Source organism: Danio rerio, chromosome 24 (genome assembly GCF_049306965.1).
Source record: "Danio rerio strain Tuebingen ecotype United States chromosome 24, GRCz12tu, whole genome shotgun sequence".
NCBI classification, from domain to species: Eukaryota; Metazoa; Chordata; class Actinopteri; order Cypriniformes; family Danionidae; genus Danio; species Danio rerio.
The window spans coordinates 33117535-33189623 of NC_133199.1; the positions used below are offsets into that span (position 1 = coordinate 33117535).

The following is a 72089-nucleotide window of genomic DNA, read 5'->3' on the forward strand; positions in this document are numbered from 1 at the left end:
AAGAAGGTCACTGGTTTAAGCCTCGGCTGGGTCGGTTAGCATTTATGTGTGGAGTTTGCTTGTTCTCCCCATGTTTGCGTGGGTTTCCTCCAGGTGCTCCAGTTTCCCCTACTGTCCAAAGACATGAATTGGGTAAGCTAAACTGTCCGTAGTGTATGTGTGGGAATGAGAGTGTATTGGTGTTTCCCAGTGATGGCTTGCAGCTGTAAAGGCATCCTCTGCCTAAAACCGTGGTGTCCAAACTCGGTCCTGGGGGGCCAGTGTCCTGCAAAGTTTAGTTCCTAACCCAATCAGACACACCTGGTCTAGCTAATCAAGCACTATAGGCTTTCTAGAAACATCCCTCCAAGGTAAGTTGGAGCTAAAATTTGCAGGACACTGGCCCTCCAGGATCGAGTTTGGACACCCCTGGCCTAAAACATATGCTGGATAAGTTGGCGGTTCATTCCGCTGGGGCGACCCCTAATTAATAAAGGGACTAAGCCGAAAAGAAAATGAATGTCTGTCTTACCTTTTCTCGACTTAGTGCTGACTGGTGATGATTCATTTAGCTGCAAACACCGCCATCTCCTGGTCCAGAAAGTGATGTGGTTTCTTCATTTAAACCGTTTATGATTGATGCAGAAGCGCACCAATGACTGAAGTGACTGTTCCACAAACAACCAATCACGTATCAGATTTTCTTGATTTTGTTAGACACGCCTACAAGCGTCGAAAACTGCGGAAAAGGGTGAATTTGAATCGGGTACGTGTGTTTACTATCTCTCTTACTCTTGACACACGTGTTATTTATCGTCTTTACTCCGGGGTATGCTTTGTAAGTTGCGCAATGAATAATTATTGTTGTTGCTCTGTTGTTTAAACTGTAAGGTCTCGTTCATTTTTTTCTTGACTATTCTGTTGATGCTAATGCTTTTTGGTCTCGCTTCAAAACAAACCTCCTTAACCTGCATATTTGCTACTTTTAAACGGCTTGTTTTCTAATAAGGGTTAAGCCTGTTGTTAAATGCAAATGAAAAGTGTCATTTTGTCTGCTATAAGGGCCAAATGCTTAGTTATCTAGTTGTTTGTACACTGGCTTGCTTTCTTTAGCCTTTCTTCTAGTTACTGTGTTTCCATAATTTAGTTCCGCCTGAACATTACGAACGCCTAAATTCAGTTCCGGACTGATTGTTCTTGATCATCAACAATGGGTTTAGCACTAACATTTAAAATAAGATAATATGATTATTATTCTTAAACACTGGGGTAAACACAAATTAACCATAGTTTTGCTTCGCTAACTATACTGAGGTTATACAAATGTAGCCAAAACACATTTACTAAACATTTACTGTAATACGAACATGATTTATTTACAGTAATATGAATGTATGAGGAAAATAATGCTTTTTAAATGTGTTTATTTATTTTTTGTTAAAAAAAAGTATTGGTAAGTTTTATTATTGTTGTTTGTTTATGTGCTAGGTTTTTTTCAGTTTATGTTCAAATTCAATATTCTATTATTGGGATCATATTAAATTGGCTTTTGTATTACATCAAGCATTATTACATTATATTAACATTTGAAATATGTCTTACATAATGTAAAGAGCAGCTGGTGACCTTAAATATTATTAGAATTTAAATTATTTCCACAAACCTTTATATAGCTATCATATGACTCTTGCTTTATATTTTGTGAATAGGGCTGGGTAACGTTGCAAAAAAAAAAAAAAAAATCAAGATGTCATGTTTCATATAATTTGATATCGATAATTATTGAATATTTTTTAACTACATTTAGGAATATTACGCTTTATTTTAATTTACCAACATTACTTACGACAAATAGTTTTAATAAAACTAAAAATATTTAACAGAAAATCTCATCGCTTTATAATTTAATAAATTTAAGTGTTTGTTGCACTAAGTTACAGTTTAGTGACCATCTTTATCCCTCAATGTAGAAATGTATCATCATCCCTAATTTTTTACTCAGGAGAGTTATTCGTCTTTACATCTAGGATCATGGCGGAGACGGACGAGGCTGACGTTCAAACAAAGAAAAGCAAAACCCTCATCATTCGACATCTGCCCAGAGAGCTCAGCAGAGATGAGAAAGAGGATTTGCTCAAGTACTTTGGGGCCTCATCTGTCAGAGTGCTGTCAGAAAAGGGACCCCTAGTAAGTATAAGATTTTATAAAGTGATTACAAATTGCTGTCTGTACAATTTGAGTTGAATCAATGTAACTGTGTTGTTGTCTGCAGAAACATATGGCCTTCGCAACTTTCAGCAGTGAGACCTCAGCTTCAAAGGTAAAACTCAAATTCACCCGTTTCGCTTGTGCTTGTCTCTTTTGAGCTGATTTTACATAAACAGAATTGTTTCTTTCCAACCGCAGGCGCTAAACAGACTTCATCAACTCAGGATCCTCGGTCGCACACTAGTGGTGGAGTTTGCAAAAGATCAAGACAGCGCCAGTATTTTGAAAGATCCACCTGTTTCCGACAGGTAAATGGCAAAATCAATAACAGTCAAACTTTACAATAAGATGTCATTAGTTAATGTTGTTTAATATATTTACTAACACGAACTACGTATGAACGATGCATGTACAGCATGAATTAATCAGTTCATCATTTACTAATCCATTATTTAAAATTTTTTAAGCTTTTTAGCATCAGTTATTGGTGATAGGCTTTATGGTCTTTTTTTAGCTAATTTAACTTATCAAAGCTTATGAGATTTTGTTTGTAAATTTACTTGTGTAGTTTAGTTTTTGTTTATTATTTATTTATTTTAGTTTTAATTTAAAGGGATAGTTCACCTTTAAAATGAGAATTCTGCCATAATTTACTTGTTCAAAAAGTTTATTTTGTCTGTTGAACACAAAAGAAGATTTTTTAAAATTATATTTAAATAACTTTTTCCCAATATTTATTATTATGTCTTCTTTTGTGTCCAAAAGAAGAAAAAAAACTTACAGATGTTTAAAACCACATAAGGCAGAATAAATGAGGGGATTTTTATTTTTGGGTGAAGTATACCTTGGGAATAGGATTGTAGAATATTTTCTTGGTCACTACCTAAAATAAAACAAGAAAAACATTCATTCAATTATTGATTTTCCTTCAGCTTAGTTCCTTAATTCATTAGGGGTTACCACAGCAGAATGAAGTGCCACTTATCCAGCATTTTTTTTACACAGCGGATGCCCTTCCAGCTGCAATCCAGTATTGGAAAACACCCATACACACTCATTCACACACATGCACTACGGCCAATTTAGTTTATTCAATTCACCTATAGCACATGTCTTTGTGCTGGTTTGTGTCGTTAAAATGAACATCAAATATATTTTCTTTTATAAAGAAAAGAAAATATATTTTCTGTTCATTTATTGGTTCATTCATTCATTTATTCATTCCATAATTTTCCTTCGGCTTAGTCCCTTTATTCATCAGGGGTTGCCACAGCAGCAAGTACTGCCACCATCCAAATTCAACCAAAATATTTTAATTCTTCATTCTTTGTGCAGGTAGAACTTTTGTTTGTGCTGCTTTGTTTTTTTAGATATTAAAATAGCCTAGTGAGTTATTCTGAAGATTCTTTTTTTTTTACCAGAGATGGGTGATCTACTTTCGTCACCAAGTCATAGGCTATAGGCACCCATTGATTTCCATAATAAGTTTCCTAGCATTTTTCTAAATATTTTCTTTTGTGTTTAAAAGAAGAAAGAAAATCATAAAGGTTTAAAATTACATGAAGGAAAATAAATGATGAGGTCTTTTTGCATTTTTGGGTGAACTATTCTTTTAAATTGAGTTGACATGTAAAATATTTTCTTGCACACTACCTGAAATAAAACAAACAAAAATGCTTAGAAAATTGTTATTGTATTTTAGGTAACAATTAGACATGGGCAAGTTTAAGGTTCTGATGGTATGATAACCTTGAATAAAAATATCACAGATTCACAGTTTTACGGTACCGTGATTGCAGCTCAAAAATATCTTCTTTTTAAAGGTCTGGGTTGAAAACTAAACTTTTTCCCCCTCTTTTTGACACAATATATTTTAGTTTGGATATATTTTTTTTTTTGCCGGTTTTAAAACCTTGACTTTTATTTATTATTTTTATATTTTGTCAAATGATGTTTAACAGAGCAAGGACATTTTCACAGTTTTGTCTGAAAATAATTCTTTCTTCTGGAGAAGAAAACTAATTTGTTTTATTTTGGATAGAATAAAAGCAGTTTTCAATTTTTTAAACACCATTTTAAAGACAATATTATTAGCCTCTTTAAGCTATATATTTTTGACAGTCTAAAGGACAAACTATCGTTATACAATGACTTACCTAAATACCCTAACCTATCTAGTTAACCTAATTAACCTAGTTAAGCCTTTAAATGTCACTTTAAACTGCAAAGTAGTGTCTAATAAATATCTAATAAAATATTATATACTGTCATCATGACAGAGGTAAAAGAAATCAGTTAATACAAACAAGTTTTTAAATCTATTATGTTTAGAAATGTGTTAAAAAAATCTTCACTCCGTTAAACAGAAATTGGGGAAAAAAATAAACAGAGGGGCTAATAATTCTGACTTTAACTGTACCTTGAAAAAGGTTATCATTCCATGCCTGGCAACAATTATGAATACAGTTTTATGATTTTAGTTTTAGTTGGTTCTTTTAATTTTTTTTGAGTGATTGAATGGTTTGTTTTGTTGCAGTAAATACTAATTTAATTATTTTATGTCATATAATAAATACATGAATATATATTTTTTCATATATTAAAACATTTAAACATATCATTGTTTATTTTGTCTCCTTTTCATATGGCTTTTTTGAATTTATTCTGTTTTATCCTTATACAAGAAATAGCTCTAAAGCAGAATGTTTTAATGTGATATTATTTAAAAAACAATTTAACTAGAATCATTTTCATCCAGACCATCAATAACATAAAAATTCAGCTAATTCATTATTGATAATGCTGTATTTTTTTTCAAGTGATGCAATACAAAACTATGAAAAATATCTTTACATCAAATGCTAGCTTTGAAATTAATATTCAGCTTTGAAATTAAGTCATTTTATGTAATTTCTTAGGCAACATAATTGTAAACACTACACGTTTTTTGATGAGGTTGAAATCTTGATATTTTAGGAAATAGGAAATCATTAAATATGCAAATGGACATAATTTGGAAACTATTTGGGCTAGTTTTAGAAAATTGTGCTAAGCCAAAGATTAGACCTGATAGTTAAAGAAACAGCCTTATACTTGTACTTAAATGGCTAACCTTTTTTTCTTATGTCTCAGAACTGCTGCTGCCGTAGCCGAAAAAGAAAAGAAAGAAAAACAACAACCCAGTGTTCCTCTGATGGACACCAGCATTGCTCCCAGTCTGGGGTAGGTACACACACACACATACATACACACACCTACACACCTGTGTTTGTTTGTTTGTTCAGCCCATTGACTTCATCTCACTGAGCCACTGCGTTTATGATGCCACTGGAGATTTGAGACAGGCTAACACTCTCGGTTGACATCCCGCACCTGGTGTCAGCAGTTCAGACCCCGGTAACCCTGCAGGAAGTGCCCACAGCGAACAGAGGAAGAGGGAGAGTGGCTGTCACCATCAGTCTCATGTCCAATTACAGGCCCGTGTGTCAGAGTGTCTGTTCTGCGCTGACAGCCCGTCTGCTCTTGCCATGTGGTGGCACCAGGTGGCCTTTGATAAAGAGACCGTGGGCTAAGATATAATTTTTGCGGCGAGAAGCCCACGCCTCACCTTCACTTAACAAGCAGATCCATGACACATTTTTATTTATTTAATTCTGCCAGAGCTGCTCGTGCACAGACTGGGTGTTTTTCAGTGGTGTGATGCTCTGAATGAAGTGCACGCCGTTTCAATGATAGAAAACGCAATCACATTCATCTTGAAAGAGGCTTGACACTTGAAGCGTTTGGGAAATCAAACCAATTAATGCAAGATAAAGTGCATCGGTTTCAACTTGTGGTTGTTTTTTTTAGTGTTGTTGATTAAAACTTGTTTTCAGAATTATTGTTTTTTATTTTTTATAAAAGTTCATAATAATCTACATCCACACAGTATAAGACCTCCAGCCCTTCGCCTATTTCGCTAGCAATAGCAAACTAGAACATGCTAGAAACTTGCTAATTCATGCTAATGATATTTTAATCATGCTAGCAAAAAGAGGTTTGACACTTAACGGTGCCATATACTGCATTGGATTAATTGTTAAATATACTGCATTGATTTAATAGTTAAATTGCTCTCTGATATCTACATAGTAGGTTTATGGCTTTGGTAAGTTCAAAAAGTTTCCAGAAATGGTTTTATAAGCTCGTTTATTACTCTGTAAAATACCCATAGATTCAGAAGATCCATGAATGACCATATATGGTTTGTGTCGTGAATATTAATGAGCTCCACTCTTACACAAACTCACACACATACACACACAGAGTATGATGAACGCAGACCATGGACAAATATTACAACAATCAGAGTTACATTAAACTATTTTGCTCACCAGGGGCCTCATGTATCAACGCTGCGTACGCACAAAAACTTTGCGTACGCCAGGTTTCACGCTCAGAATCGCTCACGTTTTGATTTACCAACAATGAACTGAACGTGGGAATGTGTGCAGCTTCACGGCAGCTTTCTGGCAGGCGTACGCACATTTTTTGTGCGTGTCTGTTTTATTTCCATTGGCGACTCCTAGAGGCAGTTGTGTTAAATTCCTCTCTAAAAAGTGTCTGAGCCTTGCAATAGCAGCTGTATGAGACGGGTTCAGCAGGTATATAAGGTTTCCATACCATACATTTGACCAGCTAAACATTAAAGCACAATTTGCAGCGGTCGCCTGTTTTCCCAATGTAATCTGAGCGATCTACCGCACGCACATTGCTATAAAGACACTATCTGAAGATGAATTTGCATGCGTGAATCAGAAACATTTCCATTTAATAAATGTGCAAATAAAATAAGATGCTTATTGATATGAACTTATTGATGATTCCTACTTGTCTTTCTCGTGATAAATAGTTGGCAAAATCTGATATGTAGCGGGGGAACAAAAATGAGTTCATCAGACGCTGGATTCGAGCCGAGTTCATGCTCGAACGTATCAATTCATGATCACATTCGTCTTACGAGTAGCGCCACTGAGACTTTTAAGCGTACTGCAACATTTTACAGATATAAACCACACTATTTCTTTTTTTTAATGCACTCAGTGCGATGTTCAGACCCAACTGTGTTAACCGCATCAGCTAAACTCTCCCACTCTATTTTTTTCTTTTGTTGTTAATTCCGGAGAACAAACTTGCAAATAACACCGCTTTTCTCTGGTCTACCTCCGAAAGCAGCACCTCCATTTCACATTCTGTTCAAAGTTTCTCTTTTTGCTTGCTTTTGCCATTGCTTTTTCGTTGGGTTTTCCCATTAGCATAGTCATTAGCATATTCATACGGGGGAGGAGGCAGGGAGGGGTTTTGAGCTCGTGCATGTTGCGCTCAGTTTCACGTTCATTCAGATGTACAAAAGAATATGCGTGAGATTCGGCGTACGCAGTGTTTCATACATCTGAATTTTTTTCTGCGTACGCACATTTACAGCTTTGTGCGTACGCAATGTTTTTGTAAGCTTTCCACGCAAGTCTTCGTACATGAGGCCCCAGATCTGGTGTGGATAAAGGCAATAATGATAAGTAAATTTGACAAAAGAGAGTGATAGAGAGGTATCGCGTTGTATTCTGAAGCTAAAGTCAAAGAAAGCAAAGCAGGTCTTAGTATCAGCCCCTGCATGAACATATGACAGTTGAGCTGAGTAATTTGACACAATTCAGCATCTACATGTGTTTGTTGAGTCATGCACATCAAATTTCACAATAAACATGATCAATTACCTAAAGATGTAACTAAACATACCTTATACCTCTTCGTGGTGGAGATGAATATTTGTGTAATCTGTAAATCTTGCCTTTTTCATGTTTGATGTCTCGTGCTATCGTTGCCCCGTAACGGTCAGTATACAATTTGGGGTTTTCAAAATAAAATTCATAGTATTGACATATACTAACAGCCATATCACCCTGCAGCCCATGACCGGTTACTCACTGAAGCTAAGCAGGGCTGAGCCTGGTTAGTACCTGGATGGGAGACCACTAGGGAACACTAGGTTGCTGTTGGAAGTGGTGTTAGTGAGGCCAGCAGGGGGCGCTCAACCTGAAGTCTATGTGAGTCCTAATGCCCCAGTAAAAGTGAAGGGGACACTACACTGTCAGTGGACGACATCTTTCGGATGAGACGTTAAACCGAGGTCCTGACTCTCTGTGGTCATTAAAAATCCCATGGCACTTCTCGTGAAAGAGCAGGGATGTAACCCCGGTGTCCTGGCCAAAGTCCCTCTATCGGCCCATACAATCATGGCCTCCCAATCATCCCCTTCCACCGAATTGGCTCTATCACTGTCTCTCCACTCCACCAATAGCTGGTGTGTGGTGAGCGCACTGGCGCCGTTGTCCTGTGGCTGCCGTCGCATCATCCAAGTGGATGCTTCACACTGGTGGTGGTGTGGAGAGAACCCCCTCATGATTGTGAAGCTCTTTGGGTGTATGGCCATACACAATAAATGCGCTATATAAAAAAATACACATTACACATTACATAAGGGAAAATCTAAGCTTAAAATAACCGAGGGAGCATAACAAATATCAGTGTTGTATCACTAGAAAATGTTTGACTTATTAAACACAGCCTGAGGCGTGCATATTAAAGATATCATAGCTTTTTTATGATCTCAAGAGCTGCATATAAATCTGTGTTCTTTTGATGACGTGGCTGCTCATCAGGTCTGGATGAATGACCTAAAGTAGGCCTATAAGGAAATGTGGAGGGCATGGCCTGTGAGTCTTGTCACAGTTTGTTTTGTCCTCTGATTGAATTTACATGAGATTCAGGAAACAGTGGTGTCTGAGGCTCACAGTATGCCCATTTCCATATACATATATTTTCATAGCACCTTTAAAGCATTTGGGTTGTGAGAGAAGTCCATCCAATTAAAAAGCATAAAATGCATAAGCTGGAATTATTGTTTTAAACTTATTTTCTTATATATTTGTTAAAGTGCTAATTCATGCTAATAATTATAACCATGGTAGCAAAGTCGCATTTTATGCTAACTAAACTAGATACTTTTGAACTGTTATGTTAATTTATGCTAGAAACATGCTAGCAGTATACAAATTCTTTAAATTGTCAAATATTGAAATATGTTAGTGATGTTATGCCTTGTTAGACACAGGCTAGCAACATATTCATTCATGTTAACAATATGCTAAGCTTTTTACAAACAAGTTTATACAAACTATACATCACTATGCAGAAAGGCTTATAGATCTTTAATGGTATGTAGGCTGTAATGGAGAAATTTGTATATAATATTTTAGTTGTTATTATTATTAATCTGATTTATGTTGATTGTATGAACACGTATTGCAATTATTATTGAATTCTTACTAAATAAAGTATCTGTCTTGTTGAAAATTAAATGTTGTCTAGTTTTTTATCACTAGCAAATCATATACACTTATCGGCCACTTTATTAGGTACAGCTGTGCCATTTTTGGTTAATGCAAATTTCTAAAAAGCCAATCACATGGCAGCAACTGAATGCATTTAGGCATGTAGACATAGTCAAGACGATCTGCTGCAGGTCAAAATGAGCACCAGAATGGGGAAGAAAGGTGATTTAAGCGTGCCAATCGGGCTGATCTGAGTGTTTCAGAAACTGGTGATCTACTGGGATTTTCACACACATCCATCTCTAGGGTTTACAGAGAATGTTCCAAAACTAGAAAATATCCAGTGAGCGGCAGTTCTGTGGGTGCAAATGCCTTGTTGATGCCAGAGGTCAGAGGAGAATGGCAAGACTGATTCGAGCTGATAGAAAGGCAACAGTAACTCAAATGACCTCTTGTTACAACCGAGGTTTGCAGAAGAGCATCTCTAAACGCACAACACATCAAATTTCAGGGCAGATGGACTACAGCAGCAGAAGACTTCTGTCAGCTAGGGGCTAAAGGGGTTCCAACCCGGTAATTGTAAAGTGTACCTAATAAAGTGGCCGGTAAGTGTATGTGTGGAAATATTGTGTGAAAATTCCATTCATCACTTAAATTACAGTGTTTCCTTTTAGTTGTTTAATTAAGATGTTTGACAGAAAAATTGCATTACCTTAGTATGGTCATACAAGAAATACAATATAAACTGCAGCCAACAAAAACAACAACAACAACATCGAACTTCAAGGCAATTAGCTAGTTTTTGCTGGTGCAATGACAAATATAGAGTTATTTGATAATGATGAAAATTTGCTTACATTTTCTCAGTTTTGTTTCTGCTGAACGCAAAATATTTCAAGGAATATTGATAACCAAAAAGTGCCCACTGACTTCCATAGGAGTTTCTACCTCTGCTCAGTGTGTATGAGTTTGGTTATTTCAAAACAATTTGTGTTACCAACAGTTTGGTTACTTTGGTTGAAAATACCTGTGTGTTTATCAAAAGAAAGAAACTCAAACAGGTTTGTAACAAGTGGAAGGAGAGTAAATAGTGACAGAATTGTCATTTATGCGTAAACTATCCCTTTGTAGCAGTTTTCCAGGTGTGGGCATTTACAAAACACTGCCAAATGTTTGTACCTCGCTCTTATATTTACGCTTCACTATTATGTTTATGCATTTTGTCACACCTAGCATTTCTGGAAATGTTTTCCTGTCTCCTCTCCGAAGCTAACGACTGGCAATTTTTCATGTATGCTTTTTTTTTCTGCCTTTCCTCCCGCAGGTTGAAATTTCAAACAAATCCAACGCTGAAATATTTATATCCTCCTCCTTCAAGTGGAATTTTGACAAACATCACACACACACTTCTGAGTGTGCCCAAGTTCTACGTTCAAGTGAGTGGAGGCTACAAAGGCTGTTTTTTCCCTTATCTTTTTTTCTTTTGTTTTATTTATCAGTTCATGTTAGGAATGTGTAAACATGTACATCTTGCCACCTTTATCTGCATTTTATGACTCAAATTATGGGTTGCACTTGCTGTTTGGGGAACTGCCATTCAAAAGAACTGAAACAAATCATTTTAAAGGGGACCTATTAGGTCCCTTTTTACCAAATGTAAAATAAGACTCTGATGTCCCAGGAGAGTGTGTGTGAAGTTTCAGCTCAAAAGACACCACAAATAATGTTTTGTAACTCTTTGAAACTGACCCTTTTAGGCTTTTATCATACTTTGCCATATTGCTGACCGTCGCTTTAAATTTAAATGAGATTGTGCTCTTTTCAAAAAAGGGCGGGACTGTAAATGCCTATGTGTCAGCATAGTGGCAGATTCAAAAACAATACTAAATGGCTTTTTTTACTGATTTTTTTGTTGTGAAACTAAATAAAAATCTACATTATCGATGCTGTAAAAGGGCCCTTATGAAACTGAAAAAGTCACATTGATCTTTCGCCTGGAGATCTTAGTGGCTGAACAACACATCCGTGCATAAAAGCCATTCATAACAACAAAATCTATTTAAGCATTGCGGGACTAAAATAGTTTTAAAACAGAACATTACCTGTCTAAAAGAAATACTTCAACCATGGTGTCATCTTTCCTCCAATGAGCAAAATTAACTCCCAATATTGATTCTGGATTTTTAAAAAGTTTTGATTTAGCATTTTTTTGTCTCTCTCTTGTGCGCGCAAATGGCAGATCTGCGTGAACGACTGCATTTGTAAATATACATTTGTTGACGGACAGCTTGAGCTACTTATCTCAATTATTAAAATTGTCAGCCTAACAAATTTTAATTGGATGAACATTTTTTGTTTTATACCTCACCCAGAATAAAAAAATACAAATAAATACATTTAGATTATTTACTTTAATCATTACTATTGGAACCTGAAGAGATTTACAACCAGCGCAACAAAAAATGTTTCTTAAGACAGTCACCTACTGCACCTGCTGCACATTACAACTGTTTTGTATATTCAATGTAAAAAGCTCTGTGTAAATATATCTGCAAGTAAATATGTAAGTTTATGCAATAAATATCTAAAAAATAAATGCATAATATAAAAGGTTTGGCTACAAATAATCCATATATGGAATTTAAATAAAGCTACGTGCATTTGTTGCGCTATTTCTCTCTTGTTAATTTTTTTTTTCCACTCTCTACAGTACAGTATTATTTGACATGTCTGTAATACTGCTGTAGAAAGACTTCTAATAAGTGCCTTTTAAGGGGACCTGTTATGAAAAAAAAAAAAAAAAAACTTTTATAAGGCATAGTTATATTAAGCATAGTTGTGTGGCAATAGTGTGTAAATATTTTCAGCCTCTAATGCTAAAAATGTAATATTTATATATTTTTATAAACCCACTTCATAAAAACAATCTGCAGAAACACTTTGATTGATTTTCTCCCATTGTATATGTAACCAGAGTGGGAAAGCCCCGCCCATTAGTGATGATCTCTCCATCATTAGCATAAACAGCCCTGAGTGAGAAGCAACAGTTTGCCATTAGAGTTTCCACCTGCTAAAGATATTGTCAGTGACTAAGTGGCATTGTAAATGTGAAACTAATGAACACTGTTGTGTCCATAAACGGCCTTCTTACAAGTTTTTTTTTTTTTTTACAGAGATAACATTACTCCTGTTTTGAATCACACATGCATTTGTAGCTCTACTCCCTTTTAAAAAGAGCACAATTTAATTTGAATTTAAAGTGACTGTCACCAAAACAGCATAATTTGTATCAACGCCTAAAGGGGCTGTTTCCAAGAGTATAAAACATCATTTGTGGGGTATTTTGAGCTGAAATTTCATATTTATTTTACATGTCGTAGAAAGGGGTATAATAGGTCCTCTTTTAATATTGGATGGATGAATTATGAAGAGAATAATGACAGCTAATGATTGTTAAGAGTTAATTCAAGCAAAGCATCATGGTGCATAGGAAAAAGGTGGATATGATACAACCGCTTATGTGTATCAGTATCTCCCTCCCTGTCTTTGAGGTTTTCAGTTTATATCAGGTAAAAGACAGTTCTCTCTCTGCTCTCCTAGAGTGGCACTAATGTGATTTTTCCTCTGAATCCAGTCCAGCATTTAAAACATCAAACCACAATATTTGGATGGAATTATTCTGATGGTATTAATATCACACTCATGTGGGAGGGAGGGATGAGTGATGTATTTAACATTTTCCCTTAAGCCACACTGCGCCGCTTTGTTAAAGCACCAGGGAGAACAAATCATTTCATAAACCTGCCTTTTGGTGGCGCTAGCTTTCTGGGAAACAGGCTGGCGTTTTAAATGCATTACATCTGTTGCTCAGAGAGCCTAAATATATTCCTACGCAGCAATCTGGATTACATATGGAGCCAGGGTCACAATTAATGTTTGTGTCCAAGAAATATGCCATAACAGGTGTGTGGAAACAACACACATACACACACTCTCACTTTCTTCTATCTGATTACTTGTTCTCCACAGGTTCTTCACCTGATGAATAAGATGAACCTGCCATCTCCGTTTAGGCCAGTGACAGCTCCTCCGCCAATGGTGAGTTGGTGTTATGCCCTTTTGTAAATGTTAACTCATGGCAGCATGGTGATAAATATATATAATGTGAGTCACATCATCTCGAATAAAAGTCCAACTCAACCTTGATGCTTTGCTTTCCACTGAATTCTATTAATGTAGGGGCTCTGCTAATATTGATGAGCTATAGATAGATAGATTATACATAAAATATAGATTATTAGATACATTAACTATTAAAAACAATGTTTCATAATATTATTAACTGTAATGTTTATTATTATTATTATTATTATTATAAAATATAAATAAATAAATATTTCATGTTAATTTTTTTATTAATCAGTAACATTAAAAATAATTTATTTATTATTTTTTTTTTTAAACAATACATTTCAAGAAACTTCTGCAGGGTGTTAAAGTCTTACGTTTTCTTATATTTCAAAAACTAAATTTTAGTTCTTAAAAAGTTTAATTCACAGGAATTTTGTGTTGTATGTCTTAAATAATTTTCAATCTGTCTTAATTTTAGGTCTAAAGTTAGCCAATCAGGCCGACACCCGTCTAATCACCAATGATCTATCTAAATAATAAAAGAAAAGAAAACTAAAACAATTACCCAATTTCTCATGATAATTACTGAATTAATTACTAATTGCTTTACATAACCTTCCATTTACACAAAAACTATTTACAGAAGAAAGTGAGTGGACATAATGTTTAAAAATAAGCATGACACTTAAGGTTTTGTAACAGAAACGCATTAGGTTGAAAAGGAGTTATACTCAGTTAATTTGGATCTAAAGCAAACAAATACAGTGGAAATCAGAATTATTATGGGCTAATTATTTTGACCTTAAAATGGTTTTTAAAAAAATAAAAACTGCTTTTATTCTAGTCGAAATAAAACAAATAAGACTTTCTGTAGACGAAAAAATATTATCAGACATACTGTGAAAATTTCCTTGCTCTGTTAAACATTAATTGGGAAAGATTTTAAAAAATAAAAATAAAAGGTAATTTTAGGCCTTTTAAAAAACACAATTAAATTAATAAATAAAAAATCGAATAATAATTATTAGTAAAATAATATATAGTTTTGATGTGAATCATATAATCATATTGCCTGAATTAATACTCAACTCTATGGCTGAGTTTCAACTTTTCACTTAATCCCATGAACACAAGTTTTTGCTTACTCTTATAATCTGTGTGAATGAGCTGTTGAGAAGGTGTAACACTCGTCTGTACTCATCCGTTTTAGTTTGAGATGCCTTCAGGCCCGTTGCCTCCGCCTTTCCCCCCTGAAAACCCTCCTCTTCCTGAGCATGACGAGTCAGGCAGCGAAGAAGAGTCCGAGTATGAAAGCGAGGATGAAGAGGAGAGAGAGAGGTAGCTGTTTCATACCTTTCTCTTGTATCTATATCTGCTTTGTGATTAATAAAAGTGTGCATTCAAAGCTAATGTCAAAACATCAAACCAGACATGTTAATATTTTAGCATAAGCTAGCTGTAAACATGTTGAAAGTGTCAATCAACTAACTTATCTCTGCAGCCATAGTGGATCTTTTGGGAATATAAATATAAAGGGCAGTTTATACTTGCATTACTTATCCGATTTACTTCAGATACATTTAGGAGGACAGCTTAAGTGTACTTTAAGGTGTGCAGTACCGTCCAAAGTTTGTGTAAGATTAATATATAATATAATAAAGTTAATCTAATGTGAACTGTAGGGATAATTTACAGTTTTAACCCAAAGAATGACCAGTATGTCAGATAAAGAAGAGCCGGAGTCAGAGATTCAAATAATTAAAGTTTACTGAAGATAGTTTGCAGTTTCATCAGCAGAAGCCAGCTTCAACACTCGCAATGAGTTCCTAGGCCGCTTTGCTTACAATCTTAAATCAACATCAATTATACTCTCACTTAATGTCATTAACTATGTCATACATTTAAACTGATTGGTTAAAACACAGATAAACTAGGAAAATTTCCATGTGCAAACAGTTCTGAACGATATCTCAGTATCTTAAGCACACAAACGTCAGACATCCACTAGACTGCTTAGAGCTGACCTCAGATCTTTGAAAAGGATCCACAATCGAATAGAACACACACACATACATACACACACACACACACACACACACACTCAAAGTACAATCTGTTTCTTACCCAAGGCTAAGTGTTCTCTGAGCCATCTTTATCAAAACCATAGATATATTCACTAGATATTGCATACAGACCCTGAGCATGCGTCGATACCGCCGCCACATTTGTACAGTGCTCCAAGGACAAATGTCATTCATCCATACTAGTCAAGACTAAAGCCAATGGGAAGATACTGGACTTTAAGCTCTGTGTACGGATGTAGTAACGAACAAACAAAGAAAACAAAGCACTAAGGCAGAACATTTCATAGTCTTTTACTGCCCTGATCATAAGGCAAAGAAGCACCAAACTCGCACTAAATACCAGACTTAGGCTAGTTTTGTTGAATAAAATAAGCAAACAATGTAAACGAAATATGACAACAAGTTGCTGCGAGCTGGAAACTTGTAATATTGTCAGCTGAGTGAATGAGTCGTTCATAACAGAGATTCATTCACAAACGAATCGTTCCCTTCATTAGAATTAGAAGTGAAAGCAAAAGAGGAAGCATGTTTCAGGATAAGGATTAGATCAAATTTATCAGATAGGGAGGATAATACATTTCCATGCACACAAACACATGCTCTTTGTCGGCAATGCTTGTGCGATCACTTATCCATCAATAGAAAAGTGATGTAAAATTCATATTTTCGTAATTTAAAAAAATATTTGCGTACTGACCACCGCGGAAACTACCGATAAAAGATATATGCATATGTGTTTACATATCTTTGGCTCTGGATGGCCAGTCCTCCACTGCAACTTGGTCTCACATTCATTTCAAAGGAGCGCTACCCTGTACTAAAATGGCAGCTCTATTGAAACATTCCTTCCGATAGACAACAACAACGTAGGCGACATCTAATGTAAATATCTATGATCAAAACTGGGTAAAAAGCAGTTTAATCTACAATCAGGCTGCTATATTCTCACTACTCAAACTCTATCTTGAATAAATAGGAAAATCACTTTAAACAGAATTAACACATAATAATAATATCAAAATCAATCTAGACAGTATTAACACATAGCAATACAGATAGGAAAACAGTTGCTTTCAATCATCAAGCCCTTTAGTTACACTCGAGTTCTCCATGACCTCTGACCTGGTTTGGTGGCTCCTGAAAAATAGTGTTACAAAGAGACAAATGCACTGAACATTCTTATATTATAATAAGCAATGTGTTAACTTTATTCATTAGTCAAAATTATTTCAAGATTAAATACTGAATCAAATAATCATATTAATAAAGTAATAAGAAAAAGGATAAACGTTGATCCATGCTAGCACGGATTGGAAGGCAGAAATCCGAATCCATCAGAACAAATTTATCCAAAGTTTACCAATAGATGCCTCATTTTATTTAGATTAGAGTTTTTGATATTGTGTTCTCGTGAACTTTTAAAACATGGATTAGATTTTTTACAAAAACATAAAGCAGCACAACACTCATTTAATCAACAACAATGTGATTGCTTTACTTGTTTAATTACGAATAGCAACACAATGTGGCGTCTCTCTGAACACTGTAACAGGTTAAACAGTCTTCGTAGCTATCATGCATATTAATGAAGTTGCACCTCATTCACAATAGAGCGCACTGATTGGTTCGAACCAAGTCTTTCACATGAATTAACGCTGAAAACTCAAAGATGTCATGTTGTACTTGCCGGTACAGACATCCAGTCTCCACACTGGAATTTACACAAGGGTCTCAATTTGCTTGAAATAACACAAAAACAACAAATTTTCACTTTTGTTGTGAAATATTTGTGTCCTAATAGTGTTTTTAGCAACGTGGGAAACATTTTTGGCTGTCAGCATCTCAAAAATATGTTTGGGTGTTTTGTGACCCTTTAATATTTAAAATACAGATCAGAGTTAAATATTTCTCAGTATTTTCTCAGTCTCTCAGTCCTCCCATACATCTTGTTTTGATGTCCTTCAGGGGGAATCAAGCGTTAATTATGGGGTCAGTCCTACCAAACCACCCTGGTTGTAATATCAGATTTATTTATCCATGATAACCAATGCACCAGCACAAAAACACACTCAGCAAAACATCATCGCAAACCCCAGTACTGAATAAATAAATCATATTTTTTGCTGGGCTTAACAATAAACCTTATAGCACGATGTCTCTGGCACACAAACTGATTTAGTCTGCCACATCTTGAATGTAGAAACAATCTCTTGTGAATATCTAAAAATAACTATGCTAGTATTTTCTTTTCTTTTTCTAACGAAGCTTCACCAGCATTGGCACGTTTTCTCATTGACAGACTGTCAGCCTTCAATATGGCAGCGACTGAAAGCTGCAGGAGTGTTCAGTTTGTTTCTTTCATTGCCACGTTTTGCCTGCCTGTGTTCAAAAGCCATACATGTTTAATAGCTTCTCACTTCTTCTCCCTGCGTTCCGCAAAGGATGATCAGACTGATGGGCCTTGTTAACCAGCCATGCAAAAGACCGCTGAGAACAAAGACTTCTTCCAAGAGAAAGAAACCCAAACTCAAAGACCTCCTGTTTATTCCCAAACCGGATTCCCACGGGTAAATTGTCAGCTGTCAAGCAGAATCTTCCTTATCATTAATTAACTACAACAAAACAGCACCTTAGAGTTTCTAAAAATGCTTTCAACAACACAAAGAGATCGGCTAATGTGTTGTGTCTATTAGCCCATCAGGTCCAGTCCTGCAGCCGGCGGATGTGTTTGAGCAACCTCATGCACTTGGACAGAAAAAGATCGAGTTTCATATATCGTCTGAGGTGTCTGCTATCCTCGAGGGGCCTGGACAGAATCAAAAGCTGCCATTCGCAGATGCAACTGAAGGTAAGGCTCCATGTCCCCAGCCATTTTTTTTTTCATTTTATTTGATATTTTTCAAGACACTAGTATTCAGCTTAAAGTGCATTTTAAAGGCGTAACTAGGTTATTTAGGTACATTTGGCAAGTCTTTGTAGAACAAAAGTACGTCCTATAGACCTGTGGTCCTCAACCACTTGGTCAATTGGTACCGGACTGCACAAGAAATCATAAAGTATTTTATTTTTTACTTTTATTTTGAAAAATCTTTAGTTTTGAAAAACGACCGTATTCATTCGCTTGCATCTCAGTCACTTAAATTCTTAAACGCTTAAATGGGTTGCCCTAAATTGAACCTAGCAAAATGAGTAAGAAACAGACGTCTTTGGAAAGTTTCTTTGCTAAGGGGAAAAGCCCCAGTGAAGGACCCGCAAACTGCCAAGGAATTGCTCTGCAACCCATTTGTCAACAAATCAGGTGAATCCACCATGTCTGTGCAAGAACATCAACTGCTGGAGATCGCAAATAATGGAGTTTTATCTGAAACTCTATAAGTGTTTATCGAAACTCTGTAAGTTTTCGGTATCGGTGCTTGTAAGACTTTAGATACCACAAATATTTTGGTATCTTTGACAATTCAAACATGAGCTGAAAACACAGAGACAATTGGTTCCACAACCCAGCAGGTGGGAATGCTGGAAAAACCAGCTCCCTTCCTTTCCTTCATTTACATTTGAAGCACCTCTGCGACCCTTTTGTTCAACCACCCTCTCTACATACTGTACTCATACAAAATGGTCATTTTAAAGTCTGAATGTTCTAAATCAACCCAAGTGACTTTATCTATCATGTTTGATATAATTTGAAATGTCTCATTGGTTGCTAGGCGATCATCAACCGTTTTCTCAGAGAATGATAATGTTATATCAGAGAAAACTAAAATGCTGTCCAAATGCTGCAGTTTCCACAGAGCTTCTTCTGTTTCTGTATTTGGGCTTTCAAAGGACATGACACAAAGAGAGAATTATTTACAAATTAATTTTTATTATGTTCCAGATAATTAAAAAATACATATAGCTAGCATTTGAGAGGTAATTTACAATTACGCTGTCTGGCAGTATTTACACAGCAGAGGCAAAGCGTGTGCTAGTAGAAGCAAATACTTGAAAAATACCAAAAATTCACAGGAGGGCAAATAATTAAGTTTTTGATAATTTTTCTTTTTTCAATTCGGTTTAAGGATATAATGTTGAATTTGCAGATGCAACCCAAAGTAAGGCTCCATGTTCACCGCCATTTTTTCTTCATCCTATCATCCATTTATCTATCCACCTGCATCACCAAACGCGCCCCGGGTTCACCCATCCATCCTGAGCGGACCTGCTCAATTAACACAGCAATTAGCCCTGAGAATAGTGACTCAGCTGGAGAGAAGATTTAATGTATCGGGCTGTCAGCAGACCGAGCTGCTCTCAGCATGAGGTGCGGAGACCCTCCCCTGCGTCAAGATAACCCTGAAACTTTATTCGGGAATCAAGAATGACGGAACCATCAAACTAAATTACAATGCCTATAGAAAACCATCATACCCTGTGAAAATCTATACCTTTCCTTACATTACACCCTGCTTTCAAAAGACCTTGACGAAAAAGTTGAAGAAAGGCACAGGTTAGGAGAAGGCCACAAAAACATTTTAAAGGCTGGAATATTATTAAATATTATTATTAATAAATATGGTTATTATTAATAAATATGGATATTTGGAATATTGACTGTGTTATTTTGACGTGCGGTTTCAGCGATGTGTAATGTGGTCATGGATTATTATGTGTAAAAGTGCACAAATCTTCATTCATGCATGACATGAATCACGTTGATAATAAGACACATTTAGGCCGCATTAACACTGCACTGTTCAAGTGACTCAATTCCGAATTATTATAATTTTTTTTCCATGTGGCACAGATCGAATATGGCCCGTGTACGTGTAAGCAGGAACAAATCTCATGGATTTCGATTTACTCAAATTGGATTCAGGCCTTGTTCATATGTGTTTATCCGATATGGTTTATCTATCTGCAGTGTAGCAGATAGATCAGGTTTTCACCTGTCAATGCGAGTTGCTCGGCATTAAAACTGTAGTGAATGACGTCAAGTCTGACACTTTCTTTTCAGAACAGACTTCAGCAGAGTCCCAAACCTTAAATCTCATAAACGAGAACTTAAACAGCTTTCATATTGTCATATAGCACAGGTATTTAAGCATGTTAACGAGAGCGAGAGAGCGCAATGTCCACCACGTAACCAATATAAACGAATATATATCTAGTGCATACACAACGTGCATAAATCACGCCATGGACATTACATTAAGATGCCTAAAGGTTTAAAAAAGCCTATATATCAAAAGAAGATGGACAAATGAGAACCTTTCTGTCATAAACTATAGTAAAACAGCTTGTCAAAAGCTGCGAACACATTAAATACAGGAATAGAGAAAAGAGCTCTTTAATTATCAGCTGTTTTTTTTTTTTCCTGGTCATTGCGCCTTTGCCGTGTGCTGTGTAAATGCAGACGATCGGATAGTCACTTTTAAAAGATGATGTAGGCAGGTCATCAAAAAAATCAGATACAGTCACAAAATCAGAATTGACCATCAAAATCTGCAGTGTAAATGCAGCCTTAGAATCATTCTCTGAAATATGTTGTGAAAAAGAAGCAGCTGTGGTTGGCAGAAATGTGCGGTTTTACAAATTTGAGATCATCACAGAGAGTCATGAAATTTCTGGTATATCAGTGAATTTTAAAAGGTCTGTTCCTGACATTAAAAGTCAAAGAAATTGAAATGTATTTTTGTTAAATTCATGTAATAGTGGAGATTTTTTTTTATTTAAATTTAAATTTCCATCAATCACTATGTCTATTTTTATACTGTGTTTTTTAAACCACATTTTCACGTTTTGCCAATGGCGAGGATAATCACTAGAGTCAAAGACAGTCACCAGGCTGTTATTTTAAAAACACAGTCTGTGGTTGTTTTGTGTCTGCTTATTACTCAAATAGCAGCTGTCTGTTGCTGTTATTTTTAATTTGGATTTTCAGTCAGAGAATTTGACACTGACAGCTGCTGAGATTAAATAATGTTAATTTACCAACTTACCCAAGTACTACTAAAATCTGTTTTGTATCTCTATAATACATTAATTAAACATTAATTTATTGATTTTCCTTAGTCCTCATTGGGCTTTGTCCCTTTATTCATCAGGGATTGCCACAGCGCCAATGAACCGCCAATTTATCCAGCCTATGTTTTACACAGCGGATGCCCTTCTAGCTGCAACTTAGTACTGGGAAACATACATACAAAATCATTCACACACGTATAATACGGCCAATTTAGTTTATTCAGTTCACCTATACTGCATGTCTTTGGACTGTGGGGGAAACTGGAGCACCATGAGAAAACCTACGCCAACATGGGAAGATCATGCAAACTCCACACAGAAATGCCAACTGACCCAGCAACAGTGCTAATCACGGAGCCATCGTGTCACTCCCCTCTAAAACATGTCAAATTAAAATGTAGCATTTCTATACGTATATAGTGTATACATTGAAGTCAAAATTATTGGCCCTCCCTTTGAATTTTTTTTCTTTTTTGAATATTTCCCAAATGATGTTTAACAGAGCAAGGAAATTTTCACAGTATGTCTGATAATATTTTTTCTTCTGGAGAAAGTCTTATTTGTTTTTTTTCTGCTAAAATAAAAGCAGTTTTTATTTTTTTAAAAGCCATTTTAAGGACAAAATTATTAGCCCCTTTAAGCAATTTTTTTCTGATTGTCTACAGAACAAACCATCGTTATACAATACGCTGCCTAACTTGTCTAATTAACTCAGTTAAACTTTTAAATGTCACTTTAAGCTGTATAGAATTGTCTTGAAAAATATCTAGTAAAATATTATTTACTGTCATCTTGGCAAAGATAAAATAAATCAGTTATTAGAAATGAATTGTTAAAACTATTATAGTAAGAAATGTGTTGAAAAAAATCTCTATTAAACAGAAATTGGGGAAAAATTAAAATGGGGGGTTAATTATTCAGGGGGGCTAATAATTCTGACAGTTGAAGTCAAAATTATTAGCCCTCCTTCTTTTTCAAATATTTCCCAAATGATGTTTAACAGCAAGAAATTTGTCATAATATATCCTTAATATAATTATCTATTTTGGAGAAAGTCTTATTTGTTTTATTTCAGCTAAAATCAAAGCAGTTTAACTGTTTTAAAACCATTTTGAGGTCAATATAATTAGCCCTCTCAAGCATTTATTTTTATTATTATTTAGAGAACAAATCATTGTTATACAATGACTTGCCTAATTACCCTAACTTGCCTATTAATCTGATGAACCTAGTCACTTTATGCTAAATAGTACTATCCTCAAAAATATCTAGTAAAATATTATGTGCCGTCATCATGACAAATTAAAAAGTAATCCATTAGAAATTATTTATTAAAACTTATGTTCAGAAATCTCCTTTCTGTTAAACAGAAAGTGGGCAACAATATATAGGGGGGCTAATAATTCAGGAGGACTAATAATTCTGACTTCAACTGTATATAGTTTTGAACTTGAGTTTTACCATAGGTTTTAGATTTGTTGCTTTGTTAACCATTGCAATTATAACTGTAATTATTATAAGTGCTGAGACTCCAAGAGGAAAAAAATCGTCCTCTGCACTCAAATTGAGCTCTCCAGTCTTCTGTTTACCTTATCTTCCTGTTTGTTTTCCATTAATGTCTATGAGAAAAAGCGAAGATGGAAAAGCTTTCAAAGTCAAAGACAAGCAGCTCTTCCTAAACCTCTTTTAAAAAAAAATAAGGAAACGAGCACAGGGCTTAAAGTTATTTCCATTACACTCACGTTCGACAGATAAACAATACATTTAAATGACAAGACACGTCAAAGGAACCTCTGAGGAACACTTATCAGCACTTCCTGCTCTAGTACACATTAGGCACTAGATCTGTCAGACAAGTTTCCAGAGGATTTGTGTAGCCTCGCTGCTTCCCATAATTCCTCATATGCGTTTGCTTACGGCTTACTGCCAACTGCCAGGTGACATCTCCGACTGCGCTATGAAAGAACCTGAAAGGAAACCCCACAGAGCGTGACCCCTCACAAACACACCAGTATCACCCTCAGAGATTAATACACTCGCCTAGTTTTTTATTTCTTTTTCTCCCCAGCATGGGTTTTTCATTTTATCTCTACTTACCTGGTTTTCGTTATCGATTATAAGAATCAGTTTTGCTCTCGTGCACGATGGGAAAACACTGTTGCACCATTGTTTGAGTTTGTTTTAAATATTCTAAGTAGTGTTGTCAAATGTATTGATGTTTAAATGTGATTTGATGGTGAAATGCTTAAAATGATATGTTAGGGCCAGTGTTGGTTTAACTAGTGACTGTTATTAAATTAAATTACTTTTCCACTTAAAGAGTAAAGTTATGGATTACTTTTCATTTTAAAGTAATTCAATTACAGCTATTTATACTAAGCTTAAATACACTACCTGACAAAAGTCTTGTTGTCGGTCCCAATTTTAAGAGCAATAAATAATATCTCGACTTCTTGTTGATCATTTGGAAGGGGCAGAATGTAGACTTTCTGATGAATCATCTGTTGAACTGCATCCCAGTCATCACAAATTCTGCAGAAGGCCTATTGGAACCTGGATGGACACAAGATTTTTACATTGCACATTATGACAAGTTTTGCTTGCTACACAACTAATAATGTGCTACATATAATACAGTTTTTCAATTAGAATTGTAGCATTATAAATTACTATAAAGTTTTTTAAACTGGCAAACGACATGATTTAGTGGGTTGTTTACTGTCATCTTTAAAGGGGTGGTCCACTGTCAAAAATTAGATAATGACATCGAGCGAATACTTTACGCACGTAATACATGCTCAACAAATAGATTAGCTTCAAACCATCAAAATCCCAGCGTCAGCGAATTCAGAAATAACAGTTTGTTTGCAAAAGCCTCTAAACGCCACCTGCCTTTGATGGCAAAAGCCGCTGTGTTCTGAGCACCAATCAGAAAACGTGAATCGAATTATGTTTTCAATGTAACTTACCTGTCCCTACATGTCCTTACCTCAAAAAAAGAAGAAAAAGAAAACACCGTACAGTTGGAAGTTCAGCATGCATTCATAACGTGTTTTTTTTTTTTTTTGCGCAGCGATGCTACTTTGATTAAGTCCAATTTACTATACACTAAACGGCAACTGCTTTTCACGAAATACAAAGATGCTATTGTTTTATCCCACAAGAATGCTATGAGGATAAGCAAGAGACGAAAAAGAGACAAAAACCTTGAGTATGGTGAGAATGAATGAATGACAGCTTCTAAAAGTGTCTGAGAGACATCCCCTTTTTTTACCCAGTCGGCCTACCTTGTGTTTTATTTGGTAATGTTAGCTATTTTAAAAAACATTTATGTTTGGTAAAATAATTTCTAATTGAATCTTTAGTGATTTTTCAACTAAATACACTGCCTTGTCCCAATAGGTGGATTTAGAGGTATTTGTAAAAAAAGCACACGTGGATTTAGCTGGTTTTGATGCAAAAGAAAATCTACTTTGTTAAAATCCAAAGGATTGTTTAAAGTAAAGTTATTATAATTAGCTAATAACCATTTCATTATCTATAAGTTGAAACTTCCATGGGTTATCTTATGGCGAGTTATCGCAAAAGATATGACATTTATATTACTTACACATGCTTATTCCGAATATATGTGAAAGACACTTGTCAGATTTTATTTTAGAGAGCAGGCGTTAGCTTCAGCTGTGTACTCTTTATTTTCTGTCTGACTTAGGCAAACTGATACGGCTGTTTACACAACGCAAAAGTGGGTGCTTGTAGGGGAATGATGTGGTGACGTGGAGCCAATCTGCGCATCACAGCACATTATGTTTGCTGACCAATCAGAGCCTCTTAAGAGCGGGCATTTCAGAGAAACTAGGAAATATGATTGTCGATTTTACATCAACTGAGTAGCTGTATATAATCAAAATAAGATATATATATATATATATATATATATATATATATATATATATATATATATATATATATATATATATATATAAACGTGATTTTCTACAAATGAAGCAGCACACATTGCTTTGCCTTTAAGGTGCGCATTTGTGAAATCAGGGGGCGTTGCGTTGGATGGCAAGAAAGGGATTGAGCGTTCAAAGATATAATGCTAAATGGTTAGCATTTCGGCAGATCACGTACTGCACCTTTAAGACATGCATACATATTGGTATTTGAATAATGATAATATTTCCCTGTGGTATCGAAATTTGTATCGGGTATCAATATTATATCAAATAAGAAATCCTAATACTGTCACAACAACATTAATTACAGGATTCCATTTGCCTCCCATACACAACACTTTTGTCTGAGATTGTTTAGAATATTCAAGGCTTGTCATTTTGATAGCTGTTCACACAGAAACGCACATGACTTCACTTGTCATCACTGTAATCTGCAACAGGCGGCTCATCTGCGACAGATTGAAATTGAGCACCGTGACAGCTCAAAACACGCTCTAATTATTTTTTTTATGCAACTTTCTCCTAGACACACCAGATATGGAGGTTTCTGCTCAGGAAACCACAGAAGGTTTTGGAAAGATCTACCCAAGCGCTCAGGTCCCGAGACAGGAGGAAGAGCAGGAGGAAGATGAAGACATCCCGTCTGAGTTCATCTCCAGGAGAGAGCTAGAGAGAGGCAGACTCTCCAGAGATGGTGAAACACTCTCAGATTGTGCACGCAAACACACTCTTCTCAGCTTTGTAGTACATCTAGTAGCAAACAGAATTTAGTGGCTCTGTAAAAGACTTTGCCTTTAAGTTGAAGCGAGCAACATGTGGTTGGTCAGTCTTTAAACAGAAAGTTAGTTTTTGATTTGAAGCACAAGTTGTTATTGTCTTATCTCAGTTTGCATGTTAGATGTTTGCTAGTGATTATTTGTTTTGAATTGGTAAGTCATTCCTGATAGTATGTGAGGTATCTTTGTTTTGGCTCTTTTTAATAGATTTTTTTTTTTTTTTTACATTTACAGAGATAAAGAAATTGTCTGTTTTTAAAAAGTACGAACCCGGAGAACCAACCTGCAGGCTTTATGTTAAGAATGTTGCAAAGCACGTTGAAGAAAAAGTAAGTAACTGAATATATATATATAATATGAGCAATATCACGATACAGCCACATCTCGTGGGATTTTGCGTTTATACAACTGTTCGACAGCATAATCATCAGAACAGCAGAAACTGTTGCTAATTCACCAACGTCATTTTAGTGCTAGTATTTGAATGTTTGTCTTGCGCACTGTGTAAAGCAGGGGTCACCAATCCTGGTCCTGGAGGGCCGGTGTCCCTGCAGGGTTTAGCTCCAACTTGCCTCAACACACCTGCCTGGATGTTTCGAGTATACCTAGTAAGACCCTGATTAGCTTGTTCAGGTGTGTTTGATTAGGGTTGGAGCTAAAATCTGCAGGACACCGGCCCTCCAGGAACAAGTTTGGTGACCACTGGTCTAAAGTGATGACAAAACAGGTGATTTTGCTTACATTTTAAGATTATAAGGCTAAATGGCATGAAATGCCATCTTAATCTACAGAGATTTCACAGTATTTCTATATGTTTTTTTCTTTAGACAATCGAAAACAAACGTAGCTTAAAGGCGCTAATAATGTTGACCTTAAAATGGGTTTTAAAAAATTCAAAACTGCTTTTATTACAGCCAAACATAAAAAATAAAATAAAAATAAGACTTTCTCAAGATGAAAAAAGTATTTTCAGACATACAGTGTAAATTCCCTTTTTTTTTTAACATCATTTAGGAAATATAAAAAAACAAAACAAAAAAAAAAATTAAAAGGGGGATAATAATTCTGACTTCAGCTGTATATATATATTCATACCCTAGGCAATTTTGACTTAGCTACTTAAAGAATATTTTTACATAAAGAAATATTTTTCCCACATTGATTGCCATTTTGGGAGAAGCCAATTTCAATTCATTGCTGTTAAAAACAAACAAACAAAAAAACTATTTGCTGGTTGAATAAAAGTAATTTTAAGTCAGAATTTGCTGGGGATATGAATAATTTTGGGCTTGATTTTATATACTGTATATGTATGTGTGTGTGTGTGTGTGTGTGTGTGTGTGTGTGTGTGTGTATGTATATATATATATATATATATATATATATATATATATATATATATATATATATATATATATATATATACTGGACAATTGTTTGAGGCTCACTGGATAATTTGTAAATAAATATTGATTATATTTTAAAAATAAACAAGTGTAGTACAAATATGTATTTAATTTGTTATTGTAATATTTTATTGTTTATTAGTTTACCTACACTGTAAAAAGTGAGTAAACCCATTGCCTTAAAATGATTAAGTTAATGAACTATGTGCATAATTATAAAAAATCAACCTATTTATTTCATTTCTGAATAAAAAGCCTTTTTATATGGTGACAGATGTTGGTGTTTGTCACAGCACTACTCTGTTATTACTGTATACTCTACATATACAGTTTTTCATATTTTCTCGCATAAAACTTGAGTGTTTCTTCTAGAGCGTCCTGACAGCTCCTAATTCTCACTTCAATAGCAGCTAAATAACCAAGCTCAATGCTTTTTTTTTTCTCCGCAGGATCTGAAGTTCATATACGGCCGGTATATCGACATCTCCTCAGAGGAAGAGAGAAACATGTAAGCCCCGCTGTCTCTGCCTCAGGCCCTCCACCATTCACAATCAAAGCCAATGAAAAGCAAACAGCACTCCTGCTTTTTTTTACCTCAGGAGCGTTGAATAAAAGGCGAGCTCTTTATGAACGTTTGTGTTTGCTCCCGTCAGGTTTGATATCGTTTTGATGAAAGAGGGGAGGATGAAAGGTCAGGCCTTCATCGGACTGCCCAGCGAAAGAAGCGCACAGAAGGCCCTGAAGGAAACCAATGGATATGTGCTCAAGGACAAACCTCTGGTGGTGGTATCCTTTGCTTTTTTAGCCATTTAAGCATTGTCTTGTGAAGAGAATACATGCAAATTAGAGCTGCTTTTAGGCATGCTGTCATTTTTAGCTGAAGTTTATGCTTGTGTTTGACTTGTTACACATTGCATTTATTCTAAACGCTTTCTTGTCAAATCAAATCAGGCCTTAACTTATACTTCAGCAATTCGCACGATCTGCAAAGCCTAAACAGGAATCTGCTGACCCGAAGAAAGGAGGGAGAAAACACTGAAGTGGTGGGTTAGAGAATCATTTTGGTACAAACACTTCCTGCATTTAGATTTTTAAAGCTGTGTCTTTTTTGAGTTGTTGAAAAAAGTTTCTTCTGCTCAACGACACTGTATTCATTATAAAACAGCAACATTTTTTATTGTATTAATAATTGACTAAATGTTGCTATCTTGAACATAAGAGGCTAAAAACACTGAGTTATCTTGAAGGAACACTCCACTTTTTTTGGAAATAGGTTAATTTTTAAATCCACTAGGGTTGAACGGTTGGATTTTACCATGTTTGAATCTTTTCAGCTGATTTCTTGGTCTGACAGGAGGACTTTTAGCTTAGCTTAACATAAATCATTGATCAGAATTAGAGGTTCAAGACACCCTGAAATACTTTTTTTTTAAATTTTGAGCATCAGCATCAGTTAAGACGACTGTTTGTTGTATGTTTTTCTTCGCAATGCTGTCAAGGCCGATACAGCAGAGCTGTTGGTTTGCAGCAAGCATTTTTGTCGGGAGAGCTGTACGAGAACTGGAAAATGGCAGACTTTGGCTGCGTCCAAAACCGCCTACTACTCAGTAGGTACTGCATTTGAATTTAAACGTACTGCTCGACTGTTAGAAAAGTACGTTCTATACAGTATGAATGTGAAAAGTTTGAATGAAATTCGGACGTACTACATCCGCCATTTTGTTATGGTCACGTGACCTACCTGCGTCAGTTGCGTGCTTCAATTCCATTCATGAATTCTGCTAGGCATTGAGGTATAGCGCAGCATGCATGGGATGCGCACTCCAGAATCTCGCCGGTAGTAGTAAGTCGTCCGGATACTTCTCGCATACTGATTTTCTAATTCTATGAATTCGGACATACTACTCTGCTCGCATACTGATTTTAGCGTACTATACAGTATGGAAATATGCGGTTTCGGATGCAGCCTTTGTGTTTTATCAGTTGAGTTTGTTATCATTCAGACGCATTGCCTATATCCATGCTGCTGTGTTCGCCTGTTTCAACTCTCCCGGATTACCGGCAGGGCTAATGGTTGGAATAGATAATTGCAAGAGACCTGATGTACTGCTACCCAATGTGTCTGGTTTCAGACCCGGGGATTGAGAAGGAGAGAAGTCCTCCTCATTTTATAGTGTTTATATAAACATGATTATCTTTATGAGGATGTAACAAATTGTGGTAATGTGTATATGAATTTACGGATAACAAATGTAGCAGGACCTAAATTACATGTTTAGTCTTTGCATTTTAACACTATAAAACTATAACTAAACTATAAAATTATTTGTCTTCTCATGGTTTGTGTCTCATTTTGTGAGCCAACTGACAACAGTTGTATGCTCCACTCTTTTCCCCTGCTCTGCAGGCCACGTTCACTCCTCCCTCTGCTTGCAGAGCTCCACTCCCACCTCTGAGCATTTTTTAAAAGAAATTTGAGGTAGACTTAAACTAAAAGAAGGTGGTTTCATGGCCCTTTAAATCATTATCATCTCCCTCATAAAAATAAATAGAGTTTTGACAATTGTCCTATTTAATACTTGACTTTTCTGTAGTTACAGGACATTGTGTACTAACAGTGATAGAAAACAACCAGCAAGCATTCCTTGATTAATATTGCAAAATGAAAGTATATGTGCCACACAGTGTTTGGTAAGGTACTTATAAAAGCAATAGATTACAAGTTACTGATTTCTACTGGAAAATTGTAATTTGATTACATTACTAATTACTTCATGTAAAAAGTAATCAGATTACTAATTACTTTGAAGTTACTTTTAAAACATAAAAATACAAAATAAACTGCAGCTCTTTCAGTATTTTAATATTCTCTGAAAAACATTACAATGGGTTTAACACAGCAACTTGACAAATTCAAAAGATTTAAAGAAATAATAGGCGAACTATCTCGTCATTTACTTGATCTTTATTTGTTCCAAGCCTGTTGTCTATTTTTTTGTTGTTGTTCTTTTGAACACTAAAGAATACATTTGAAGAAAACTGGATACCTGTAACCACTGACATCCATAGAAAAAACACATGACTCACTTTGTCTGCGGTTGTGGAGACAAACTAAACAGTTAAATGTTGAATCAGTAAAATCTGGAGTTTGGGAGACGCACCTCCATTGGAAATAACGAATTTGCGTATGCTAAAGATTTTATATGTAAATGACCCCATAATTAGCTATGCTTATCTTCAAATTTTTCTGTTACCTTCACTCCCGATCCAGCACAAAAATCCAATTTAGCTTGTTTAGGCTGAGTTGGACCACCATGTTTTTGGGTGTCCTACTGGTGTCCTCCTTGTTAATGAGTTGTGAAAAAATGCTTTCTGTTCAAGTGCTTGAACAAGTTTCTGGTCGAGTTAAAAGCAGTCAAAAGTTCTTTAGAGACTGGATATAGACTGCAGACTTGTTTTTACGCTCAATGAAGTCAAAGTAATGTCTGTATTTACTTGAAGAAACAACCACTCTCGACAGCAACCATTTCGCAGCAATTTAAAATTAAAAAGTGAATTTAAAAGCGAATTTGCAGCTGAAAACATGATTTAAAAATGCAACGCAATTACACTGACTTAATGCAATTACACTGACTTTAGTAACTGTAATCTGTACAAGAATTTAAAATGTAATTTGTTACATTACTGCGTTCCCCAAAAATGTAATTAGAATACAGTAACGCATTACTGTGGAATGTGTTACACCCAACCACCCAACTGCTGCTACAAAATAGTAACTTTTCAGTTCCTGTCGATTTTAGTAACTACAGAAGAGTTTAGCTTTAAATTGTAAAACTTGTGAAACTGTTTATTGAATTAGTTTCTTGAAAAAGTTCTTTATTACTTTTTTTTCTGGAGGGAGATGCTAATGGTCTAATCCAATTGAATGATCTATGTTAAGCTAAGCTAAAAGTGCTCCCACTAGACCCGGAGATAAACTGAATGGATTCAAAAATGGTAAAACTCAACTGTATGGAATTGTAAAGGAAGACAATTTCCAACATGGAGTGTTCCTTTAATGTTTCCCAACATTTTACTTGTACTTTATGTGGATAGAAAATGTAATAGTTATGTACGATAACATGAATATTATGAAGTATCATGAGTGGTTTAAATTTATAGCCTTTCAATTTCAAAGCTTTTTCTGAAAGATACATTTTAACCTAATATTTCTATTTGTTTAAGATGATGTTGATGTTGCTTCAAATTACCTCAATCATGAGCCGACAGGAGCTCCATCTTTACAGCATATCCTTTAATATATCCTTCAAAAGAGTTATTTAATTTGAATACACACTATAAACTGGATTTTTCCAAATGTCAAGCAATATTTTTCTACTTTACACACACACAAAATATGTTGAATATTAAAATGTTTATTTTCCCTCGGTTTTATTGCAGACTGCCCTGGTTGAGTCCTCTCGGGCCGAAGTTCATCAGCTGATATGATTTTTTTGTTTTAATATAAAGTTTAGTTTTGTCAATATGTCTTAAAATAAAAGCAAATAATACCTTCATCTGGTATCTTCATTAAAACTGCTGGCCAATTTCAAGATCCTGTGTGTATATATTTATTTATATATAGTTTTCAGGATGATATTGTTAATAATCAGGTTGTTTGCGCACTCGAGGTTCCTAAAGGTGGGATCCTGATGTTTAATGGTACCAGTATTGTTCTGCACGGACAACATGTGCCTTTGATGTGCAGGAGAGAATAAATTTAGAAGTCGCTATCAGTCAGTCGGCTCACCTTCCAGAAGCACAGCAACAGATGGTGCTGTCAATACAGCAGAGCTCAAACAAACACAAACAATACAGCAGAAAGACTGTGACCAGCGCTGGCCCGACTCGAAGATTAGCTGTTATTTGTGCTCTGTACTTTTGTCTGGAGTTCTGAGATCTGAGATTCTCAAGACACATCGTGCCAGGTTTGATGTCAAGGACGGCAAATGTTTTTGCTTTTTGTGATCAGTCATGATGCTCTTGATGTTGCATTGAGATTTTTGAGATGTAAACAAAAAAGCAAGCTATGATTTATTTTTTTCTTTATAAGCGTATAAGACCAACAGTAATAAGTTGCAACAGTTAAAGGAATAGTTTACCCCCAAAATTAAAAACTCAATATTATATAAACAAATATTTATAAATTTTTTAAGACAATGTTTGAAAACTGTTGAAACCATTAACATCTATAGTAAAAGAGTAAAATACTGTGGTTTATGTGTTGGTTTCTGATCTCTAAACCAAATTAATTCATGTTATATTAACTGTATTGGCATCCACTTCAACACACAGTAGCTGTGTCCCAAATGGCGCACTATGCACTTAAACACTCAACAGCATAGGATATGTATGTAGTGCCATCCCAAATGGAACACTAACGTTTTTTTAATTAGTGGAAATTCATACCGTTTCCCTGATGACGTTTGACGGTTGCCAAATTAGTGAAATAAATGACCAAACTACCAAATAATACCTGCCATGAGTATAACCGCATTCACCATCAGAAGGTGCTATAATCACTCTTGTAGGAGAATTTTACTTTCACAAGCCAAAGTAAATAAGGGCTGTTTCTCAATTCCAAGAATGCAGAGAACGGACTTGCGTTCTTGTGGAAACCGGTCTTACCAGGTGTCCTCGGAAGAACTAACTCAGGAGACCGCGAGGGCAGAGAACGCGTCCTTTGAGAAATGAGATGCTGCGTTCTTCCTGATGGTCACATGACCTTCACACGGTTAAAATTGTAAATTATTTAAACATTACAGCATTCATACAATGATTTATTGTTTTTCCCCTTTTCAAAATATACACTTTGAATAAAAATGTTATAAATATACTCTGCACAATATAAATAAAACCAATTTTACGAATTTCAGCAAACAAACATCCTTAATGTGTTTATTCCTTTATTAAGATGTTCATGCTTTTGTTTACTTTCACCGTTTCATTTAGGGAAACTCCTGAGATAAATAAGTTATGTCTCTGAACTTTAATAATAAATCTAAATAAATGCTGCGCTTCCCACCTCCAGTTGCAATAACTTCTGGGACTTCCACAGCGAGTTCGATGCTCAAGTCTGCATCAGTGCGTCCTCGATATCAAGATCACATCTGGGCAGTTTCACACGTCCTCTGTATTTGCGATCTTGAGTATTGGAGCCTAATGTTGCACGAGAACACGAGGACGCAAGACCACTGAAGAACACATTGAGAAACAGCCAAGGTTATCCAATATGAGTGCCTGAAAGCTCCGCCCCTTCTGCTATGTGAGCAAAGAAGCAGCCGTTGAGTGTATGAATTGTCCAACATTCCACACATCATTTTACCTGTTGAATACGTGCATCATCCAGGTATTTAAAGTGCACTTGTTATTTTTAGAGTTTTCAGTACTGCACTACTAACACACTACTTACACTATTTATACTACAAAATTACATCAATAGTGCATATGTGATTTGGGACACCTATTATTTTTAAACTCATATCTATTTTGGATACGCACACTAAAAACGGTTGATGGAAACGCCATGATGCACATGTTTTGAAAATATGCATGAAAAACAAATGCACATAACTGAGTAGGATAAACTTTTTATTCGATAAGAAAAGATGCACATAAACTATGATGGAAACACTATGCGCATTAAAAAAAAGTTGTGATTTTGTTATTAGAGATCATCTGAGCACACTGTAAAACGACTGAAATGATGTTTTGGTCATTGTAAAACGCCTTTACCATTTCAGAATTCTTGTTCTTATTATTAATGACCTCCAGAATCAAGAGCGTCTGTTCTCCGCATCTCACGCCTTCATGTCACCACGCGTTCATTGCATGTAGGCATCTGTCTTCTGAGAAGCGAGTAAGTTATTAAATAAAGAAAAGATTCACACAGCTTCTCCTACCACAGAAAATTTTGTTTTTACTTTTAATATTTAGCGCCAGTTAATCTGGAAGTAATGATTTTGTTTTTTATGCAATATTCTTGCCTGACCTTACAAGTAAACGTAACTATTTTATGTTTTGTCAGTTTAGAGTCTAATTCATACGAGTTCAGTCATATGAAAATGTAGGATTTTTAAATGGAGGTGGCGCACCTTTCCAAAAATTCAACAGTCATTGGATATGGAAATCGTACTAAATTGTACGAATGTGATCGTACAAATTCATACGAATAAGCCACTAAAACAAAAAGTTACAAATTGCTGTTAGATTGGGTTGAGTATTCCTATTTTACATATAAATTTAATTTGCATCTTTGGATGGAAACATAGCTATTGACTTCTACAGGGTAGGCCATTTATATGGACACACCTTAATAAAATGGGAATGGTTGGTGACATTAACGTCCTGTTTGTGGGACATTAGTATATGTGATGGGGCAAACATTTCAAGATGGGTGGTAACCATGGTGGCCATTTTGAAGTTGGCCATCTTGGATTCAACTTCATGTTGGATCATGTGACACATCAAACTTATTGAAAATTTCACAAGAAAAACAATGGTGTGCTTGGTTTTAACTTTATTCTTTCATGAGTTATTTACAACTTTCTGACCACTTATAAAATGTGTTCAATGTGCTGCCCATTGTGTTGGATTGTCAATGCAACCCTATTCTCCCACTCTTCACACACTGATAGCAACACTGCAGGAGAAATGCCAAGCACAGGCTTCCAGTATCCATAGTTTCAGGTGCTGCACATCTTGTATCTTCACACTATAGACAATTGCTTTCTGATGACCCCAACAATAAAAGTCTAAGAGGGTCAGATCGGGAAACCATTCAACTGGCCTACGATTGAGCCCAACTGTGCGGGTGGATGATTTTCGGTCAGTGGAAAGTAAGGATTTAATTAATGCCTCACTATTGTATCACAATCTTCTGTCTTATATTTGCTATTTTTTTAATATGTCATAATTTTAAACATTACATCTAGCGTCTGATTTTTCCTTGATGCTGATGTGCTTTTACATTTAGATTTCAACAAAATATTAAAATTGAAAACAAAATATTTTGTAACGAATGCCCTTAAATAATGTAGCCTTTGACAGAAAGCATCAGTGTTTCTTGACATCATAGGAGGAAGGTGGCAGAGCGGTGCTGGATTTGTGCTGACCTTGGAATAAAATCCTGCAGGCATCCCTGGCTGGTGATGTCATTATCTTTAATTCAATATTAAGTTTTTTAATAAAAGAAGCAACACTAACGAAACTTTCATAGGTACAATTTAGGACAAATAAAATGCACACAAACGAGACTATTTTAGTAAATGGCACTAAAATATTGTAGATACTAGGGTAGAGAGACCTCTAAATCAGCTAATATTATTTTTAGGCCTACGAATGATATTTTTGCAGCACAAACGAGCACAGTTTGTGAGCAAACGAAAGTAACATATTCGTGCATGAATATAAATATCTCATTTCCACGGTACAAACCAGCACAAATCTAGCCAAATATTTTGGTTATATCTAAACAACGAAAACATTCAACGGCACAAGCAGCACAAAAGAATATGACACCAGTTTCTTGCGATTTAGAGGAAATAATGGGGCGTAGAGTGACGTAGCGGCTCCCGAAGTGTTTTGATTTGGTAATATAAACAATAAAAACAGATAAAGTGTTTATTTTAATAGCACAAATCCTGCACAAATAAATGACTCCAGTTTTGTGCGTTTTAGAAGAAATAATGGGGGAGGGTGACGTTGTGGCTCCCGAAGTGTTTTGATTGGGCAATATCTAAACAATAAACAGATAAAGTGTTTATTTTAACAGCACAACTCCACCACAAACAAATGACACCAGTTTTGTGCGATTTCGACTACCTGGGGTGGAGAGTGACGTCACAACTCCTGAAATGTTTTTGATAAGGCAATATCTAAACAATAAAAATAGATACAGTGTTCATTTTAACGGCACAATCCAGCACAAATCGGGCACAAACGAATGACACCAGTTTGGCATGATTTAGACAACCTGGGGTGGAGAGTAACGTCACGGCTCCTGAAATATTTAAATTATATCTAAACAACAAAAATAGATAAAAGTGTTTATTTTAACGACACAAATTGGGCACAAACAAATGACACCAGTTTGGCACGATTTAGAGGTAATGGGGTGGAGAGGGAAGTCAGCTCCTGAAATATTTAGCTTATATCTAAACGAGGAAAACAGATACCGTGTTTGTTTTAAAGGCACAAACCAGTACAAATTCAGCACAAACGACCTGTGCTGATTTTGAGCAATCTGAGCAACATGAGGTGGAAAATGAAGTCACACGGTCAAAAAAAATAATGTTCAATATCTCAGACCCTAAACCAGCACAAACGTCCGTTTTTGCAGCACAAATCAGCTCAAACGTATAAGACAAACGAATGGCATAGTTTTGGGGATTATTTGTTTTTATGTGGTGCCAGCTTCACGGAGGTCAGGTTTACTCAGTTTTTGTAGAAGTCAACTAATCACTTTAAAATCACTAGGTTTACTAGTCAACTAATAACTGTTTACAATGTGTTTAAACTCTAAATATAAACACTGATTGTCAATTTTCTCAGATTCCGAAATTGTTCTGAAAGTTAGTCCAATGATAGTGTGAACAAAATGTAAATTATTTTCAATTCAGAATGACTTTTAAAAATTTCTTTATTATAGTTATTGTTCTGAACATGATTATGTCAGGCCATATGAAGCCCATCTGATATTCAAACACTCTTGATCGCATTGCCTAAATGAGAAAATAACTATTCCATTTTCTGTGTCCAATGGCATTCCCAACAAGGGCCCTTTTCTCCCTTTTGAAATTATACCTGATAAATGTCTTGGTAATTCTCAATATTTCCACGGCGGCCGGCGCATTTGTCATCATTGAAGTCAGTGGCAGAGTATCTCACAGATGGGAACTCCTCACGGGTGGCATTGAAGTACGAGCCGCAGGTCGAGTGCCTTCTTTCCCCTCAGCCCGATGCACATGTGTGATTGATGACAACGTCTGTGCAGATCTTCACCTGCAGGAGCCGCATTGGTTCATTACCATGAGCCCTCAGCACAACACTGCCTACCAGGACACACATCAAAGGACATTGCCGTGCTTTCCTGCCTACAGAGGGAACACGAGGAGGGTATCAAAAGGCTTCTGAGCTCTAATACAAAGAGAACATTTTTTAATGAGGACATCTGCATTTAGATGAGTATCATTTTTGACAGAAACATCACCTGGGCAGGACAACTGGGATCATTGTCTAGGGCCTTGAGTTAAAGAGGCCCCACATGAGCCAAAAAAAAATGTTCAGAGCCATTATATTGTGTATGAATTAATATGTCTTCAAGGTGATTTAGGTTTCAATTTAGCTACCCTAGGGCTTATAATGGGCTATGTTTCCCTTTAGGTTACTGAACGAAGTACTCACAGATAGCATATTTATCTAAACGAATAGGTTTCTATCTGTCCGTCCATCCATCCATCCATCTGTTCCAGTGAGCTATATTTTTATCATTTCCATCTATCCATCCATCCATCCATCCATCCATCCATCCATCCATCCATCCATCCATCCATCCATATCTTTTAGTTGACATCCACCCATCTATCTGTCTGCCTATCTGTCCATCCATCCATTGGTCGGTCTATCTATCTATCTATCTATCTATCTATCTATCTATCTATCTATCTATCTATCTATCTATCTATCTATCTATCTGTCTGTCTGTCTGTCTGTCTGTCTGTCTGTCTGTCTGTCTGTCTGTCTGTCTGTCTGTCTGTCTGTCTGTCTGTCTGTCTGTCTGTCTGTCTGTTTTAGTTGGCATCCATCCATCCATGGCGCAAGAGTCGTTTTGAGGCATTGCGCTACGCTCTTTAAATAGCAAATGCATTTGCGCTCATATGTGCGCCCATAGGCGTTCTGGTCTAAAAAGGAAGGCGTTCTGAGGCGCACTGCTGGCGCGTTGCTATTTTGAGAATCTATAATAGATTTTTATTAGACTAAAACAAACTTGGTCTAAAGTCGAGCGCAGAGTTGCGCCTCGCTTACACACTGCTTAATAGCCTACACACAAGATGTAGAGCAATACGCAAATATCATTACATATGAAAACATTTAATATTAAGGATAGGCCTCTATATAGGATATAATAAGAATATATATATATATATATATATATATATATATATATATATATATATATATATATATATATATATATAGGATATAAAAGATTAAAACATTACAAAACAAATTATTTTCTAGCCTACATAAATATGAAAAATCACTGCTTTTATGTCTTCTTCATCTCGGGAGGCTTTTTCAGTTCATTCATAACAATTTTCTTTTGTATAATGTTATTATTATTAGCATTATTATTTATTATATCCATATTTATATTTGTTTTATTAAAAACAAGCTTAGATTTGCCCACCTGTCAGGTTTTAGACCTTATGGGGCACAGTTTGTGTTTTAGGATATAACTCAGGTTTTTAAACACACTTCGGTATTATTGTTCATTTATTCGTTTGCTGGAAATTAGAACTAAATTTAGAAATAGTTTTGAAACAAATATTTGTGCTTAACAAACGAAATTAATTATTTATAGGCTAATTGATGTCTGTGCCAACAAGGTTTCCCTATCCACGAGAGCGAAAGTGAAAGTAGATCATTTATCTCACATTCTTATGCGGTAGATGCTCTGTTTAACTGTTTTCTGTTTAAAAAAAAAAAAAAAAAAAAAAACGTTAACTGTTTGCTTGTGAAATGCTCAGTTTTTCCACATACACTTACTTTACTTCATGTAAATAGCAAATGTGCTTATGGCGCGACACGGCTGGCTCTTAAAGGGAATGGGAGATGAGACTCTGATTGGTTTATTTTCAAAACACACCTATAACTCATTTAGAAAATAAACTCAACCCTTTTAGACCATGCGCCACGGCGCAAAGCAGATTTTCCCGTCCTTAAATTAGCTAAATTAAATAAATTTTCTATCTATCTATCTATCTATCTATCTATCTATCTATCTATCTATCTATCTATCTATCTATCTATCTATCTATCTATCTATCTATCTATCTATCTATCTATCTATCTATCTGCCTGTCTGTCTGTCTGTCTGTCTATAAAATATGTAGCAATGTATATATATATATATATATATATATATATATATATATATATATATATATATATATATATATATATAATGCACATCTGCTTGCACAAATGAAAGTTAACAGTAAAATATTAAGTTCTACATTTCATGGCCAAGGTCGTCTTTGAGAAACATGCATTTGCAAATAGCCAGAAGTTACTGAAGGTAAGAATGCTTAATATCCATCAAAATAATAGTCACATTGCAAAGCCTACTTCTGAACACAAAGCTACTTTTAAACCTACTTGAGCGTTCATAATAAACGTTTGCTCATAGCCTGTCATTGCGCCCGCTCCTGTCACGTTAGCTGCCGTTCTGATTGGCTGATTTAGCTGTCAATAAAGTACTGCACACCTGTCATTATGTTTCCCTGATTTGATTGAATAATTGGCGCATCAATAAATGCTCTCTTCTTTGCGAGCGTTTGGCTTAGAAGTGTCAAAGTTGGTGGAAATGGACAAAGTAAAGTGGCTACAGTATGAGACAATTTGTAAATCATTGGTTTTTGTCTTTTGGCTCTGCATTTGTTTGAATAAACGTCACGACATCTGTTGAATTGGACTACAAATGATTTGATGACTTCTAGATGGATATAAGGTGACTAGTAATTATATGAGCAATTAAAATACGTACTTGTATAGACATGCAAATGTTCATGTTTTTTTATTTATCAGAATTTAGAGTTTGTTGGTAGTGCAGTGTATGGGTGTGTTTCTAAATGCCACGTTACATGTGGGTGCAATGTACGCTTGTTTTTGGCATTGTCAACATAAGTAATGTAGGCCTAATAATTAAATTTTTATATTTCATATTTATAATCTTCTATAGTTTGATATTTTATTATATTGTAGCCTATTTGTTATAAAAGGGAACTGGGTTGATTTGTTCTGTCAATACATTTTTGTAGTACTTTTAATTAAGTTCCTTACTGTATTTAATCAACTGGATTGAGAATTTTATGATTGTGCAATTTTCACATCTAACCTGCTCCCTAAATTTACTTGTTAACAACAGCAGCAATTTTTCTTGGAGCAATTCAAAATACAATTAGGTTGGAGCCAGATTAATGGTTCCTTATGATGCAATATGCGTTTATACCTACATGTTGCAGTGTATTCCCTGGCAGAGTTGGTCTTGACGTATTTCACAGCATGTTACTGTATTCTAAATTCGTTGTTGGGGAACATAGTAATGTAACTAATTAAATTTGTGCAATTTGATTGCAGTTATTAAAGTCAATGTAATTGTGATACACAAGCAAAAATGGTTGCTGTATAGCAGGGCTATCCAAACTCATTCCTGGAGGGCTTGTGTCCTGCAGATTTTAGATTTTAGCTAAACTTCCCTCAACACACCTACATGGATGTTTCTAGAAAGTTTAGTTAGAGCTTTTATTAGCTGGGTGCTTCTGATTGGGTTGAAACTAAACCGCAGGATGTCATTGCCCACTAGGACTGAGTTTGGGCACCTCTGCTGTAGAGAGTGGCTGCTTCAAAAAATTACTTCGATTTAATTGAGTGTAAAAACTAAAACGCAGTCTATGTCCAGTCTCTAAAGAACTTTTTAACTGCTCTTTACTCAACCAGCAACTTGTTCAAGCACTTGAATAGAAGGCATTCAATGACAACTCAAAAACACGGGTCACGTGACCAATCATGTATTCATACTTATTCATGGCATACGTATTCATGGTATATACACATTCAGGTTGACTAATTATCTCAGACAAACACAGAACACCTAAACACTGCAGTGCCATGTCATACTATAGATATAAAATTTTGTGTTTATAAAAAAAATAAAGTGAATGATGGGAGAATTTTAAGTTAAGTCTTGAATATGTGAAGCTGCTGTGATCAACCCATTATGATGTTTTAAATTACCGAAAGAGCGGCGGTTTGTTTTGGATTTTAATAAGTTAATTTTATATGTTTTAAAAGTAACTTCAAAATATAATAATTAATAATCGGATTACTTTTTTATGTGAAGTAATTAGTAATGTAATCAGATTTCCCAGTAGTAATCAGTCATTTGTAATCTATTTGTTAAAGTAACTTTATTAGGGACATAGAGAACCCAAAAGCTATGTCACAGAAATAATTAATTCAGATTTAGAATTTTAATATGTCTCCATAGATTAACACGTTTTTTTTTTCCAAAGCCTTTTCTTTCATCTGGAAAGATTTAAGCATTAAATTATTATACAATTTTATTTAAAAATGACTTGATCACTAATTGTTATGGCTAATATGATGAAGATGGATCAAGAAATCAGCTTTTCCATGTTCCATATAATAATATAGACCCATTTCTCTACATAATGTTTTATTTTAATTTTTATTATTGTTGCAATATTGCACAAAACAGGGTACGATCAAGATCGAAAGGTACTTTTAGCATAGAATATTTTTTATTTATATGATTCATTCAAAAAATAATAATAAATAACAACAGCTACATAACTGTTTGTTTTTACCATTTATGTGGCTTTTGAAAGTTTTTTTTTTTCCAAATGCAATTTCATTTTTTGTTTCAGGTCCAGGGGAGAGTGCTGGAAACTGATGCCCTGTGACACAGCCCTGGTGTTTGTGAATAACCATGACAACCGGAGAGGTCATGGGGCAGTCGTGGCGTCCATCCATTCGTCCAGACAGTCTATAGGTGTTCAGGTAGGAGCTGTTTTCTCAGAGACTGAAGTACAGCGACTCTTTTAGCAAGGGCCAAACAAACATCATGAATGATGACTCTTGTCTGCTCTCATGGTCTTCAAAATGTACAAAATGACTGTGGTCCATCCCTGCGGAAAGGGTCACGTCAAGCTGCTGCTGGGACTGGTATGTTGTGAAAGGAAAGGTGGATTGCAGTGACGTAAAGCACTGGAGAGTCAGCAGGGTAATGTGTGACAGCTGTGGATCTAAAAATAGGCAAAAAGTCTGGCTTAAAACTAGACCTAAAACTATTCTGTCTATATGGTGCCATCATGACAAAAAACCTGACTTAAACCTAAAGCTATATTCTGTCAGTTGGTCTATTTATCGATTGATGTCTGTCTGTCTGTCTGTCTGTCTGTCTGTCTGTCTGTCTGTCTGTCTGTCTGTCTGTCTGTCTGTCTGTCTATCTATCTATTGTTTGTTCATTCTATTGTTTGTTTGTTCTTTTATTCGTTCTACCTATTTCATTTGTTTGTTCTATTGTTTGCTCATTCTAAAGTTCATTCTATCATTCTTCCATTGTTTGTTCATTTTATTTGTCTTTAATTATATTGTTTGTTTATTTTATTGTTTGTTCTTTCTATCATTTGTTCGTTCGTCCTATCATTTGCCCTATCATTTGTTCGTTTGTTTTTTCGTTCGTTTTAACTTTGTTCACTTGTTTGGTCTATCGTTCGCTTTGTTCTATCATTCGTTCTCTCGTTCGTTCATTCTAACGTTTGTTCATTCTATCATTCATTAATTCTATTGTTCGTTCAGTCTATTGTTTGTTTGTTCATTCTATCGTTCGTTCATTATATCTTATGTCCATTTGTTTGTTTGATCATATCGTTTATTCTAACTTTTGTTAATTCTATCTTTTGTTCATTTTTTTATTCATTTTATCTATTGTTCATTTGTTTGTTCTATCGTTTGCTCATTCTATCATTTGTTCTATCATTTGTTCCATTGTTTGTTCCTTCTATTATCGCTCTATATATTTTATATATCAATCTATCTATTGTTTGTTCTATTCATCTGTAGTTCATTTTGTTTTATCCATCCATCCACCCATCCATCCATCATTTGTTCTATTTATATATCGCTTGTTAATTCTATCATTTGTTCATTTTATCGTTCATTCATTCTTTGTCGTTTGTTCAATTGTTTGTTCTATAGTTCTCTTGTTCTATCATTAGTCTTATAATTTCTTCATTCATTCTATTGTTCATTTGTTATATTGTTTGTTCCATCATTTTTTATATCCTACTATCTGTCTATCGTTTGATCTAGCTATCGTTTTATCTAAGTATCTTTCGATCAAGCTATTGCTCTATATATCTATCGTTCTATATTTCTATTGTTCTGACTATCCACTCATCCATCTATCAATCATCCTTTCTTTCATTCTGCCTATCTATCCGTCTATTTATTGGTCTGTTTATCTATGGCTCTGTCCATCCATGCATTGTTTTGCCTGTCATTTTATTGCATGTTGTTCTGTTTTACTTTTTATTTCATTTAGAAATTGTAAATCAGTTCTACTTGCATGTTTGGATGTTGTAAATTGAAGTTTTTGAGTGCATCCTTGCTAGACCTTACGCAATGATCAATATTTCAACGTATCGAGCAATATATGGACATGACCTCAATCATTTTAGTGGCTGAATGTATATTATTTGTAGTGTTTACATAAAAATTAATAACAGCAACATTTTTACTGATTCAGGAGCCTCTGTCATATCATCAAATCTCTGTTAGAGGGCTCTAAAAGCTCAGGGAACACTTGATCTCTTTTTCAATGGTTACTGACAAGTAAATAAAACGTGAAATTTTACATTTTCCTGAAATATACAGACAATTTGGTAGAAGTTGTCCAAATTAGGCATGTTTCAAAGTAGCAGTCTGCTTTCATAAATGTGATGGCACACATTCAAAAATACCTTTTAAGCCATTTTTAGAAAACTTTACAATCTACGTCACCATTGTCTAAGCTTATAATATGACATCAAATTACAGAATCTATAACCTTATAGATGTAGTGTTTATCCCTTGAAAGTGTTTATGCCAATTTGTTGTAATTATTACATAACTAGCATCATAAAATTATAATATTATAATAATTATAGTAAAATGACCAAAATATCAGTAATTTCTGTGACAATATAATGCACAACAAAAATATTCATCATGACAGGCTCAATCCTTGCAGAATTTGTCTAACTGCAGTGGTTTGTAGCAGTACAAGAGTGTTCAGATGTCCTGTCAAGGACACAACTTGCCTGCTTTCTCTCTTCGTACTCCAAGAGTAAATGTGTCAATGCCAAGGTGTGCTTATTCATTATAGAATGAGTGATGGCTTCGCTGTAAATATTTCATGCATGCAACTCCTAAAAGTTTCATGACGTTGTCCGAATGAGTAAGATTTGGAGGGGAAGTGAAGTAATTCATTTGAATAATTGATGTTTAATGCCTTTGATAAGAGTCATCACAAAGGTCACCATTTTAATCTAACCCGAGAGACTAAAGTAATGAGCTCTCGTCCCTGTCAGAAAATGCCTATATTAGAAAAAATATATACTTTGGAGGTCTGTTCTGTTTGCAAAACGTCTGCGTTAAACCAGTAAGCCTCTTAGAGCCCTCTAGTATGTGGAGATGTATAATCCCATTACACTCAAGTACATTTTCGTCACTATTTGTGTACTTAATCGCACTTATATGCATGATTTATACGCTATTTGACAAAATATTAAAGCAGGTGCCATATTCTGACAACCCAGATTGATCTAAAATGCATCTTTGTGATATCCTAATTTTTCCTTATGATGCAACCTTACAAAAATAAATTATTTTAAGAGAGAGATTCAATTTATTTGAGTTTTTATAGCGCTTTTACAATGTTGATTGCGTCAAAGCAGCTTAACATAGACGTTCTAGTAAATTGCAACAGCTTGAGTCCAGTTATAGATCAGTTCAGTGTAGTTTGAAGCTAAAACTTTTTCTAGTATCTTTGATAGAAAAGGCAGGTTTGAAACGGGTCTGTAATTTACTAGTTCTTTGGGATCTAGCTGTGTTTTTTTTTTTTTAACAAGAGGCTTAATGACAGCTGGTTAAGCTAGTTAAAAGTTTTAGGCACATATTCCAAAATCAGGCATGTATTCAAAATGTTAAGAATGAGGTCAAAAACTTCTGAAAACAACTGTTTTAATAATTTGGTCAGTATAAGATCTAACATAGACGTTGTTGATTTGGAGTAATTCACTAATTTAGACAGTTCTTCCTCGCCTACAGTGCTTTAATTGGGACAATGTTGTAGGAGACCAATTGATGGTGCTTATTTTATCTCTGATATCATTAATCTTGCATGTGAAGAAATTTATAAAGTCATTGCTGCTTTGTTGAGAAATGCAAAAGTTAAAAATGTAATAAAAAAAATCTTAGTATCTTTTCTGAAGCAGCCTCCGAATATAAGCCTCTCAATTTCTTGGATGTGGAAATGCATAATAAACCAAAGTGACTACATTACATACTGGTCAAAAACTTATAAATAACCTTGTGTGCTGTATTTTTGTGTGTTCTGAGTGTCTGCAACCATAAAGACATCTCTATGGCACCTTCTCTGAGCATCACACCTTAAAGTACAAGCTCAGGTTAACTTACCGCTGACAAAAAGAAGCCCAGAGCTGGTCTTCATCTCATTATTATTATTTTTTCTGCTGTTTGAAACCCCTGCTGAATCTTCGACTTATTTCATCTGCAGTAACCTTGCTTATTCCCCATGGACGTATTTGTGTTGGTGTTAAGAATTTATGGCGATCTAAGAGAAATGTATAAATCCTGGGTTTGGCTTTTTCAGGGCCGTTGGGGTGGACAGTGATCAGAATGTGTAAGAACGGCTCCCTCTGAGCCTCTTTGTGACTAATACGTCTCTCCTCCTTCGCTGAATGCCAAACAGGTCTGGCGTGACTGCGGTGGGATTCTTACCCCAGCTGTAAGTTGGCCTTCGGTGCTGAATCTTAGTCAGCTTGTATGCGCCGTGAGACATCCTGTGCAAGTTTTTTTGTTGTTAGCAAAATCCCGGATGAGTTTTCGCTCGGCAGGAGTGAAGGAAGAACATGGAATGGGGGCGCAGGAATCTATATTTGCTGCCGAAAAGGGATCTATCGGGCTGTTTGCCCGGAGCCATGCTGAGAAATGCTTGTACGTCATTGGCTTAATTCCGCACTCAAAATACTAGAGCAAAAGTCACTGTTCTTTCATTCTGGTTCATTTTGCATTTGACATTTCTAACTGAAGAAAATACTCATTGCTATATTTCAAGTGTACTTAATTAGCATCTAAATAACGGTATAGTAAATCACAGGATAAAGGACTGTAATTTAAGTGTATCTTTTAGAAATGACAATTGAAATGAATTGGCTTCAAGTATAAAGCCACTGTATAGACGCAGTGAATATTGTCTAGGCTAATAAAATTGAACAATGAATGTTTAATGATTGATGGATGGACAAAATAATGGATAGATACATTTGTATTCATCTCATAAATCCATCTGTTCATCTTTCCATTCAGTCCATCTGTTTGTCTGTTCATCCATCCTTCTGTTCATTCATTAATCTGTCTGTCCATCCATCAGTCAGTCCATTTGTTTCTCCATCCATTGGTTCACCCATTTATTTACCAAACTGTTTCTTTCCATCCGTCTGTCCATCGATCCATCCATACATCAGTCAATCTGTTCATCCTTCTGTCCATCTATTCATTCATCAGTTTGTTCATTCATTCATCCATCCATCAGTCAATCTGTTCATCCATCTGTCTATTCATTCATCAATCAGTCTGTACATCCATCCATTTGTTCGTCTATCAGTCAGTCCATTTGTTCATCTTTTTTGATCCCTCTATCTATTCGTTGGTCCATTCATTCACCAAATTGTCCGTCTTTCCATCAATCATACTTCAGTCAATCTGTTCATCCATCTGTACATCCATTAATTTATCAATCAGTTTGTTCATTCATTCATCCATCAGTCATTCCATTTGTACCTCCATCTCTTTTTTTATCTCTCCACCTATTAGTTGATCCATCTATTCATTCACCAAACTGTTCTTCCATCCATACAACCGTCAATTTGTTCGTCCATTCGTTCATCAATCAGTCTGTCCATTTATCTTTTCGTCAGTCTATTTGTACCTCCATCATTTCGATCTCTCTATCTTTTCATTCATCCATCCATTCGTTCACCAAACTGTTTCTTTCCTTCCATCTGTCTGTTCATCTTTCCTTCCATACATCGGCCAATCTGTTTATCAGTCAGTCTGTACATTCATCCATCCGTCAGTCCATTTGTTCCTCCATTTTTTTTATCTCTCCATCTATTCGATGATCCATCTATTCATTCACCAAACTGTTCGACTTCCCATCTGTCTATCCATCCATACATCAATCTGTTCATTCTTCTGTCCATCCATTTATTTATCAATCAGTCTGTACATTGATCCATTTATCAGTCAGCCCATTTGTTCCTCCATCTTTATCTTTCCATCTATTGCTTGATTCATTCACCAAACTATTTGTCTTTCCATCCGTCTGTCAGTCTATCCATCCATACATACATTGATCAATCTGTTCATCCTTCCATTCATTCATTCATCATTCAGTCTGTTCATTTATCTCTTCGTCAGTTTATTTGTACTTCCATCTTTTTTTATCTATATCTATTCATTGATCGATTCATTCATTCACCAAACTGTTTCTTTTCTTCCATCTGTCTGTTCATCTTTTCCTCCATACATCAGTCAACCTGTTCATCATTCAGTCTGTTCATTCATTCATTCATTCATCCGTCAGTCAGTCCATTTGTTCCTCCATCTTTTTTGATCTATCCATCTATTCGTTCACCAAACTGTTCTTTCCATCTGTATGTCCACACATCAGTCATTCTGTTCATCCTTCTCTTCATCCATTTATTCATCAATCAGTCTGTACATTCATCCATTCATTAGTCAGCCTATTTGTTCCTCCATCTTTTTTATCTTTCCATCTATTGGTTGATTTATTCACCAAACTGTATCTTTCCATCCATCCGCCCATACATTGATCAATCTGTTCATCCATCTGTCCATCCATTCATTCATCAGTCAGTCTGTTCATTCATCAATCCATCAGTCAGTACATTTGTACCTCCTTTTTTGATCTTTATCTATTCCTTGGTCCTTCTATTCACCAAACTGTTTGTCTTTCCATCTATCTGTCCATACATCAGTCAATCTGAACATCCTTCCGTCCATCCGTTTATTCATTTTGATCTCCATCTATGTGTTGATCCATCTGTTCATTCACCAAACTGTTTGTCTTTCCATCCATCTGTCTGTTCATCTTTCCACCCATACATCAATCTGTTCATTCTTCCGTCCATCCATTCATTCATCAATTAGTCTGTTCATTCTTCCATCTGTCAGTCTATTTGTACCTCCGTGTTTTGATCTCTCCATATACAAGTTGATCTATCTATTCATTCACCAAACTCTGTTCTTCCATCCATCCATAAGTCCATCTGTTCATCCACCTGTCCATTCATTAATCAAACTGTATATTTACTCAAACATTCATCCAGCTCTTTATCTTTTCATTGGACTGTCCTCCTGTCTGTCCATCTCTTCATCCATCTTTTCATGAAGAAACATTTCATTACCCAGAATGCAATCCATGTTGATTTAAAAATGAATAACTATATTGTAGGGATGCATGATATATCGGCGACCATATCGTTATCGGTGATAAATGCTATTTTTATGAGTATCGATCCGATGTCTAAATTAGGCCGATATCTTTAAGCCCATAATTTAAGTAATTGTACAGACCTGCCTGCCTCGAGCATGCTTGGGCGGAACATGTTCAGACTTGTCCAGTGCACTATAATGGAGCTCTCCTCACATTGTTTATTGATTCAAAGTCTGTCCTTTCTTCATGTGGTATTGCTGTGGGTTTATTTCTCAGTAACCTACCATGTTCCTTATTGTTGTTCCTTATGTACCTCAGGAAAATTATGTGTAAACATAATAGCAGCGATGCACACGTACTAAACAACTCATTGGGTTGTTTGTAATCTAATATAATGATTTGTTATCAACGCGTTGCTTGCCATGTGTTGTTGATGTAAGATTGTATTACGTTTGATCGGAATATTCATAAATTATAGCAACTTGTTGGGTTGTTTGTGATCTAATATGATTATTTGTTATCAACGCATTGCTTGCCATGTGTTGTTGATGTAAGATTGTATTACATTTAATCGGAATATTCATAAATTATAACGAGCGCGCTTGAGAGCTGTCACCACACACACACACACACACACACACACTCACACACACACACACACAAAGTGATCTGACAGCCTTCATCGCAGCATGGGGTGAGGTGCGCCCTCAACTCGCCACCACAGACTCTCTTTATATTATACTCTGTGTTTGTCATAGTCAACTACTCAAAGCTCAGGTTTGTATCTAAATCTGTCTCTGAGGGCAAATCTTTTTCCAGCTGTGTCGGCAAGCCTTTTTTTTTTTTTTTTTTTTTACACATCTACCAACTACATGTGGCGTTGTTTCAATGACATGTCATGAGTGCAGTATTGGAAGTCGAGATTGCATTTATAAAATAGCCTACAGCATGCTGATCTCTTTGCTTGCGCGCCGATTTCCTCTGCTCGCGCACAACTTCTTGCACGCCCCCGCAAATATAAGTTGCTTCAAGAGCGCGCAGATCTGCTTGTGCGCTCTTTAAATAAACACTGCTGAAGTGCGATTTTTAGTGCGTTTATGTAACGAGTATGTCTCCAACATTTATTAGATTTGCTAGGAATATTTATGAATGTCTCTAATAGACCTACAGAGCGATATTAATGCGTCCTTGTCCTGAAGTAAAGTGAAACCGCTATATGTCTTGTTTGCTGACCTCAAGCATCACGCACCTGTCAGTCAGTAAGCAAGGGTTAAACAAATGACGCACAGCACTACTACGGTAACAAAAGTATTCGCTGTTATAATTCACTTACCCTTTAATACGTTTAGTGCGATTATTACCCGCTATTAAAAAAATTAAATGTTTTGAATGAGAATCTGTAATGTAGCCATGGCAGGTTTAATTTTGATATGTCACCCCACCATGGAAGAATGAATGTAGCGGAAATCATGAGGTCTATATAATCAACTTGCAATTTTGAAATAATAGCTTTTTTTGCTTTGAGTATAGACTTTTCAGTTCATAAGAGCAGTTAAATTTTTTTATAAAGTTTGCTGTATAAAAATGACATTTTGAAATATTTATAATAATCGGCCTATACATATCGGCTATCGGCCTTGAAGTTGTTAAACACTTATCGGTTCTCTATATCGGCCAAAAAAATCCATATCGGTGCTTCCCTAATATATTGTATTGTATTGTATTGTATTACTGATTGTTACTAAATATCAGCAGCTTTGAAACACCACTTGGACAATCAAATTAGATTAAATTTATCTGGTTTGGTTGGACAGGGTTTAAATTATCCATGCATCACGCACAGCTAATTTCAAGTCCAAAGCTAGAAAATGTGGAAAGGCAGCAATATGGCAATATGTTACAGCCTCATAAAATTACTGCGCAGAAACCATATTTCTCATCCACTGATATGTCTGTAGTTTCCATTATTAATAACATGAATTATTTAACAGAACACGTCTCCTAATGTGTCATCATTCTCCTTAAGCAGGTGGGAGGTTTTCTCAAAAGGATGCTGCTGAGATTGCATCTAGCATACCAATGAAAGTGAATATTTGTGAGGGTGTCAGAGTATTACGTGACAGAACTGTTAGAAAAGCTCACTTCGCATGAGAATCCTCTGGAACAGCAGAAGGGTGTGTGTAGACACTTAAGCTATAAGGATAAATGTAATTGAAATGACATTGTGTAAAAATCGCTGCACTCCGTCGGGATTGGAGAAGACGCTTGCCATTTGACCTCAAATTTCCACTCTAATAAGACTGAAAAAATCCTTTAGTTAATGATTCCTCAGGCGTGCATGAAATAGCAGTTAATGCACAGTAATGCGTTTTTTTGTAAAACTTAAAATAACCTACAAAGTCTACAAAACCACAGACCAAGTGAATCAGACAGTCTCTGGCAGAGCCTCAATGAAAAAGAAATTTGGCTGGAAGATTATGGCTGTATCCTGGGATTTCCCTCCAGTGAACATTAGCTTGGAAATCAATATAGCAAGTAAACTCGGAGACACTGTGTGTAGTCAACTGTAAGCCAAGCGGTAATTGCTTGAATTGACGTAATCCTTCACGTGTTCTTTGTGTGGCAAAGTTAATATCAAAAAAATTACGCACGCAGTCCGGCGGTTTTGGAGACGTAATCCTTAAATCAAGAACAATTAAAACTGTGATGTAGAGAAACAACCCTGGACGTTCAGATAACAGTTTGACCTTTTCCCGTTTTGCACAGTAATCTGGGTCAACAGTTGAGCTTAACCGTATTCAGAATATTAAAATTCTGAATGGATTTTAATTTTTTTTTATAGGATTTAAGGGTAGGGAATACAGGGACAGGGAGGCAGTCTTTCTGAAGAACATTTTATTAACTACAGATCTACAATCACATCTCATGAAACGTATGAGGTTCAATAATGGTGCTACAACCATAAAATAACCCTACTTATTCTTAAACCTAACCAAGAGAAATTGAAATTAAAGTGAAATTAAGGCCCCATATACACTGCCAGTTAAATGTGATCCACTTCCAAATTTGTGCTCATATGTGGGACAGATCGGATCTGTTCTATGACCAGGAAAAAATGCATTTATTTGGATATTCAGAGATCATTTTCAGCCCTCCTTTATATGTTGAAATAAATCTGATATAAATCGGATATGTGACAATGAGACTCATGTAAACAGGCAGATCAGATTTGAGGCGTTCTGTACATCAATAAACCTGCAACATTTGTGATACTTCTCTGTGTTTTAATGACGTAGAAGAAAGACGGTGTGTGAAGACGCTGACACAGTAAACCATAACACCAACAGAGGAAACATGCGAGTCGTATTTGTGTGCCAGTCGCCACAATTTGCTCCCATCAGGCCTGAGGTCGCTCTGGTACCCACAAATTCCTGTAAATGTTGGAGGACAACATGTATAAACCATAGGCGCAAGCTGTGATGAAAGCCCTTTCCCTCCTCCTCCGCCTTAAAATCATTTAGTTGGGCAAACTTTGCATATTTAGCAGAGCTAAAAACAAGACAATTTCTTTCATCTGTGGCTAGTGTGGCAAAGATGCTAAACCCCGCCTTTACGCATGTGCGACATTGTAAATTGTAAAGCAAGTGTGAACACATTAATTGGAAATTGGTCACAATTAAAAAAATGTGTAAATAGACAAGCAAAAAAAAAAATCAAATATAGGCAGCAAAGTGGATTTAGGCATCAAGACCTGACAGTGTAAACTATGCCTAAGGAAGTATTGTAAAGTATGGTTACCCATACTCGAGATTGGTCCTCTGCATTTAACCCGTCCAAGTGCACACATGAGTGAAAAGTGAGGGCATACACACGGAGTAGTGGGCAGCTATTGCTTCTACTGTTTAAGGTGTTTTGTAATGGATTTATTTATTAATATGACTTTAGTTGGATAAAGGTAATCAAATATCTGTTTACGTGGTAAACTCCTAATCAGAGTATTGTGTAGTCGTATTAAAATTAGAGTAATGGATTTCCATGTAAACATACTGATGTTCAAACCCGCAAAATGCTCAACTCACGCCCCTTTATTCACATGAATTGTGCTGCAGGATGTTTATTTGCAACTTTACACTGACTTAACATGTGAATCACTCGTGCTTGAAACTTTTCTACGTCTATTGTAAATACACCATAACAGCTTTTTCTCCTAAGGAAGGTAACCAAAGCATGTAGGTTACTCACAAACCAGGCAACTGTGCTAGACTTGTGCAAACCCTTCAATCAAAGCCAACAGCTAGCTTTGTGATTTTCATGATAATTGTATCTCTAGTAAGCACAGATATTGCTCAAAAATTTGAGGAATTCATTTTCAAACTAAAATCTAACTCCATTTGTTCAACTAGTTCTCATTTTATGAGTTTGGAGTTCCAGCTCATTCCAAAGTATTTATTGACTTTTACATGACTTGAGCTGTCAGATTGATTGGCAGCCCGCAAGCTAATTAGCCACGAATATGAGAGTGTCGTTTGCAATGTCTTCATCACGGATTTATCCCGAGTTCAAACAGGTCATCGTTAATCATCGCTCAGTTTTGTGTTTGATCGAGAGCAGTTTTTCCGGTCCACTTTAAATGACCTGCTCATAAATCCCGTTCTCCACTGTTTTATTATTAAAGTCTCTGCTAACCGGGCCAAGTGCAGCGGAGGCGTACGTTATGGAGGTGAACGGCCCCTGAAAGCAGTCTTTGGGTTAAGCTCTTTCATTTCTGGAGATCTGCAGAGGAAAAAAAAAAGACTGCCAATCAAACGCCCAGCACAGGGAAAGGTTCATAATCTAAACCGTATTAATTTGAGCAGTTTACGAGGGGTCAAGTGAAAAAGAGCTGATCGATTTGAAGTGCTCCGTGCAAACGCCGTTTCTCAATCGTCTGTGGCCCCCGTTCTCTAATTACAATTTGTTTTGCAATATTGAGAAATAATAGCTTTTCCTTGGTTGTCACTTACCCTCAGAATTGCATTACGGAGCTTTGTTTAAACGGGAGAACAAATCGATACCATCTGCCTTCATGTATCCTGATCATCTCTCCTCAGCACAGCAAGCAGCTCTATGACATTGTCAATTGTTAATATCAACCCACACACAAGTCCTATTGATTTTCTGTGTATCTGGGTATTTATTATCTGTGCTGTTTTCTGTGCTGTATCTCCTGACCCTGTGAAGTGGCTGATTTTATCTGCATGAGATATGACAACAAGAAGCTGATATCAGACTGCAGTTGCAGGATGCACTGTATAATGATTTACTGATAGGAATCTTTTGGCTGGGTTTTTTCATGTACAGCTTTGTTGAAAGCACACTTGCAGTGATTTTATTTATGAACAACTTGTACCGAATGGTAAGTTCCAAGGTTAAGTTATTTATTTTGTAGTGTTTATGTTGTGTAAGTATTGTAGATGTGCTGAATATGAGTATATTGCATTTTTATTTTGAATATGTATTCAATAGGATTTTTACTTTAGAGACAGTTCAACAACACAAAAATAAATAAAAATGACTCTTATGTCGTTTCAAACCCGTAAAACGTTTGCTTCACCAAATTAAGATAATTTGATGAATTCTGAGAACTCTAAAAGTCCAGAAAAGTGTAATAACATCATCAAAACGTAACATGTCACTGGTGTTTGAACTGTAGTTTCATAAAGCTAAGTAAATGCTTGTGCAAAATTTAAAAAGTGACTATTCAATACCTTCTTTTCAGCGTCACTACAGGACAGTTATTGAGCGAACTATTATTTGACAATTGTAAATGGATGTAAAATCTGGGTTGTGTTTAAGAAATGTGTAAGTTTGCCTATTCATATTTCCATGCAGTCACAGTCAATTGTCACATGTTAAAGTAACTTCAACCACACATTGTGTCAGTCACATTTATACACTGCCTCTGAAACTTTAGTCTGTCATAAAAATTGAATCAGATTTTTTTTCTCCTCCACATCCGTATAAAGCATTTTGAGAGGTGTTTTGACAGTCAGCATTCTAGATTTTGGCTGTCACTTGCAGCATAGAGCATTTTATGACAAACAGAGTGCGTCATATATTGACATTATTTCAAATATATAGATTTCAACAGATAGTTGTATGTCACTGCTATAGCCTACTGTATCTTTTTTCATGCATCTGTTTGGCAAGTGTGTGTGCGTGTCCGTCCATACCTTGGGATGTACTGCTTGTCTCTTGTCTGCAGTTTCACAAGTAAATTATAAAAACGCCACTGATTTCCAGAAATGGCACGCAGCTCTTTGACAAGGAAGTGAACTCTCCTACATCCCAGTTGAATGGATTTTACACAACTCCATATATATATATATATATATATATAAGCTTGCAGGCTTTTATCGGGCCATGCCAATTGAGTAGTGAGGCCGAAATCATGTCATGTATCTACTGTCGGGCCAGCGGCTCACAGCACGTCATGCAAACCCGTCCCCAGAACTCCCCATCTCCCCACCCCCCGAATCAATTGTCACACAACCTGCCCAGTCAGCGGGAATCAGGCAGATTAAGCACACCATTGCAATATTGCAAACGTTTGAATTAAAGAAAACCAAAACAACAATTGACACATTACTGTACAGCAGTACATTATATGTTTTTCATTACTCGCTGACTGACAGTTAGCACCGTACATCGAGTGGTCTCGCCACTAACAAAGGGAAAACCCAGCGCGTGCACCGTCCATAATATAAAACCACAGAAATTTTCCAGTAATAACTTGGCATAAAATTCATTTTATAACATCCTTGTTTTGATAGATGCCGTCAAACATTCAGCCCAAATACTCCGGAGAGACCTAAAACATTAATATTTCCATAGGCCATATGACACTTAAAAGGCAACTCCCCTTAATTTAAGAGAATCTTTTAAGGATGTTGCATATTATTTTGTGATCTTAAGAAAAGGAAACCGTTAAGTGTCTCAGGACATAATAGCAAGTAACAAAGGCCTATCATATAAAAACAAACACTTGTTTGAGGACATAAAACACTTTTTTTTTTTCTTGCAGTTTTTGCCAATCCGTTTATAAAGCAGGACTGGATAATTTGATTAATATCGTATCCAAATACTTTATAAATAATACTTCAACACTCTTCCGTTGTTTAATGTTTTTAAAAAATATCAGATTTATTTATTTTTTTAGATTAAATTAAAGTTAACAATGGCTTTAAATGGTTTAATTTATTTGTATTGCATATTACTACATTGTTATAGCTTTTGTTTGTTTTATATCGGTTTTTATTTCATGTGATTTTTATTATATCCCATATTTGTAATTCTTTAAATGATTTCAATATAGCTTACGCTATTTTAAATAGATACGACACTATTGTGTTGAGCCTTCACAAGTGGACATGTAATTTGTAAAATTTTTATGTCTGTCTTTTGTATTAATATGTTGTATTATATTATCTCCAAAATAAATAAATAAATAAATAGAAACCCAGACCAAAAAAAAAACAAAACAAAAAAAAACAAACCAAAAAAACCAAAACTAGTGTAATAGCGGCATTCCATCTTTTCCAGACTCGGACAAACTCTGCCTCTCTTTCCACTCTGCCCCGAACCGAACCCAGCAGGCTGTCTTTGGCCCAAGGTATTCGCTGGGCTGAAAAAGGCTGGCCGCTGCCCCCAAGGAAGCCCCACTTTGGCCCGATCAGGCCCTGAAGTGACAGTGGAAATGCGTTTGGCTTTAATGCTATCGCTTTAGACGGGATAGTGGAAATGCGGCTAATGATAATGATTCAAAATGTATGTTTTGGAGGGCTTAATCTCGTTATATTTTCGACGTCAATTGTGGAGGCAGGAGGGGGGGGGGTCGCAAATTTGAGACCTACATTCTTTATACTTCTACAATACATACACAAAAGTACACCACTATTTCACTTTATGCGGTGATTTGCGGATGGTTGTAAACTAAATCGTTAGCGAAACTTGCAGTCAAGTCTCCCATTCTACTGGACTGTCCTGCATTTAATGACTGTTGAAGGCTTTTTAATTAAGTTAACTTTCTTAAGGACATTTTAGCAACATGTGGTTAAGTATGCTGAGTTTTCATCATGTACTAATGTTAAATTATATTTAATGTATGTATTAATTTGTTTGTTTTTATATTTATTAATGTTCTTGCCATGAATATGGCCTTGCTGCTGACATGGCATTAAAAAGAAAGTCGTCATCATCATCATCAGTCTAGTCTACTCATGCCATCACATGCCTTTTGTCAGCCACACTTCAAGTGGCACCTGAGCAGAGGTGTAGCGGATCAGCATCCCGCCAAGAACCCTGTGGCGCAGGCGAGAGGACGTTTGGAACACCGCGGTCTTGCAAGATGTGAATGGAGCAAGCGGGGTGTGATTCAAAGGCCTTGCTGCTGTGGTTGGCTCCGCAGTTGGTCTCTGCTTGATGCACAATAATGACCTGTCAGAGTGGCAGGCTTGGTGCCAGAACCCCGGAGCAAAGCTAATCCATAGGGGTTATTCAGCCTAATGAATCCTAACAGCATGCAGGGAACCCACAGGGCCGCGAAACACATCATCCATTCCCCTCATTTGATTTTAACTGACAGAAGTATATTCCGGGGAAGTGGTGATCTTGAGTTGAACTTAAGTGTGTGGCCTTTGTGGTTTCTGCTCTTGGTTGAAGTGTCTGTTTTATGTGCGGTTTTGTCTGAGGGCTTGCGGTTGAAGGCTCATGGAGTGCTGGAGTCTGTGATCCTTAAAAGTTTTGAGTAATGGCTGTCTTTAAGAAGAGGTCAAGATTGCTGTGCTAGCTTTTTATCATGCTTGAGGTGTTTGAGATGTGGACATCATGGGTCATATGTCAGAATGTATTCTTTAATTTTAAACAACACCTCTTTACACCAAGAATGATAACTGTATTAGTTTTCAGTGCAACTTTTATTTATTCCAAGTGGAATGTAGGACTGCATGATTCTAGGAAGAAGGTGAGTATTGCGATTTAGCTAACTTTATCATGATATACATGAGGGGCTATTTTTTTTAAAAATGATTCATTTATGTAATGATAATTGTAAAATAAAGAGGAATAGATATTTTGTGATTAAATTACATCTAATTTGGCCTAAAAAAAAAAACAAGGTGCAGACATGTAGACGTACATTTTTATTGAATTGAATTTCAATTTAATTTTTTACTTAATTTTGATGATTTTTATTTGATTAAAAAAAAATCATTTTACTTGGTTTTAATTTATTTTTATTTTCAATTTTTTATTTATTTCATTTTGGTTTTTATTTATTTTTAATTATTTCAATTTTATTTTATTAATGAATTATTTAAATTTTAATATTTCAATAATTTTTTACATTTCATTTTATTTAATTGTATTTTTATTAATAATTTATTTAATTTTGTTTATTTTCTTTCAATTCATTTTTATATTTTATTTTTATGTATTTAATTAAATGTTTATTTATTTGTAATTTTTGTTTAATTAATTCAATTTTATTTTAATTTAATTGTTTATTTTATTTAATTTTCAATTTATTTCATTTTATTTTATTATTTATATATATATATATATATATATATATATATATATATATATATATATATATATATATATATATAAAACTTATTTTATAGAATTTATTTAAATATATAATATTTATTTCATTTAATTCATTTATTACATGTTTATTTAGTAAAAAAATTCTTTATTTAAATATTTAATTTATTTTAAAATTATTTTTCATTTAATACATTAATTTTATTTTTATTTAACTATTTAATTTTGTCTAATTACTTAATTAATTTTATTTAATTATTTTTATTTTTCAATTTATTTTTAATTCATTTTAATATTTTTAATATCATTTCTAAAAATAATGTCTTTATTTTCCACAATAGTTTATCATAATTAACATTGGGCTTGCAGTGGTTGTTGTCAGTTAAATTTTATTAATTGTTTTAGGAGAGAATGACTGACAATACCCTGATGTAGGATTTGAAAATCAGATCTTGAATTTCGCTGACAAATATCTCATGTAAAATGAGGTCAGTGCAACCAATTTTACTCTAAAGTGCATGTGATTGTGAAAGGAAGTCATTTTGACACCCTGTGTATTGATGGAGACTACAATCCACCTTTTATCCATGAACAAGCCTTTGAAATTAGATGAAATCATGGGAGGCATTTTCAGTTTGGGGAAAATCTACTTTAAAGACTGAAGAAAAATAATCATTTCAAATAATCCTTATTTGTCAGTTTGACTGAATGTGCTGATTCTCTTTTATGTACTGCTTATAGACGTCAGGAGAATAGTGTGATGTTTTATCATCCCAGAGCTTAACAGGAATAGCCTCTTTTTTGCAAGCACTGCTGCATTCTCTTCATGATTCTATTCTTTTGTTTTCTGTTGCAATCCACTGTAGTAGAGTAAAAGACAACATATTGTGCGTTTGTGGATTGGTTTCCTGATTTAATGTATAGTAAGCTACAACATCCAGTGAATAAAATATTATACTTTATTTTCACTACACTGAAAAAAAACCTTTCCTTCATTTAATAAAAAAAATATGGAAATGGTTCACCCTAGTTTTATCACTAATGAAAAATGAGTTGTCGTAAACGATATTTTCTATTTTCATGAGAACAATTTTGTATCACCATTTTGTCTTGAAGAAAGTCAATTAATTAAAATCGTCTTTTTGTTCTGAACAAGAAGATATAGGTTTAATCTAAACAACAATTCCCATAAAATGTTCATTCATCAAATAAATAAATAAATAAATAAAATAGGGTAATGGATTCAAATCTAAATTTGATAATTCGAGCCAATGAAGAATATTTTCACAATAATACTTAAACAATATTTTAAGGTCCATGAAAGTATAAAGCATATTGAGCTTCTTTTTAATACATAGGAACTATACCCTGTGCGAATAACCTTAATTTTACATTGGTCAAAACAAATATTCGATTTTAGAGCTAAACTTTTAATCAAAAACATCTATATTTAACTATGTTTTGAACCTAAAATAAATATTACCTGAAAAAAATAATAGTATTAATATTTAACTGAAATGAAGTACATCTTTGAGGGTGATGCAGTGGCGCAGTAGGTAGTGCTGTTGCCTCACAGCAAGAAGGTCGCTGGGTCGCAGGTTCAAACCTCGGCTCAGTTGGAGTTTCTGTGTGGAGTTTGAAGATGGGTTGTGGCTGAAAGGGCATCCGCTGCTTAAAAACTTGCTGGATAAGTTGGCGGTTCATTCTGCTGTGGCGACCCCGGATTAATAAAGGAACCAAGCCGACAAGAAAATGAATGAATGAAATACATTTTTATTTTTGAATTAAATGATTTTTTTGAAAATGAATTTTTTTTTCAGTGTATGAAGCTTTCAAAAATGCAGAATTGTTAAGCTTTATCTTTTTAATTTATACAGCATTTTCACTTTTATTTTAATATTAATTTAGAAATATCACTTTAATGTTTACTGGCTGAGGGTGTGTCGAATAATTACGTCACATCATTGTACTTATTTTTTATTTCTTTCAACAAGTTTTAAAAACAAGTATGAATAAATAAATAAATAATAATTACTTTCAGAAGTGCTAAAAAGGCTTACACGCATTTACCCTTCAACCATTCATCGGATTCCCTCATTGGGCTGATAGAATGGAAAATTACACTGTTTTGACCTTTGCCTGCTTGACTATTCTCTTAATAATCTGCATTTGAATCCTCATCTCTATTGTACCTCGACTTCATTACACATATAAATAATTTTCTATATTTTATTTCTCAACTCGCGTCACAGCTGTTTTTTGCTAGCTGTTGGTATATTGTGATTATGCAAAAAGTGACCCCCTCATCCAGTTAGTCGCTCTCTTTACAATCCAGCAAAAAGAAAATGGTTTATTCTTTTGCACAGCCCTGGTGATTTCTCCAACCATCTGATTTTTCCCTTTCTCCCTCTCGGCTCTAACAATTGATGTCAGGCATGTCAAGAGCAGCTCTTCCCCTCTTATGCATGAGCCTACATTTTCCAACTCGTCTGCCAAATTTACTCAGCGAAAGGGACCCTGCCTCTAGAGTGCCATAATGGACTTGTCCATCACTTTTTGAGAGGATGAGGATTATAGTGGCCCAGTTGGATTATGGGTGGTTTGATCCATGACTTCCTATCCTCTTCCTATTCAAACACATTAGTCAAGGTGAATAATACAGCCGTCAACTCTGACAGCCTCGCCCGCTATCGTCACTTACGTGCCCTACACCGCCCCAAGTAGCATTGTCTGGAGGACTGACAGCTTTCTTACCATACGTCTCATGGTGGAAGTAGAGACCCAACGTATTTTCCACCGGAGGATGTTTGTCATCCTCTCTGCCACTTTAGAGTGACAAGGCGAGATTGTCTCTGGGCGAACTATGCTGCAGCTCTTGAGAAAAGCATGTGGTTTGTTTGGAGTCCCAGGTGAATAACAGTTTAAAGTTGGAGAAATTGAGCTTCTTTGGCTTCCTGACACCCAAGGTGGCTTCATTCTTGTCCAAGACTGTGATGGTTACACTTTTGATGCAACTAGTGATGGCTTCTCTGCTTCATGAAACTTTAAAATATGCTTTAACTTCTGTTTCATGTTAGTGGTTTTAATGGGATATCAAATTGGCAGTGTCACATGATTTCAGTTAACAAGGCTGCATTACTCTATTAATGTTATTACATTATTAACTTAACAGTAGAGAGAGACTTGGTAGTTGTTGCTCCACATTTATGGATTTAGTTGCCAATGGACATACATGTAGCACCAACCTGATTTCACCAAGTAGAACATTTACCTGGATTAACATCTATGCTGATCCTGGAACATTTCAATCATCAAATCAGAACTAAGGGATACAGTTAAAGTTTGTTAAGTTTAGACTTATGGTTAGGTTTATGCATGTCTACATGATAGTTATCCAATTCCCCTCTGATTTAAGGAATAATTTACAGTTATGGTTGGGTTTAGTGGTAGGGAATAGGTATAAATTTACATTCACAAATAATGTTTTTGGATCAAAATAGATGTTAATCCAGGATCACATCATACTTGGCCAAATCATGATGTGCTATGTGTGCACAGGTACTTATTTTCTTAAAAAAAAAAAAAAAAACAAAAAAAAATGCATGGCAAAGCAACATGTGGCAATACAATTCTGATCGCAATGTCATGTTGGTCAATTGAAAGCCTCAAAGTTTATTGGTTCCAGTTAGCTGTCAGCTTAGCACATTGACCATTTTTGGTGCATCGAAAATTTTAAAGTCAGTTGTTTTTGGGTTAAAATACTGAATATTGTAAATCAAATCCTTGGTAAAGTAATTCCTCTTGATCCCAGCTTGCGTATAATGCATATTTGTCCATTTGAAGTTTAATGTGAACAAACAGGTAAGATTGTAATTGCTTGCATGTAATTGCTTGTTTTTGGAAAAAAAGATAGTCCTGGTGTATCTCAGTGGTTAAAGGGGACGGCCTCTTGCTTTGCCTTAGAAAAAAAAAATGAATATGTTTTGGTCTATTTGGAAAATATTTTATGAGGATTTGGAGAACCTAGATGGTGACTTTTTCTTGAAACGATGGACATTTGAAAGTTTATAGATCTAGACCGATCTATATTACACAGTTACAGGGATTCACAACCGGTGGGCCTCAGCAGTCCTGCAGGTGGGCTGCGAGAATTATATAAACTCTTAATATTATAAAGTATGTGTTTAATATTACAAATATAAGTTTTGTTATTGCCTTGTTTAGTTGAGTCCACCAGGGAACAAAAAATGAGCCCTGGAAATTAAAGAAAGTATATTGAGAAACGTAATATTTAATGATATTAGACTATTAGCCTATTGGATTTGATGGATACATTTTTCAGGGAAAAGTTTACTATATATATATATATATATATATATATATTTTTTTTTTTTAGTAGTAGCCAACATTTAAAGTGATTAAATGTTTTTTTTTTTTTTTTTTTTTTTAGTGCTACGAAGATAAGAAATAGTTTTGTTCAATAGTTTTAGGACAACTGTTGAAAGATGATGATTCACTTCAAATGTTGACTACTGTATTTTAATGCATATTTCAGTTTTGCTTGCATTTATTTGCTTTTGTGTTGTGTCATGTTGTTTTAAAAAATTTGAAGCAATAAATTGTATTCAAAGCTTTAAAAATCTTGACTTTCATCACTTGCAACATCATGAGCATGGCATAGGGCTGACTATGTGTGGCTTGTCAGTCAGCCCGGCATTCCTCATACTGTTACTTCATTGGTTTCACCTGAGTACCGTTTTGGCATCCACCATTAGGGGCTTCACCAGATTATGAATTAAGCAGCTGCTTCCAAAACTCAGAGGGCCACCCGCTCAAGGTCAGCTCCCAGCAGCCAACCAGTGAAATCAGGCATCTGTATGGCAGCCATGCCATCCATGTTTGAGTAGCTTGAAAACGCCATATGAGGTGAGACAGGAAAGGTGAAATTCTGTATGACATTCCACTTTGTTGTCATGGAAACCTGACCTTGATGGTGGGAAAAAATACTATAAAACAACACAACATCTTTTTTTCACAAGTAAAAGAAATGGAATGTGATTTATCACAAATGCAAAACAAATTGGCACTGACTGGAGGAAAGCACAGCTTAAAACTGTCAGAAATCAGACGAACTACACAATATTTTTGTTTCATTATAAGTCTTGTTTGTTTATATTGTAAAAATCATCTTTGATTTATTTTTTAAATGTAAATATTGTAAGAATGAAATTTCTCTCTCTCTCTCTCTCTCTCTCTCTCTCTCTCTCTCTCTCTCTCTCTCTCTCTCCATCCCCTGTCTCTCCTTCTCTCTGAGGTAACTTTATTTAACATTTAAGCTGGGTACAACTATTATCATATGTTTTTTTTTATCATTTTATTTTTAATGATTTTATACAGTTATTTTGTAACTAATTCAGTTGTAGTATTTGTGTATTTATAGCATTTTAAGTATTTGTGATTAACTTTTAACATCAACACTTAATTGCTCCATATTGCGATACAATACAATCACATAACCGCAATGCTCTCCCACATTTTTAGCTGTAAATACTGCCCTTATTTCCATTTTTCCATTTCCAAGATTGCAGAAGAATGGCTTGACTAGAAATGTAGTTTTTTATTTATTTATTTATTTATTTATTTATTTTTTTTTTTTAATTTTTTTTTTATAACCATCATTCTGGTAATTTTTAGTCATTTGGCAAAACTGCAGCTGTAGTTCAAAAAACCCAATCCTTATAATATAAATATAAATGCAGTTTGAAGATATAATTGTACATCTGAATATAAAAGGTAAATCAGAGTGTTTAGAAGTCATAATAATATACAGTGTATATAAATATACACTGTAAAAAATTGCTGCCTTTTTTTTTTTTTAAATCAAATGACCTTTCATCATTTCAATTGGCTTAAAACTAAAAATATTTAAACATTAACAAGTTAAACATTGTATAACAAACTTAGTTGAAACCAGTTCAACTTAAAGCAACATAAAAACATGTTGTCTGTCATTTTTAAAGAGTAGAAGTAAAAAAATATTAATTTAATTTTATATTTTCAGATTTATAACAATATATTCATGGTTACACAAACACATTTCTGTTTTAAAGAGCCCTATTTTGCTTTATAAAAGCTATTTTGGTTTTGGGGGTCTCCAACAACATGCTGATATACATGCATAAAACACTTTTATTGTCTTATACATTTATTATTACCTAATTATCCTATATGTATCGTTCAGCGCTTTGTTCATAAACCCCTCCTTTGCGTGAGGCTAATCTGCTGTGATTGGTCTGATTACCCAGTCTGTTGTGATTGGTTGACTGGGTTCAGTGTGAGCCACGACTATTAGGGAGCAGAGTGTGAGCCCAATGCAGGAATGCATTAAAGCAATGCAGTTAAAAGTCTGCTCTTTACAAACCCCCAAGTAATGACAACAACACACATTTAGTATTAATCCACACAGTGGCAAACTTTGAACTATTTTGAAAATTACAGTGCTGTGCGTGTGTAGGAACAGGTAATGGTGGCCATAGCAAAGACAAAAACCAGATAATTGTGAGTTCATAAATGTATTTAAATCGGTAATGGAAGAAGCACACGATGTGCTTTCAACGTAGTTTTGGTTGCAATATGTGAATAGCCCCATCAAAATGTTAATTGACAGATACAATTCAAGCACTGATCTATAATAGAAAAGTGATTACAAGTTACAACACAATTAAATACATATTTTGCAAAGTACAGATAATGTGGCAACAATTTTAATAATGATAATAATAATAATACCTTTTATATTTAGGCACCTTTCAGAGCACTCAAGGACACCTTACAGTATGTCACAGGCACATTATAAAAACAAGACAGAAGAGTAATAAAACATAGTATTAATCCAAAAAGTCAGGAAAAGCAGTCCTGAACAGAAAAGTTTTAACCTGGGATTTAAAATTGGAGATAGAGTCAACCTGACGAATATCTAATGTCAGGGAATTCCATAACGGTGGTGCTATGCAGCTAAAAGCACTGCCACCAAATGATTTCATCTTAAAATTCAGAACTGACAACAGCTCAGCCGCAGAAGATCTCAGTGAGCGCAGAGGAGTGTACCAGTGAAGAAGATCAGAGAGATAATCGAGTGCCAAGTTGTGAAGAGCTTTGTAAGTTAATAAAATAATTTTATATTGTACACGATAAACAACAGGAAGCCAATGCAAGTAAAAGAATTTGTTAGAATCTGTGAAGTTGGTTAAGAGGGATACCAGATAGGAGGGAATTGCAATAATCAATCCATGATGTAACCAGAGCATGTCCAAGCACTTCAGTATTTTGTTGGGATAGTGAAGGGCGTAGTCTTGCAATGTTACGTAAGTGAAAAAAGGCAGATCGTGAAATATTACTAATATGTGAATTAAATGAAAGCATAGAATCTAGTATAACCCCAAGACTTTTAACATCAGTTTACTGGATAATTATTGATAGATATAGTAAAGGATTGAGCTTTAGAAAGAACAGATTTAATTACACTTGCATGTTATGATCCGGAGGAAGAAGAAATTGGTTCATATGAACTGTAATAGTTACTGACAAAGTCTCTTTCAAAGTCTGACAAAATCCCATACATAATGGTTTCTGCTGCTCCTGCCTTTAATTGCAAACGGTAAATGAATCCTGCATTGCAGGGTAGGTTTTTGTATCAAAAATTAGAAAAATAACAGGACCAAACACAGCAATAGGTTGGCTACACTATGGTGTTGTTATGAAAATTAACTTTAACCCTTTATTCCTTATAGCTGAATCTTATCTGTCAGTAGTCGTCATCTTCATGTGATGATCAGTTCCGTGATCCCCCACACTTAAGCCTGTTTTATACTTCTGCATCAAGTGATCGATTTGACCCACAGCGCAGGCAACACACGTAGCTGTGCATTCATACTTCTGCGTGCGGTTTCTGTTGCTCTGCAATAACACTTCCGAAAGGCTAGCTGGCAGTAAGTGTTTGTTTTTTTGTGTCGAGTTTCTTCACAGGTGTTTTGTTTTTTTCTGAATGCTTCCTTAATGAACAAGTGGTTCAAACTCAATCGTATTGATGGAGGAACGGGTGGACGTGCAACAACTTTAACCATAAGGTAAACACAAAGCAACCGTCTCCATTCAGAGCTCCTTGTAAACAGTCGACACTTGTAAACACTCTCTCCAACGGACTCGCGCGGCTCTCGGTCCCGCTCACGTTTGTCAGTGCTTCCAAGTCGACCAATCACAGAGCTTTGCGCTATGCGTCGTTGGGACGTGTAGTTACATTTTTTGAGAGGTGCACGTCAGCGACACCGACGGCCATGGCGAGGGCTATGTGTCCATGCGTAGGCTGCGCTGTAGCATACCCGTGCGCTTGATGCAGAAGTATAAATCAGCCTTTAGTGTCTGAAGGGAAAGATCCGTTCAAGTTTTACTGGATCTGTTCAAGCAAAAGATTCGACTTCAACAAAATCCATTTATTTGACTGGGAGTCGACTATTTTTTTCAAGAATCAATAGTTTTAAACAGGGTGCACTTTCAGATTTAAACCTCAGCTGGATGTTTTCATTCATCTACTGCTGTGTTACACACACTGCATGGAAGCTCATTTTCAAAAACCTTCAAAAACCCATAATATAAAATAAAAAGCTAATCCTGTAGCATATAGACTACCCATATTATATAAATAATAAACACATATTAATAATATTATTTTGAAAAAAGTGGTTAAAAAGGATTTTAAAAAAAACCTAATCCAATAAACTGACTTACAGTATAAGATGTCACCACTTATCAGAATATACAAAGACCTAAAACGAGTGGCCACCGACATCTGATGACTCTTAACAACTCTAGGACAAGGAAGCCATTTTAGAGGATTTCCAGCCTGAACATATTGCACCTGTTCAATTATTTAGCCCCACTCTGTGGCTTGGCTCCTCACCACACTGAAAGCTGTAGCTACCTATTAGAGCCCCGCATGTCACCGAAGCAGGTCAACCTCCCTCAGCCTTTACTTGTACTGTATTACTTTCACATTCATCGCTGTCTCATTATCTCACCGCAAAGCGTTCACACGTGCTTTTTATTTATTTATCTATTTTCCATCTGAGTGTTTAAACACTATCGAGGCACATTGAGTACGGCGGGTCAGATGTCGGGGTGAAAACAAACTCTTATCTGCGACTCTTAGCGAGAGGTCAGGCGCTTGTTTCTCTACTATGTAATTATAAGCTAGTACAGCTCCCGTTTGGCCATCAACCTTTGCTTTTATCTCGCTCGACACACTGATGCTGTCTGTGATAAACACTGCGAGTAGATCTTTTAATACCTCCTCCGTTCTGTCACCTTTGGAGATATACTTTACCTGAGCGAGAGAAGACCTAGGTGACTCACAACACTTAAAACGTCCCCTGAGGATTTATAACCTTCAGTCAAAGTGTTCGTCGGTTATTAATAGACCATCACAGTGTTTAAATCATGTTTATGGCTGCAATATCTGATCAGAATGTGTAATTACCTTCACAAAATCTTATTCTCTTGTTTGTCTGTCTGGTTAATTGAAAACACCACTTGGGGGCAGTGTTGAAGTGAGCACTTTATTTATTTTTTGTGCACTGGAATGAGGAAATGTGAAAGGTTTGGGGTTGCACTTTCCTAAACTGCTGTTTGCCCTCATGGAACATTATACTGCAAAGGTCTTTCACCTCTCTGATCTGTCAGACTATTGGGTATTGAGAGTTTGGAGGATGTATTGCTTTGGGGTTGCTTTTTTTTTGTAGATCAGGTTTGCTTTAAGTGTCAGGATTCCTAAAAGAGATGGAAATCAAAGTAAATGAGTCATTTGTTGACTATAAGGATTGAGCAATGAAATGAATTTTGACAGTGGAGCCTGGATTATTTGGCTTTGAAAATATTGAATGAGAAATGTTTGAGGAATCTTGATTTATGAGATTTTTAGAGGTTTTGAGACTTGATTGATTTTTGTTTTCTTTTTGGCATATCTGCCTGTGTTTTGATGTGGAAAAACTAAAGATGCACTAGGGTATCTCAAGGAAAAACATGACAAACTTAATAAAATGGTTATATTAATTCCCTTTGTACTTATTTGTATTTATTTTTTTCTTCGTTTTTAAATATTTACCAAATGATGTTCAACAGAGCAAGGAAATTCTCACTATGTCTGATAATATTTTTTTCTTCTAGAGAGTCTTATTTGTTATTTCGGTTGGAATAAAAGCAGTTTAATTAAAAAAAAAAAAAAAACATTTTAAGGTCAATAATATTAGCCCCTTTAAGCTATATATTTTTTCGATAGTCTACAGAACAAACCATCGTTACACAATAACTGTCTTGAAAAATTTTAAACTGTTTTGAAGTGTCTTGAAAAATATTTAGTCAAATAATATTTACTGTCATCATGGCAAAGATAACATAACATGGCATAACATGGCAAAGATAACATAACTCATTATTAGATACGAGTTAATAAAACTTATGTGTAGAAATATGTTGAATAAATCTCTCCGCTAAACAGAAGTTGGGGAAAAAAACAAAGAGTGGCTTAAAATAATTTAAGGTTGCTAATAATTCTGACTTCAACTGTATATGCTGAACCCAGGAAAAATTATTAAAAATAAATTTGAAAGTTGACAAATGCTTATTGGACGTCCTTTACATTTTAAATATATTTTCATATCTTTGTAAATGCTCATTTATTTTGACTGTGGTGGTTCTATGAGCAAATATAGCCGAGATTTATTTCCTATCCTAACTATTCCTGATTCAGAATCTACCATTGAGATTAATTGGAATATTACATGGATAGCTTTATCCTAGCATTGTAGTCAGACAAAGTATTGTCCATTCTTAATCAAAGTGAAAATTACTTAATAATTTGGTTAATAATTTACATTTTTAAAAACTTGTTGATAAGGATTATTTACTAATCTTCTGATGTTTGCTGTTCATTTACGAAATGGTGTGTGTTAGGGATGTGCGTCTCAACTGAAATGCATCTCGATCCATCGCCATTGTCCCTTTAAGAACCAATATCCAAATATGTGCACATCGCAGACCAGATGCTGGAAGTCATGTGCCACTCCACTACTAAAATTCTAAACATTGTTTTTTTATGAGGTTACAAACACCGACGTCACGATCGACATCTGTTTGCGTTGCCTAGCAACATATTTACAACATGGTCTTTTTAAGATAAAGATAAAAAAAATCTGTGCTACAAATAAGGTTAAAAATAGTAAAAACACTCAAATTAAATCTATAAACACTAACTCGTTCGATATTAGGACTGTATTGTAGCTTACATTTTATTTGCTTATTGTAATACGCCTGTAATATGGTTCATAACTACAACAACAGTTCACAGGAATGAGGAGGTGGGAAACCGGAAAACGTTTAAATACTTCAAAAAAAATAAACATAAAACTAATGGGCACTGGCAGTCCCTCTTGTCTGACTACCTCTGAACTGAAAGCCAAACAAAACACAAGCTCCAGGCCTAGTTCGCTCTCATCTTCCTGTCGACATTCCTCCTTTTATACTTCCGCTCCTCCTGTGAGACTCTAGACAGTTGGTGCAGGTGACGTTCATCAGTACTTACATCGCCAGCCTTGTTCTGTTCCCACAGCTCTTGGCCACACCCCCTTGACGATTTCCTTTACCAGGGCCAGAGTGGGACTCCTTTTCAGCCCTGGATTTTCAAGCCTTAGATTGGCCCACCTCAGTTCACGACTGACCATATTAAAATAACTTCATTTCCAATTGAGTTTCTATTGACACTATCAAGTCTTTTTCAAGGACACAGCTGCTTCAGAACTTCAAATGTTTTTCTTGAATATGACACGATTAAAGGGTAGCTAAATCTCCAACAGTGTTCTTTACAACATCACAATGTCCTTTTCATGCGACATCTGAATATATATTCTGTGCAAAATTCTTTTTAGATGTCAACTCCTTTAACAGTGGTCACACAAAAAATTAAATTAAAATATGTACACCTATATAAGTGACCCAAACAGTAAATATGTCTTAACACTAAAAATGAAAAAATAAAAATAAATAAATAAAATAAAATAAATAAATAAATAAATAAAATAAAAGTACTCCGGTGAGGTTCGAACCCAGGTCAGTGGCATCATAACACTATGTACTGACCATTAAACAACAATGGCGCTGTAATGCTGGTGCATCTGGAAGAAAACATAAGTATTGCACTGTTATCTGCAAAACTCTTTTAACCACAGTATTAATTTCTATTGATAGCTATTTTCTCCCCTCTTTAGATTTCTGATCACGTTATGTCAGATTTATTAATGTAGTGAATCATTTGATTTTCATTGAGACCGGCCCACTGGGAATTATTCTGATCCTCCTGATTAGCCAGTCCGGGCCTGCCCTTTACAGTTACTGCTACCATAAAAAATGCATATATATGTACTTCTAAAGTTCTGAAGAAGGCATGTTTAATGTCAACAACAATTAAAAAAAAAACAATTCAAATTATTCTACTGCATTTAATCTGTATAGTGCTCATGCGCAGAGCTGTGCCCATTCACCCACCCACTCCTAACAGCCAAACTGATCTATTTGCAAGACTTTCTAATGTTTAAAAATGGAAAAACATATACCTTTGACATGTCGGTTATGCACTGAGGATAACACAAAGTCTCAAAAACAGGTAAACGGCACAAACATTTTTGCTATTTCACATGCTGGATCAATTGATCCGTGGTTGACATTAAGGATTTAAATCCTGTTTCTCCTCGGGTCCAGGTAGTGTTGCAATGCATCGTCACACATCAGCGGTGAAAGTATGCACATAAGAAACAGTTTCGATTCGAGAAATCAATTTGATGTCTATGTTGCTCACTTTTAAATAGGAATGTAACGGTATCAGAATTTCATGGTACGGTAATACCTCGGTATGAATGTCACGGTACGGTATTTATTGAATCATTTACA

The 72089-nt window shown here is 35.4% G+C and overlaps 1 protein-coding gene and 1 long non-coding RNA gene across 13 annotated transcripts in view; both read left to right on the plus strand.

Annotated features, from left to right (window-relative positions):
- Positions 1-694: 694 nt before the first annotated feature.
- Positions 695-32514, plus strand: rnpc3 (RNA-binding region (RNP1, RRM) containing 3). 11 transcript variants are annotated; one of them, XM_073940494.1, is made up of 16 exons: positions 695-817; positions 1982-2166; positions 2252-2299; positions 2386-2495; positions 5320-5409; positions 10882-10993; positions 13587-13655; positions 14899-15026; positions 18214-18339; positions 18466-18620; positions 26267-26434; positions 26751-26845; positions 28372-28430; positions 28576-28708; positions 28893-28965; positions 32147-32478. In XM_073940494.1, the coding sequence occupies exons 2-15, from the start codon at positions 2011-2013 to the stop codon at positions 28959-28961; spliced, it is 1518 nt and encodes a 505-aa protein (XP_073796595.1). In that variant the 5' UTR covers positions 695-817; positions 1982-2010; the 3' UTR covers positions 28962-28965; positions 32147-32478.
- An 8009-nt stretch (positions 32515-40523) lies between these two features.
- LOC141380727 (uncharacterized) overlaps positions 40524-72089 on the plus strand; it is a 143058-nt gene continuing 111492 nt past the window's right edge. For both annotated transcript variants that reach the window (XR_012399456.1, XR_012399455.1), the window contains exons 1-2: positions 40524-40694; positions 42634-42766. This is a non-coding gene — a long non-coding RNA (uncharacterized lncRNA). The remainder of the gene's footprint in view (positions 40695-42633; positions 42767-72089) is intronic.

Coding starts and splice junctions, on each gene's coding strand:
- rnpc3 (XM_073940494.1), top strand. CDS start 2,011: ATGGCGGAGACGGACGAGGCTGACGTTCAAACAAAGAAAAGCAAAACC. Junction 15,027..18,213: donor GATGAAGAGGAGAGAGAGAG/GTAGCTGTTTCA, acceptor CGTTCCGCAAAG/GATGATCAGACTGATGGGCC. Junction 26,435..26,750: donor AGGCAGACTCTCCAGAGATG/GTGAAACACTCT, acceptor TTACATTTACAG/AGATAAAGAAATTGTCTGTT.